This window comes from Ruditapes philippinarum, unplaced genomic scaffold (genome assembly GCF_026571515.1).
Source record: "Ruditapes philippinarum isolate M1 unplaced genomic scaffold, ASM2657151v2 ctg3702_1_1_1_1, whole genome shotgun sequence".
In the NCBI taxonomy this organism is placed as follows: domain Eukaryota; kingdom Metazoa; phylum Mollusca; class Bivalvia; order Venerida; family Veneridae; genus Ruditapes; species Ruditapes philippinarum.
In genome coordinates, this window is record NW_026866835.1 from 302 (window position 1) to 72,390 (window position 72,089).

The 72,089-nt window shown below is 32.1% G+C and overlaps 2 protein-coding genes and 1 long non-coding RNA gene across 3 annotated transcripts; 1 reads left to right on the forward strand and 2 right to left on the reverse strand.

The window, feature by feature from the left end:
- Window positions 1-9,716: 9,716 nt before the first annotated feature.
- Window positions 9,717-24,096, reverse strand: LOC132733836 (dynein axonemal assembly factor 3-like). The gene is made up of 14 exons (XM_060720550.1): window positions 23,942-24,096; window positions 21,758-21,805; window positions 21,353-21,447; window positions 17,952-18,045; window positions 16,802-16,895; window positions 16,146-16,209; window positions 15,857-15,942; window positions 14,411-14,504; window positions 13,475-13,597; window positions 13,019-13,141; window positions 11,123-11,246; window positions 10,793-10,924; window positions 10,264-10,378; window positions 9,717-9,771 (listed from the first exon to the last, which is right to left on the reverse strand). Exons 1-14 carry the CDS (start codon window positions 24,006-24,008, stop codon window positions 9,717-9,719), a joined length of 1,314 nt encoding a protein of 437 aa, XP_060576533.1. The 5' UTR covers window positions 24,009-24,096.
- Window positions 24,097-24,232: 136 nt separating this feature from the next.
- Window positions 24,233-54,858, forward strand: LOC132733833 (CWF19-like protein 1). The gene is made up of 14 exons (XM_060720549.1): window positions 24,233-24,390; window positions 35,231-35,315; window positions 36,644-36,719; window positions 37,504-37,605; window positions 39,631-39,842; window positions 40,028-40,231; window positions 41,610-41,732; window positions 43,194-43,284; window positions 45,998-46,077; window positions 47,682-47,797; window positions 51,456-51,549; window positions 52,705-52,818; window positions 53,554-53,657; window positions 54,385-54,858. The coding sequence occupies exons 1-14, from the start codon at window positions 24,368-24,370 to the stop codon at window positions 54,527-54,529; spliced, it is 1,569 nt and encodes a 522-aa protein (XP_060576532.1). The 5' UTR covers window positions 24,233-24,367; the 3' UTR covers window positions 54,530-54,858.
- Window positions 54,859-57,038: 2,180 nt separating this feature from the next.
- LOC132733834 (uncharacterized) lies at window positions 57,039-58,123 on the reverse strand. The gene is made up of 2 exons (XR_009626230.1): window positions 57,968-58,123; window positions 57,039-57,566 (listed from the first exon to the last, which is right to left on the reverse strand). It is a non-coding gene; the product is annotated as an uncharacterized LOC132733834 (long non-coding RNA).
- Window positions 58,124-72,089: the final 13,966 nt, after the last annotated feature.

The window sequence follows — 72,089 nt, forward strand, 5'->3', positions numbered from 1 at the left end:
ATATCTTTTTATACAGTAAATGTTTGATTTATTATCATTATCAATATGATTATCTAAGATCTATATACATGTACATTTGAGTATATATATCTACATGAAATCATTTGATAGGATGGAAGATGCAAGAAACTTTTTAAAATAAAATCGTAAGCTCAATATAATCTACATCTTAAAATTAATTTTGCTGAATGTTTTTTTTTTACATATTAAACTATACACATATGCTATTTATCATTTTTTTATCAACACTAGTAATGTTTATGTTAACTATAATGTAAAATAAGGCCATTGTACATGCAGGTATGCCGAGCTTCGAAGCAGTTTCTACGATTAATGGAGAATAGGGCTGTGATAAGAATACAAGATATAAACCCGATGTTGTTCAGTTTTGTAGAGGAACTTAATGATGTCAAGGTATACAGTATATAGTTTTATTATGATGGAAAACTTAATCATTTTAGCAGTTTATGAGTATTGAGATCAAATACCAGGAACAAAAATCAAAATAAAAAGACTATTGATAGATTCCTACTCTGAACTTTTATTTGAATAGCAATAGATTTAACCACAAACATTGAAATGTGTTCTTTTGTAAGAAAATCTTTTTGTTGCGAAATTTTAATTTTAGTGAAATTCTTATTGTAATTGACTAATCTGACAATTCAAAAGAACAGATCACTTCGTAAGAGTCATGTAGGGATCTATGTATTACTTTTAATTTGTGAATAAGTATGTAAAATATAAGAAGTTGTGACATAACAGGATAAGAGTTATTCTGGATTTTTTCTCTTTTTCCTCCCAGATGTAATTGACTTTAATTAAACGCAAAGTTTATTTTATTTAAATTTTTGTCATTTATATATATTTATGGAGTATTCCTACTTTTAACTAAAGAGGTGGGATTTGTATAGCAAATATCATTTTCTTTCTAGAGTTATCTCCCTTTTACCATGTTGTAATTTAGAATTTTATGATGTTATCAATTTACTTGATTTATACGAGTGAATCCATACATTGTATTTATATAATGAATCATACATGTTTCAGAAATTACGAGAGGAATTGCTCATAATGAAACGATACATCTTACTATGTAGAAACCGCAATGGATAAAAAAATTATTACTACAACTACAAAACCGGCAACATTTTGTAGAAAGTTCCGACAAATACTCAACTGCGAGATCTTATAGATATTCAGAAAGATACGTTACATCCCACGAATTAGCACAAGTTCATTCCAGCTGGGCCCCAACATATCAAAACAGATTGCTTGGTAAGATTTTTAAGATATGACTGAAGTTTTACTTTAGTGTCATTATTAATGAGAGGACGCTTCATGGCTGATAACATAATGTCGCTGATTTAGAAATATATTGCACCTTGCAACTTTGTATTTGAATCAGTCAGCCCAGACTCCAGCTAGCTAAAAAAGGTTGAAATTTTTATAAATATTATCATGTGTCTGCTTGTGTCTGAAAAAATGCATGGAAGGGCACCAGAGCTCTTTCATCACCACTGTAGCTGGGAAGTCAGAGCAACTTTGAACTTTACTTGAGCTAAAAAACAACAAGAAAATACTCAGCAGCCTGACAACTATAATTTTGTAAAATGTGATGTTTAAGTTTGGTTAGTTGACTTATTAAATAACTGTCGCAAAAAAGCAGACAGTAACTTAATAAATCACAAGTCATGTGCCAATAGAGACCACTGCCATTATATACTAGTAAATTGTTTTAAGCCAATCTTTCATGGTCTTGAACTTAAAGTGTTAAAACTTAGGTGGGTATAATCTATTCTTTACACCCTTCTAGACTTAATATAATACAAAACATATTTGTCAATCTATGAAATTGTAAAAAGAAAATAATTATATTTATAAGATTTAAAGCAAAAAGTCTTATTTTTTTAAACTGAAAGTTTTTGCTAGTTATTTACCTTGTCTACAGACATTTTCATTAGATGTCATATAAAAAGTTATTATTTGAGTTTATCACATGAATATATAATTGTACGGTTTGTCCCCGAGCGGAAGGGATTTAATCTGTGAAAATGTGTGACACTGATGAAGTTTTGTTTCCATTTGACAATATAGCTGTAGTTTGTCTCACAGTGCTCAAATGTCCAGCACAGGTAAGTTATGAAATACAATTTAAATAGTAGAAAATGATTTTTATTTGTTGTAAAATGTTTCTATTTTTGTTTACCAGAAAATACATGTCTGTCACTCATGAAATATTTATTTTCATATCACTTGATGAAAATAAATCCTGTATTTATAGATAAAGCTTGAATATCCTCCATATATTTTGTATTTAACCCTCCCATATATTTTGTATTTAACCCTCGGAATGTCATCAGTGAAGAGACCTATGTTAATAGTAAAGAACCAAGCCAGTCTGCATCCTTTTACCTGCCTGATAACACTTTGTATCCATCATTCTACAGACTTTGTATTATGGAATTGCCCAGTTATGAAATTGGAACTGTCCGCTCATAGTTTAAGGGATCTTAATATGAAAATACAAAATCTGTCTATCAACAGTATAGAGCTTGGTCAGACTGCAAGGATATTCAGACTGGCCTGGCTCTATACTGGTGACAAAGGTTAATCACTTGCAGTTCCAGCAGTGTAAGGGATATTGTTGATAGTTCAGTTAAAATATTTTTAACCCCTGAATTAGTAATGGACAGTTTCAAATATACAGCGAGACAAGTTTTCATTACAGAAATTAAGGGTGGAGATTTCTATGCTATTTAATCAACTCAGAGAAGCATTAAAAAAACTTACATTGAATTTCAAAACATTATAGTACTATCTCTGTTTTTGGTAAATTAATATTTTCTTTTAATATAACTGTTATATTACCCAGATTTTTTTTTTGATTTTCAGACATTGTTATGCCAAGAGAGATGGTGTCTGCCCAAGATGTGAACGACGGAAAAAGATTTAAATCTGAAAACACCAAGTCATAGCAGCAGGAAAATGGACGGCCTAGTACTTATTGCAATATAATAAGAGACAATCATTTGCCTTCAACTCCTGTGTCTGCATCCAAACTGATCATACTAAAGAAATGTGAACGAAAAATATCGAACAAACAAGGGTGCCATAGTCACAAAATACGCCCGTTTACGAAAAAGCTTTAGATGGAGATGGGGGCATTATGGATAAGTGTTATCTAGCAAGCAAGTTTTTATTCTTGGCACTGTGTTGTTAAATGAACCTTAAAACAAATCAATAGGGAAGATATGCACAGAATGTGTTGACCTTGACCTTGGTCGCAGGGACCTGAATTTTATGCACGGCACTCAGCCTCACAATGATGAACATTTGTGCCCAAATTATATTGAAATCCCTCTGTGCATGTAGAAGTTTTGCTCCAGACAAGTGTTTTTCTATGAGCTCTAACTGTGACCTTCAACCTTTGACCTAGAGACTTGATTTATGTGCAGGGCACTACGTCTAATGGTGGTGAACAATTCTATAAAAGTAACATTAAAATTCCTCCATGCATGTAGAAAAAATATGCTCCGGACAACATCTGGATATTTAATTCATCTCCAGTGACCTTGACCTTGCAAATATTAACCTAAATTAAATGTGTAACACCTGTAGTCATGATAGTTACCATTTGTGCTACAATCCATCAAATAAATGATGACTAAATGGTCCCTATAACCATCTTCAAAATTTTTATCTGAACTTTGACCTCTATGTGTAACCTTGATTTGGTCGCAGGGATCTGAATTTTGCATGCGACACTCAGCCTCACAATGAAAAACATTTGTGCCAAGTTATATTGAAAACCCCCTATGAATGTAGAAGTTTTGCTCCGGACAAGCGTTTTTCAATGAGCTCTAAGTGTGACCTTGACCTTTGACCTGGATCATGCATCGGAGGCAATACAATATGGTGGTGAAGGCATTTCCCATAAAGTATTATAAAAAATTCTTCCATACATGTAGGAGATATGCTCCAGACAAAATCTTGGATATTTCACCATCTTTAGTGACCCTTGGACACTTGCATATATTGCTAAAGTACTGTGTCACAGGGCCGTAGTCATTATAAATTCATCTTGTGTTTTAAATCCCTCAATAAATGATGATTAAATCGTCCCTTATACAACATCTTCAATATTTTTTTTTTTTTTAAAACGGGCCGTATAAAAGTAACATGGTAATTTAATAACTAAAAAAATTCTTGATTTAAGATTTTTTCTATGGGAAAAAACATTTCATTACAATTCTTAATCTTTGAATGAGGCTAGAACTGAATTTACTTGAAAAAATTAAAATATAATTAAATTTCTATTTGCGAAAGTATTTTACATTTGATAAGGTAATTATTGTATGATCTTTATGAACAAATACCAAGTCTACAGAACACCATAGTTTCACAGTTAAGTATCTTGACCAATGAATGAAACATTATAAATAAAGGTTACATTCTTTACAACATACTCAAGTCCAAGAAAGAGGATTATTTCATGCCCTTTGATTAAATTCTATTTTTAGAAAATAGATCAAGGGGAGTAATTGTGTAAGTTATTTATGAAGCAAAGTAATAATAACTTTGTTGTCTCCCTTTGATTAAATTCTATTTACAAAATCTGGATATTTCATCATCTTTAGTGACCTTGACCTTGTATATATTGAACATAAATTATATGTATCACAGCCATAGTCTTGATAATGACCATTTGTGTTACAATCCCTCAATAAATGATGACTAAATGGTCCATATACACATCTTCATATTTTTATCTGAACTTTGACCTCTAAGTGTGACCTTGACCTTGGCCGCAAGGACCTGAATCTTGCACGCGACACTCCGCCTCACAATGGTGAACATTTGTGCCAAGTAATATTGAAATCCTTCTATACATGTGGAAGTTTTGCTCCGGACAAGCATTTTTCAATGAGCTCTAAGTGTGACCTTGACCTTTGACCTAGAGACCTGGTTCATGTGCGCGACACTGCTCCTCATAGTGGTGAACATTTATATGAAGTTTCATTAAAATCCCTCCATACATGTAGGAGATATGCTCCGGACAAAATTGGACGCCGCCCGCCGCCCGCCCCCCCGACCGCCCGCCCGCCCGCCAGGGGCGTTCCCATAATACGTCCCGTTTTTCAAACGGGCGTATAAAAACTGATCAGTGCTTCTTTGATTAGAAGACTCCTATTTAACAGGATTTTTATAATTGAACAAAAACTCATAGCATTTTTTTTTCTCCTTTAACAGTCTAAATCTAAAGATATGATTAGTATATGAGGTAGTAATGTGTCTTACCTAATAAATTTAGTTATCTACCTAAATAGTTAAGCCATATCAAATTTTAATCTGCAACTTATAAAGACAGAAGCTGATCTGAAACTTGCTTATTTTTTTCTTTTACTCATTAAGACTATTAAGTTATTTTAATCTGTATGGTTTATTTGTCTTTATAGTTGTGTTGTGCATTGGCAGTTGTCACAACTTAAATGATCTTAACTAAAAATATATGTCTATGATACATTGTTCTTAAAAATATCAATTAGTTTAATTATTTGTGTGAAATGACCATATCTTACTTTATATATGCTGTATCTTTGCACCCAGATCAACATTGTTTTTTTTAAACAAATGCTGACAAGATATAATTGACCAATTGCCTCGGAGATTTTTAAACAAATGCTGACAAGATAATCAAGACCGATTGCCTTGGAGATTTTTAAACAAATGCTGACAAGATATAATTGACCAATTGCCTCGGAGATTTTTAAACAAATGCTGACAAGATAATCAAGACCGATTGCCTTGGAGATTTAATTAAACTAACGCTGGCATAATAAAATAGACTAATTGCCTTGGTGATTATCTATCTATAGATCGCAACAGCCACTATATGAATGTTAAAATTACTGCTTGCATATTGTTCAGTGTTAAACATTTGTTTTATTGAAATTTTTTTTTAGTTATTTACATGTTTTAAGTTGATGATTATTAAGTTTTAAATTTAAAAACTTTTTAAAAAAATACCAGATCAAAACCACCTGTATTGTTAGATGGTAGATATATAAGACTGTAAAATGGTGCTAATGGGACCATTGCCCGTCTTTCATTATATGTGATAATTCTTAAGTTTGTTACAAAGATGCCAACCATATTATTTATATTTGTAAATAAATTTACATTATAAATTAATATTATTTATTTTTACACCACCAGCACATAATAAATGCGTTTCTACAAGTTTACCTATAATTGTAGATTTGGTATAACCAATACTTAAATGTTTCCTACATGAACAAATTGGTCTACACCCAAAAACTTTTAAAATTTAATTTTTTCATAAGGGTCGTACCATAGCCGAAGTGGTTAAAGGTTTTCCCCAAATTCAAACTTTGGCCCGAGTGGGAAAAAAGTTTTAAAAATAGTATGTAATGCGAAATTAAAGTTTTAGACTTTTCAAGGACAAGTTTATGTTGATTTTTAAGAGAGGTAATTTGGGTTAAATAAACAAACTATTTTTTCCCCCAGATTACCCTTTACAATTCCCCACTGCCTAATTGTCTTAATTGCCCTACCTTTAAAATTTTTTATTTTAAAACAAAAGTATTAACCCCAAAACCCTATTGCCCTTTTTTCACATATTTAATTTAGCAAAATTTAAATTTTTATAAAATTTTGTTTTTGAAAAAAAATTGTGATGTCAAAATTTTTATAGCAAAAAAAACAAAATTTAAAAATTGGCCCTCTCTTGAAAATTTAACTTTTTTTATTATTAATTAAATATTCGTTTTCCTTGATTTAACCAAAATTTATTGTTTTAAAAAAAACAAAAAAAATTTTAATAAACTGGTTTTTTTTTTTGTTGGAAATTTTTTCCAACTCTTTGGCAAGATTTCTTCCCCCCTGATAAGTGTCTATTTGGATTTGATCTCCCCTTTTATAGGGCCCCTTTCAAATTGAAAACCCTACCATCTTTGAAATTTCACGTTAAAACCATAGTTAAATGAAAATATTTAAATTCCTCAATTTGCCAAAACAAATTCTCTTTTCAAAAATCAACCCCATGTTGGTATCAGGTTAAAAATTGTCTTTTTTAACTCTTTTTTTCAAAAGACATTTTTACAAAGTTTCCCTTTTGATTCCCCAAAATTTTTAAAATTTTCGGAAAAAAATAAAAAAATTTTGCAAATTTTAAATTTAAAACACATGGGATACCTGCCCCTTAAATTGCCTTTTAAAAAAATGGAATAGTGACCTAGTGGTTAAAGTGTTTGCCTCTAACACAGGGACCATGGGTTTTCAAACTCTATCTGAGGGTCACAACCATGTTTACTCATATAACACCAGTTATGGTTAGATCCATGGAGCAGATTTGAGCAACAGGTTTATTTAAGGAACTGTAAAAAATGTAAGAAAAATCAAAGGGCTGTTAATCAGTGAAGGAAACCTGAACAATGTTACTGCCTGACAGAATGATTATGTTCCTTTAAAAAATTGTAAATGGTAAACAGAACAGATATCCAATTGAGAAACAAATTGAAGGTACCCTACATAGTGAATCCAGTCTTTCAATGTTGCAGGGATAACAATTAATTTAAGAACTTAGCGTAGTGTTTCATAATCTTTTTGAAAATTTTTTTTAGACTGATACTGAACAATTTAGATAAGAATTACCAATTTAGTAACGCGGAGATAATTTTTTTTTTTACTGAGACTGTAAAATAATAAGAATCAGGACTGTATTTATCAACTTAAATCAGATTTTTTCAATTCATACTGGAATTATCTATTTATCTAGAACTAATATTTTTATCACGATTAAAATTACAAATCTAGACAGGAATTAACAATAAAACTTTTTAACTTGAGCAAATTTCTTTGTTTGTTTTGTTCTACAAAGAAATGTACAGACAACTGTCACTAATAATATAAACAAGAGTTGGTAGGACAGCAAGCTCGACTATTCTTAGTGCTTGATAGTAAAAGAACCTTGATAATGTAAAATTAATAAAAGGGCAAATTTTTTCTTTAAATCCATGTTACAGTTAAGGCCTTGGAGAGAGTCCTATAATGCTCTCAAAGAAGTGTATAAAAAATTTCACTTAGCTTTTTTCAAAAGCCAGTTGTCAAACTCGAAATATAAAAAATATCTGAGATTGATATTGCAAACTTCAATGTAAATTATAAGGGTTGCAAAAAGGGGAAATTATTCATCAAAAATGCTTGATAAATTTCTTTCCTCTTTTTACCAGATTAGGGGCACGATGGTGAACAAAGTGTGCAAAGTTTCAAAGCCAATGAATGGACTTTGAAAATATTTGAATGATTACAAAAACCTTTTCGTAAAATTCTAAAATTGAATAAGGGATAATTACTGTAAAATGCGATAGGTTACCTCCTCTTGTTTACAGAATTTTTGATGGTCCATGATGCGTGAAAAAAGTGTCTGCAAAGTTTATAAAGGCCCATATGTCAATGGATTTGAAAAATTTCTGAAGTGACTTACAAAAACTTTAACGTAAATTCTAAGTTGAATAAGGGGCATAATTCTGTCAAAATGCTTGATAGAGTTACCTCCTCTTGTCTACAGATTATGGTCATGAATGGTGAACAAGTGTGCAAAGTTTCAAAGCCATATGTCAATGGACTATGAAAATATTTGAGGAATTACAAAAAAACTTTAACATAAGTGGTTACGCCGACGCTCAGGTAACTACCAACTAGCTCTACTTATTCTTATCAAATAGTCGAGCTAAAAAATGTACAGTAAAATATAATAATATGACAAACCTTTGCAGCCAGCATTTGCACCAATACCCTGAATCTTCTCTACAAACATCTTCAACTTGCTCTAATTTCAACTCCAAACATATACCTGTAATACATTTATAACTGTAGATGATTGCTTGAATGAAAAAAGTTCTTTTCTATGTTTGTTTTGTCTAGTTTCTTAGAGCTGATTTTAACTTGATTTTGGTCCATAAAAAATGTGCAGCTAAGCAGGAGAATCTGAGCAGATTGTCTTGGTATGTAAACTGGTCTGGCAGTTTACACTTATTGCAATAAGCATGCCAATAAAGCTTTGCATGTGCTTTTTGAAGGATCAAATAATTATAAAGTATCTTATTAAAAACAAAAAATATTGGTATATGATGCTTTATTCACTTTAAAACATTTAAGTAACAAAATTTATCTAAAGCATCAGTCAACTTAATGCCCCCTGACCTAGAAGTTCCACCCAAAGGTAGATGTAAAGATTTCAAAAATCATCAAAATATATATATATAAGATATTGATCAATCAATGGAAAAATGATGTGAGAAACAGCATACACATGAGACAATAGAATAGAAGATATTGGCATATCAAACATGTAAGATAAAACTTGATAGATGAAGCCAATAACAGTTAATAAAATTGACAATAAGGATAGAAATGAAGGATGAACAAACTAGAACCTATATCCTATCCATTTAAAATTTTGAATTCTATGTACTTCATATCATAAAATTTTAATTTGTATTGTGGTATAACATTTTATTTACATGCTTTATGCCATAAACTTTTAAATTGAATTGAAATTACATAGTAAAACAAGAGTTGTCCACAAGACAGCACCCTAAACTATTATGCCTAATGGTCTCTAATAAGTATTTAAAGTTTCGAAACAATACCTCAAAGGGTATATAGGAAATAAATGGGGTAGTATGAAAAACTTAACCAAAAAGTGTGATGCCGGCGTCAATACTTGAGTGAGTTGGATAGATCTCCCTATCATATAAATATAATAGTTTTAAATAAATAAATTTTTCCTTTTGGTTCCATATAAAATGTTGCCTTTTTTCAGGGAAAAATTACATTTAAACCCCTGGCTGAGAAAAAGCACCATACTGAAATATAAAAAATTGGGGTTAAAATTAAAATACAATATATAATTTATAACCCGTAACAATTGCATTTTATAAAAAAAAGACAGGGTTTTTGGGTTTTTAACATCAGAATATCATGTTTCCCTTTTATAATAAGAAAAAAATTCATGCTGTAAATTTTAAAAATCTATGTTTTTGTATGATTCCTTACTTGAGATGATCACAATTTGTCAATAGATTTGTCATTTTGATTATCAATTATAGACTGAATTATCTTCAGCATTACATGGCACTTAATTAAACCTTATAAGAACTACATTATTACAATACATGTATATGTAATTTCCAATTTTGTTAATATGTAAATTTCAAAATAAAAGAATGAACATTTTACCTGTTTGAGAAGTAGCTTATGTGGAATAAATGTTTATATTTGCTCTTCTTGGAGAGATCTGTCAAAGAGCCAATAGGCAGGAATGTTATCTTAACATCTTCTAGTGGTAATGGCACTGTTAACAAAGGGGAAATAATCAAATATTTCATAACACTAAATATACAAGGCACAATTCTGAGTCCTGAATAAGTCACTTAACAAACATTTGAATCTATGTAAGGTTTCTTTTATTTGTAAATTGGCGATTGTGATAAATCCATACATTTTTAATTTACACATGCCTATGATATAAGCATATGTACACTGTATATAAATATAAAACAAAGGGAAATAATTGATTTTTTTTCATAATTCAATGGAAATGACATGTTGACCATTAGTAAATATTCAAGGATTTAAATTAGAGTGAGACTAAACATATACTGTATTCTGGTATACACCAAACAAGGCACTTTAATTTTTACCCAACGGAATGAACTTTATGTATGAAGATGAATGAAATATGTAATCGCTTAACCAGAACACATACCATATTCAGCATCTAATGGTTTGTTCTCTGAGGAACTTGTGTCTCCCCCATCCTTATCCTCTTCCCCTGACTCTTCTTCCACCTTTTCCCCTTCTTGTTTGTTTTGTAAATCATTTTCCTCTTCCACAATTTCTGTAATCAGTCAATTAAAATGATCACCTAATCCTATTTAAAGATTTAATTGAATATTAATGAAAATTATATTTCAACTCATCAATTCTACGAATATCATTTCTTTAATGTTGAAATAAAGTTGTTTTATTTTTTCCAAGAAAAGATTTATATACATTGACATAAAAAGTTAATACTACATGTAGTAACATATTATACCTGTAACAGTAGGTCCAGATGGTTTTTCAATTTCTTCCTTTTGTTCAGGTGAAATATATGGTTTGCCAGTAGATATTTCATGAAACATGGATATAACATTATATTCTGCTACATTTGCTGAGGTCTGAAATTTAAAAGAATCAAAAAACATATAAAACATTTTAAACATAATATACTAAAAAAATTTCTTCTTTTTTTTTTCTCATTTTTTTTCCATATAATTATATCAAATGCTCCTTTAACTATTTTTTGGTACCATTTTTATTTCATTTTTAATTATTTGTAAAACTTACCAGTATAAAATGTCGAATAGCATTTACTAGATCTGTTGTTATCTTAGCAGTGGAATATTCATAATCATTGATTTTTTCACATTTTTAACTTTTGAATAAGTAGGTTCAAGTCATTAAAACACAGTTATACAAAATAACAGTTTAAAATGGTCACTGAATCTGTAAGTTAAGTTTTCTTTTAGAACAATAGGGAATAATCCTACTCAATAACTTTTTAACAATTTTCAATGACACTTTCAGCATATGTAGTTTCTTTGCTTATTTACATATATATATATTTGTTGGGTTTTAGGGTTTAGGTCATATGGTGAATTTCAGGCTGAACTGGTGGCAGAAGACCTTCTGTGCATTATTTCAGCTTCCTTGCATGAAAGAATCCAAAGTCCCTGTGGAGATTTGAACCCACAGCTGTGAGGTGAAAGTGGTTTGAAGTCAATGACCTTAACCACTCAGCCACAGAAGCCCCTGCTTATCTATTCTATGCTTGATACTCATAACAAACAATAACGGTAAAAAGAGCAAATATTATTTGAAACATTTGGGATGTTATGTATATAGCCAATAGTTACCCTGCTGAAGTTGCACAATTGACTTAATCTTGACCAATATGCAGGATAAGTTATAAATGCTAGTATCTTTGTATACTACAGGATCCGTTATTACATTTATTTATATAGTAGATAAATTCCTAATAAAATGTTCTAGAACAAAATATTATTTTCATATAAATGTTTAAACTGAATCACTAAGAACTTTTTATGATTTATTTCTTTTCGTTTATATTTTATAAGAATATCCAAATGATACATTTCTACTGGTTGGGGACCACCAAAACCGGACAACCACCAAACCCGGACGGCCCTGAAAATGCTTAATTTAGTATTTTCTTTGTTCAGTGGTTGTCAGTCACTTTTTTATCAACAATAAATGCATGTTTCTTCTAAAATTAAGTAAATAAATTTATTTCAACCTCCGTAAATGGTAATATTTTAATGTCTATTTCAAGAATGTTGACGTTGAAATTTGGGGGTCAAGAAAGCAATGCCTGACCTCATATACCAGCTATAATCATTTGCAGAGTAAACAATAGAATATCCAAAACTTCAGCATTTGTTGCTGAAATATTGTATATCATGTTAAAAATCAAAAATCAAAACACCCAAGCTTTTATCTGAATTAAATCACGTCATGTACATATCTGTCCGGACACATGGTACTGTAGTGTAGACAATTTAGGTAATTTTGATACCCTCCTTGTCGAGCCTCAGATATAAGTGTCAATACAATCAGAAATAAACAAACTAGTTTGTTAGTTAGGAGAAGAACCTAGCTGTACTGTGTCAAATTTTTAGGTCTCTGGGTTGGAAATCATGAAATCTGGATGGAAAAATGTTAAAAAAGTGTCCAGTTGATGGTCCCCGCCCAGTATAGTTTTTATCCATATTTAAAAAAAATAACACAAAATGTGCCCATTATAGACCAATCCACTTTAAAGAAACTAGTTACATATCAAAATATCTGTTAAGAATACTTTGCAAAAATATCAAAACTTGTGTTTTAAATATTGGGATGAATATCCTCAATATAAGAATTTAGAATATACCTTTGTAAATTGTTTATTTTGTTTCTTAAAGAAAGATTTTTCCTCGCATTGTATTCCCATGGGAACGTATGGACTAACTAGAATATCACCCCAGTATCCTCGTCTTGCATGTTTCTCTCCTTGCTGTAATACAGAACATAGTTCTTAAATTTCTCAGTTATGTAATAATTAAAAGATATAAATTACTGTAAGTGGATATTTACATGTGTCAAAAAGTTAGTGAATTTAAAATTCCAGACATTTCGTGAGAGGAAACATTAGCAAATCGCGCAAAGGTAGAATTAAATGACAGATTGCTTGATATTTTAGAAAATTTTAGCAATTTTCTTCAACTCGCAAAACATGTAATAACCGATTGATAATGGCTTAAACACATTAGTTTGGGCTGAAAATGCCAGATTAATTTTTCAAGATTTTGGAAGTATTTACATAATGTAATGTAGTATAGAAACTTACATGTGTCAGGATAAGACCTGAAGCCATTGTTTTATTTGGTACATCATAATCACCTTCTCTTATCTCAAATGCTACCCCTGTATTTCTCCATGACCGATATTCATGTGTGTGGACAATATCTCCCTAAAACCAACAAAATATATATTAGTTCATTTATTCAAGCTTGATTAAGTGAAGCTAATACTTGCAGCTAATATCATTTACCACTTTAGAGTCTGCTTTCTAGAACTAACAACAATCTTCATTTCAACAGGATCATTGGATTATACAGAATACATTGTAAATCCATTGTGTAGGAAGCAAAAAGCTTAAAGACACACTCTTAAATCCGTTCCAGGAACCAACCAGTACTAAGCGATGAGTATAAAGTTTCTTGCTGAAGGAAACAACAGCTTGCCTCTGATGAAGTTTAATCTCATGTGGAGAGCAATCCTTAGATTAATGTTCTGTTGCGTTAACTACTTGGTCATGACACAACAGTATCATTATTGTGTTAATATGAGTGGTGGTACAAAATAAATGTGATAATGAAACAAATTGTACAATATACCAGCCTAAGACATGTCAAGGCAGCAAGGTAAATTGTTATAAGGTCTATTAAGTCCACTGGATTTATGTAAAACTATTTATACAGAAAAGAATTAACAGGTAAAGCAACAGGTGATATTTCAACAATTTCAACATACATTAAAGGCAAAAAAAATCCATATCTAGTGGTCTTGAACATAGTCATTTTCTCTCTGTTTGGAGGCACTAACTTAAATAATTATGATGCTATTGTAGAGTTTAGTTGCTGAAAAGCACACAGGCAAGCAGACAAAAACAATATGCCTGAACCACAGCATCTGATGTAGGAACGTAAAAATGTAATTACTATCATCAATCTTTGTAAAACATCAGTAATATACTAACTAGAATCAAGAGTTTGTTACTTACATCCCTTTGTGCTAATCTCATATTATAATCCCAGTCATAAACATTTGCTTTTGTATCATATCTTACACCTAGATATTGTCTCTGTCGCAAATCCCTGTAAAAAAAACATCAACAGGTTGAAAATCAATCATAAAAATGTTACATAAGAAAGCATTTGTCCAGAAAATCAAAATATTATAAGAAATATTATAAAATGGACCAAACAGATTCACTTGGAGGCAATAAATTGGAGGCAACATTTGAAGGCAATAAAATGTTTACCGGTAATCAGTTGCCTAGAAGCAGAAAAAAACTTTATTAGAAATTTTGTGGCTAATTATTTTTTTATGCTTGCTTTCAAATCACAACAATAATGTATATCTCATGTAACAGCATTTCTGGTTGAGGTTTCGCTCCTAGCATTATATCAGGTATGGAGAGACACTCAAGTTAGAAACAATGACCTTTTCAGCTGGATTATCATCTCACATGAAAGAATCCGAAGTACTTAAAGGGATTTGTATTAACACAGTCATGTGAGGGGCAATTTATGCAAATTCAGCCACCTTAACCACTCAGCCAAAGTGGCCAACCTTTGACATTAACCCATTTACCTTCTGGAACTGAAAGTGATAAGCCTTTGCCATCCGTATAGAGATAGTTTAGCTGCACATACTTACAAAACAAGTTATTACTATAGATAACAATAAGAAATTTTAATCAGTAACCAACATTATTATATAACACCTATTCTATTCACTAGAGAATTTTTTAAGGGGGTTGGTTAGGTTTTACATATGGTTATATGGTGACTTTCCAGTTTCACTGGTCAAGTAAGACATCATGTGTCCCTCCGAGCATTTTTTTTTTCAGGTATGAGTGGGCATTTAAGTAGCTGGAAAGTCCCTGACGGGCTTTGAATCAAAGTGGTGAGGGGCAAGTGGTTGAAAGTCAACGCCCTTCACCCCTAAGCCACAAAAGCCTCTAGAGAAAAAAGATGTGCTTATTTTAAAACACAAGTGGTAAGCGTAGACATGGTCTAGGGTTAAGGCATCTGCCTTTCAACATATGACACCGGAGTACTGAATAGTTTCAGGAAATAAGACTTAAGAATTGTTCAGATAAGCTCTAAACTTTCACCACAATCAAGCTTAAATGGTTATATTAATCTAATAAAAGTGGTAAAAGGAATCTTCTGCAAAATCATTATTATTATTTGTCACACACTAATTTTTTGTCCTTCTTATGGATAAATCAATCCACAAATTAAAGATCCAACAAAATTTTGTTTTGTTTGCTGTACCAATATTTTAATTGCTTGATTTGTATAACAACTTTTCTGCAAAAACAGAAATCCACAAATTTAAGATTAGAACCCACAAAAATGTCATTTTTGACAAAACCACGAATTTCATGGCCATGAAATAAAGTGAATTCACAGTAAACAATTTCTTCACAATAACTCACCAATATTTTGACACTTCAAAAATTCCAGCAACTTCTCTGTTTCTCCATAATTTGAATATTGCTTCCATAAAATCTCTTTCTTTAAACTGAAAATGAAGAAACATTAACATAATATACATATATATATATATAGAGGATATTGAATGAGTGTTGATTTAGTACTAAATTTATTGAACAGGTGAATAAAATCACTTAGGTTAAAAAATTCCATCTTCAAAGATGAAATCGCAATAAATACAAATAATTTAAATTTATTTATTACTTATAGTATAGACAATAAAAAAGTCACCTTCAATTGGCTTAAGTCAACTACAGGTAACTTTTTCTCCAAATAGTCAAAATCTGTAACCATTCTGAAATGAAGTTGATGATAAGTGTTTTAAATTACAATTGAATGTGTATAATGCAAAACAAATGATTTTGGTAAATTTTTTTTGTTTGTTTTGGGTTTTACGTCACATCAACACAGTATAGGTCATATCGCAACGTTCCAGCTTTTACTGGTGGAGGAAGACCTCAGGTGCCCTTCCGTGCATTATTTCAGGCACGAACGAGCGCTTGAGTAGAACCACCGACGTTCCGTAAGCTAGCTGGATAGCTTTCTCACATGAAAGAATCCAAAGTCCCTGTCGGGATTCGAACCTACAGCGGTGAGGGGCAAGTGGTTTGAAGTCAACGACCTTAACCACTCGGCCACGGACGCCCCATAATTTTGGTAAAATTATGGTGCATTTATAATTATGTCAAAGAATCATCACCAATATAGAACACATAAAGATACTTCTATAATTACATTGAATTGATTGAAATACTTAACTACAATAAATATCAAGGTAATAATTTTTTTATTAATTCATAAAAATCAATTATATTTTTCAACATAATTATGAGTTTAATAAAGATCAAATCTGTGTAAATAAGACAACTTTTGTTCTCTCAACTTACTTGATAAATTCTGTTGCCATTTTGACTATATATTCTTCTGACTGTTTTCTCACTAGGATATTGCCATAAACTTCAAGGAATAGCTCTGTCTTTTCTGATAAAAAAAACAACAAAAATCATTTACAAAGTTGCTTTTATTGACATAAAATCTCAATTATTTAGATTAACCTTATTTATTCAAGATCAATTTTTTAAACCACTGTTGAATCCGCTTCCAGAATCTAACTATGCAGAATTGGTGCAATATTAGGAAACATGGATGTGACACCAGTCTGGTTCAGACCAATGATCCTAGGTGCAGTATTGGTGAAATATGTGGAAACATGGATGTGACACCAGTCTGGTTCAGACCAATGATCCTAGGTGCAGTATTGGTGTCATATAAGGAAACATGGATGTGACACCAGTATGGCTCAAACCCATGATCCTAGATGCAGTATTGGTGCCATATGAGGAAACATGGATGTGACACCAGAATGGATCAACCCATGATCCTAGATGCAGTATTTGTATCATATGAGGAACCATGGATGTGACACCAGAATGGCTCAACCCATGGTCCTAGATACAGTATTGGTGTCATATAAGGAAACATGGATGTGACACCAGTATGGCTCAAACCAATGATCCTAGATGCAGTATTGGTGTCATATGAGGAAACATGGATGTGACACCAGTCTGGTTCAGACCAATGATCCTAGGTGCAGTATTGGTGAAATATGTGGAAACATGGATGTGACACCAGTCTGGTTCAGACCAATGATCCTAGGTGCAGTATTGGTGAAATATGTGGAAACATGGATGTGACACCAGTCTGGTTCAGACCAATGATCCTAGGTGCAGTATTGGTGTCATATAAGGAAACATGGATGTGACACCAGTATGGCTCAAACCAATGATCCTAGGTGCAGTATTGGTGAAATATGAGGAAACATGGATTGCATTTTTAAAGACACAATCAGGCACCTGAGTAGAACCACTGACCTTCCAATTATTATACAGTAGATACATGTATTTACACAAAAGATTATGTGAATTCACCAAAATACTAATATTTCAAATATATAGTAAAATACTAAAATTCTTTCACCATTTCTCCTAGTTTCAAGACTATCTTAATATTAAAAGTATCATTTTATTTTGTGTATACCTTGAAGTCCCATTCTGTACTGTGGTTCCAGAGCAATTGTTAGAAACAGCATTCCTCTAGCATACAATTCTAAGTTACTTTCTAGCACATAAAACTGAAAAAAAAAACCCGAAAAACAATATGCAATACCTATGCTTTTCTGACATAGGCAAACATACATGTAAATGAAATGATATTTTACAGTACATTTTTCAAACTTTACATACATTTGAAAACTAATTACTAGTAATGTTGACCTACTGCAACCATGTATAGACTTTTCCACCAGTATAAAGCCAGACCTGACTGCACACCATTGCAGGCTCTATACTGGTTTAACTAAATTTGAGCCATGCCATGAAAAACACACTATGTCGGTTTTGTCTTGGCGCGGCTCATTTATGTATTTTTTTCATATGGACAGTGCTAAACTTAAAGCCGGACAAATTCAACATGTTAAATCTATATTCCTGTATAAAAAAAAAAGAATAGTATAGACCTATAAACTGCTGACCGAATATATTTCTACTTATATAAAAAATCAAAATTTAAGTTATCATCTTCTTCAAAAATGAATATCTACCGATATATAAAATCAATTCATAAACATCAATTTTTTAAACAAGAGGGCCATGATGGCCCTGAGGTCGCTCACCTGTATATAGGTCCCCGGAGCGGGGCAAGTTTAAACCCCAGGGCTTTTATTTGAACAAACTTGGAAGACACTCATAAGAAGATGTTTCATGATGTTAAGTTTTTACTATACACATATAATGAAAAACAATGATCTGCCCCCCCCCACCCCCGGCAGGGCCAATTTTAACCCAAGGGCTTTTATTTGAACAAACTTGGTAGACACCCATAAGAAGATGTTTCATGCTAAACATCTAAGCTGTAGCTCATTGGGTTTTTTAAAAGAAGATTTTTTAAGTTATTACTATACACATATAGTTAAAAACAATGACACCACTGGGGGGGGCCAGTTTTGACCCCAGGGCTTTTATTTGAACAAACTTTGTAGACACTTACTAGAACATGTTTCATGCTTAATATCTAATCTCTAGCTATTTGGGTTTTTTCAAAAAAATTTTTAAGTTTTTGCTATACACATATAAGGAAAATCAATGACCCCCGGGGCAGGGCCAATTTTGACCCCAGGGCTTTTATCTGAACAAACTTTGTAGACACTCACTAGAAGATGTTTCATGCTTAATATCTAAACTCTAGCTATTTGGGTTTTTTCAAAGAAGATTTTTTAAGTTTTTGCTATACACATATATAAGGAAAATCAATGACCCCCGGGGCGGGGCCAATTTTGACCCCAGGGCTTTTATTTGAACAAACTTGGTAGACAACCATTAGAATATGTTTCATGCTAAATATCTTAGCTCTAGCTCTTTGAGTTCTTTAAAAGAAGATTTTTTAAGTTTTTACTATATGCATATAGGGAAAATCAATGACCCCCTGGGGCCGGGCCAATTTTGACCCCAGGGCTTTTATTTGAACAAACTTTGTAGACACTCACTAGAAGATGTTTCATGCTAAATATCTTAGCTCTAGCTCTTTTGGTTCTTTAAAAGAAGATTTTTTAAGTTTTTACTATATGCATATAGGGAAAATCAATGACCCCCTAAGGCGGGGCCAATTTTGACCCCAGGGCTTTTATTTGAACAAACTTTGTAGACACTCACTAGAAGATGTTTCATGCTAAATATCTTAGCTCTAGCTCTTTTGGTTCTTTAAAAGAAGATTTTTTAAGTTTTTACTATCTGCATATAGGGAAAATCAATGACCCCCTAAGGCGGGGCCAATTTTGACCCCAGGGCTTTTATTTGAACAAACTTTGTAGACACTCACTAGAAGATGTTTCATGCCAAATATCTAAGCTCTAGCTCTCTGGGTTTATTAAAAGAAGATATTTAAAGTTTTTTCTTTCGGTTGCCATGGCAACCAGAGTTCTGCATGGAATGGAATTCTTTGAACAACTTTGTTAAGGCTTCACACAAGGAACGTCCCTGTGAAGTTTCATTATGATCTGCCTTATGGTTTCAGAGGAGATGTCGTTTTAAAAGTGTGAACAGACAACGGACGACGGACGACAGACGACGGACGAAGAGTGATCCTAATAGCTCACCCTGAGCATATGCTCAGGTGAGCTAAAAATGTTGTACTTTATGAAATCAATAAGTATGCAAATGATCTAAATTTCTTGTTAAAAGGCCTCCACTGAGGGTTTTTGACAATTGGCAGAGTGGAAATATTTTTTATAGATTAGAATTCCATTTGTTGTAGATTTACACCAATAACTTTGGTGCAAAATTTCAGATAACTCATTCTCTCAGTTCTTTCCAGAAAAATTAAAACTAATTGTGAAAAATGACCAAAAATTACTCAAATCTGGCTAAAAATCCACACAAAATATTTTTCAATTTATTTCCAAGTATATTTCTATACTTTCGTTTGCATATCTTTCGTTTTAATTCTCCAAGCTGATCTAGATAAGGCCATCCTTAAAAAAATGTTTGTTTGCAGTAACGCGACCGACTCACAAAATTTGCCCCTACTCAAATTTTTTTTCATGGTCTGGATAAAAAATTATTTTTTTTTTGAATCAGAAAATTATGCCTTTTGCTTTGTTTTCGTTCTTTTAAAGGTAAATAAAAGAAATAAAACAGGTCTTATTAAATTAGAATTCCGTTATCAATTTATTAATTGTTACTAGATTATCAAAGCATATATTGTCCAGCATTTTGAAATTCCATGTTTATTTGGGAGTACAGTTCAAAAAAAAAAAAAAAAAAAAAAAAAAATCGACCTACCTACCCACTTTGAAAATTCTGGGTCGGGTTACTGCAAACAAACATTTTTTTAAGGATGGCCTAAGAAATTAAAGTTTTATGTTTTTTAGGCTTTTTGACCTCAGTCCAGTTCTTATAACCACAAAAAATATCAACACCTTTAACCCTTTGACTGCTGTAACGTAAGTGATTAGCCTTTTCCACCAGTAGAGAGCCAGGCCTGGGCCTGCAAATCCATACCATCTGACCTGCGGTTGTATATTGTTGGCTTACCAACTTTCCATTTTCATCTTGATAGCCCCAGAACTGAAGCTGGACATATAAGCCACGTCACAACAAAACCAACATAGTGCGTTTGCGACCAGCATGGCTCCAGACCAGCCTGCGCATCCGCGCAGTCTGATCAGGATCCATGCTGTTCGCTAACACCAACTCTATTACAAGTAAAGAAATTGATAGTGAACAGCATGGATCCTAATCAGGCTGGTCTGGATCCATGCTGGTTGCAAACACACTATGTTGCTTTTGTCGTGATGCGGCTCATTTAAGAAATTCAGCAGTTAGAGGATTGATAGAAAACTTGGAATATGTGAAAACTGAGAGTAATACATCAATGGCACTTACATTTAATTTCTTTCTAGTATGTCTGTATGATTTAGCTATTGTCATCAGAACATGCCGCAAGTCACCAGCACCAATTAATAAAATATTGAGCTCATCTGAAAAAAAAACAATATATTTATCTAAATCATTACCAAAAATGATACTAATGAATAATAATTAACAACAACAAAAAGATATTGAGCTCATGTGAAAGAAATATCAATATATGTTAACTATTAATAATAATAAACTTAATAATAATAAATCTATACAATACAATATTTAGCTACCTATATATATTGCTATCTTTTGGTAATTCCATAAACATAATATAATATATGTACATAATTTGACAAACTTATCACACTCAGATTTTATAATTGACAAAAATAACTTATATAGCTAAAAAATATAAAATTGACTTACTCTCTTTTGCATCAGAAAGACTCAAATCTTTCATTGCCTTCATATGATCTGAAAAATTTCAACATTCATGATTGTTACAGTTAAGAACATTGCAGATATTTTCTGATTGAAAATGAAATACTGAATGAGGTATCAGGGTCAGCTTGGCTCTAAAACATACTCGGCCCCCAAGTCAGCTCGGCCCTATTCCAACTCAAAATGGGTCAACTCGGCCATAATAAGTCTGAGTTGACCTATGCCGAGTTGACCCGTGCCGAGTTGGTAAAGGGCCGAGTTGATCCTTTACCCCAAATGACACCTTAAAAATGAGAATTGTAAAATAAAAACAAGAACTGTCGGAGGACAGTAACGCTCGACTATTCGAAAAAGTTGTCACAAGGGTGTTTCAACAAGTATAATAATGCTTACCTGTATGAATACATAAAATTGTCCGAAAAGGTACAAAGGCTTGTTATTTAGATGTTTTATCGAGTAAATCACTGCTTTATAATTATGAATGCATAAAATTGTCCCAAAAACAAGTGTGTGAAGTTTCAATCCATTCCCTTCAGTAATTTTTGGAGTTACCAGCTTACACGCAAAAAATTTAACTAAGGATTTCTAAGTCCAAAAAGGGGCATAATTATGCAAAAAAGCAAATCAGAGTTTATGGGACTTGTGCCAATCATACGGGGAAAGCCCGAGCGGGCCAAAGCCACGCGAGGGCTGTAGCGCATTTAGATAACATGTATGAAGCGTATCAATTCAAATAAAATCAAATTAAAAGTAAATGAAAATTTCAAAAAAATATAATATCCTATACCAAATGAGCTGTGAAAAAATCCTTAGTTAACTCGGCGCCGCCATTTTGAAATCCTTTTGAGCTAAATATAGATATCAGAGCGCTTTTAATGAGCGTCTACATAATTCAGACTATTGCTAGCAGACGCATGTTAAATAACACTTCCGGTGAAAGAATGATGTACAAAATCAGAAAATAAGCATGCATTTCATTAATAGAACTATAGTAACGATTATAAATATAAAAAGTTACTTTAACGTATCCTTTTGATAAATAAGCACATTAAAAAATAATGTTAAAACAACAACTGTGATTAGAGATTAACAAAAATGGCGGCCGGAATTTTCCAAACGCCGAGGCATGCGCAGTGGCCCCCCTTTACGTTCGGAGATTTTCGGGCGCCCCGATGATAGGTTGAACACACCAATTTATTTGTTTTGTTTACGGTACAAAATACCTGCAAGAAAAATCTGGTTTACATGTACAGTAAACATGTTATGCTAATATCATAATTCATCAGAGTTTTCCGTGCCATAGGTAGCACCTAATTTCATATTATTAGATAATCACAGAGAACAAATGTGCGAAGTTTCAATCCATTCCCTTCAGTAGTTATGGAGATACCAGCTTACACGCAAAAACTTAACTAAGAATTTCTAAGTTGAAAAAGGGGCATAATTTTTCAAAAAAGCAAATAAGAGTTACATGTTAGATAATCACAGAGAACAAGTGTGTGAAGTTTCAATCCATTGACCATTCCCTTCATCTAGTCCTATAAATATGACGTCGCTTTGAGATATTTTTGCTTTTGGGCAAAGCAACATCGTCAGGCTTGACCGACATATAGAGGATATTTGTTTAGTTCAGTGTAAGATCGGAATATATTTCACCGAGTGAGCACCAAAAGGTATATTTCACGAGTGGCGCAGCCACGAGTGAAATATGAACTTTTGGTGTTCACAAGGTGAAATATATTTCGATCTTACACTAAACTAAACAAATTTTCTTTTTATTATATGCAAAGAAACGTTTTAAAAAGACATTAAACCTAATACTGAATGAAAAGCGCGCCAAATAATAATACAACGTTACGTCATTTATGACGTCACGTTATAAAGTTGGTTCCCAGTACTGTGCACGCTGGTATTTCACTGAAACAACGTAAGGGGCTTAAATTAAAAACAGTGAAATTATCAAATTGAGAATTTCACTGTTTAAAACAGTGAAATAACCATTTTTATTTCACTGATATATTTCTATAAACCACCGAAAAGCATGTAATAAAAAACTATAACAAGCCTGTAACGTCTAATTTATTGGACTATCCCTTCATCATACTGCAATCAGTCTCAAGTCATTATTTATTATTATTTTTTGGAGTTAAAATAAAAATGATATTTTACCACCATCTTGCAAGTCTAATGCGGGACTGAATCCCCACCAAGTTATTGAGCCAAAAGCATCTGTCATATTGAATTTCTCTCCTTAATTCATTACATGCATAGACTTGGAAATTCAGCCATTTGTAAACAAAGTAGAACCGGGGTGAATAACTTTCGCGGATATTGTTTGACAATTATGCCAAGTATAATTCGATTATTTTATATATATATTTACAAACTAATATTTATACTTATGTCTTTATGTCTTCAATTATTTTCAAATATAGGAAACGATTCTTATATATAATTTTCTCACATTCACCTCTTACCTTCAATATGTCAGCTCCCATGACGCCAAGATAAAACCGGAAAATTTGAATTGATATTAAAACAAGAACAGTTACAATTCAATGATCTCAATATACTTAAATTTGAAAATAAGTTACAATGTCTGCAAAATCTCTTCGCATGTAAGTTTGATTCATTATTTTTCATCTCAAATGAGTCTTAAAATAAAATAGGTTGGTTAAACGTACTCAAAACAATACGTACCTAAAATATAGTACTCCCCGCGGGTACCGCGTCCTTGCCCATTCCGATGTAGTCAGAAAATTTGTTGCTTTACACATTTTGCCACCAAATACTGTTTCCACCATTAAAGTGAATGTGGAACTGCTGCTTTTTGGAATTTGGATAGAAATTGTTAGAAATTTTTTTTTAATTTAATTGATAGGAAAATCCAAAGCTGTCCGTGTGTGTTGAAAATACTTCTTTATTTTACCCCATATTTAACGGTTAAACTTACAATTTCATGTTCCGACAAGTGAAGGTCGTCTGATGAAACTGTTGTGACATCATATTCTGTTACAAAAAATTATACTGAAGCCAAAGAGGTCACCATCAATTAACATACCACGGTACCGTAGTGCTCTCAGTTTAAACTCCCATTCAAAACATGGCTGACTGGCCATAGATGTTTCTAATTTAAATCATTGAGTTATTCTATGAATGACATGTGTATTTTAAAGTCAAGATGCAACAGCTAAACACAATTCAATAAAATAATAAATGCAAGTCCTTTTTTATTTGTACAATTTGCTGGAAATAATAAGAACAGTGGTACCATACGGGACCATCCTACATGAAAAGCTGTTGGTTTTATTTTTTTTATCATTTTTTTTAAAGAACAACGTCATTTGCTGATATGTCATTTAATTAAATTTTACATTATATTTGTTAGACAAGAATTGCAATACCTATAACAGGGTTGTCATTAAGAGGCGGCAGGAGGCCAAAATGCCTGTCTCAAATGCATTATGGGCCGCCTCAAAATTAAGAAAACACTCTTTGTTATGCATGATAAAGACAGAAATGACCGCCTCAAGTTCAAAACAAACCTTCTGTAAAAAATGTTAAAAACAACCCTGAGCCTATAGTAATTGCGAGCTCGAAGAGCTGGCCTGAAGGGCCTAGCTTTACGGTAACACGAGTACCGGCTAGATAGTGATGGTTTTGAAAACTTTCGCCGGAAGTACTGCAAAAAGTACTCGCATTCCCGTAAAGCTTGCATTGCTAGCAGCCTGCACTTTGAGCTTGCTATTAATACGAAAGGTTGGGAAAGTTCATCAATTATCGGAATACCCTGCCTATTATCTCACAGTAGAGTACATTGAAAATGGTGGCACCCAACTAGAACTGACACTGAAAATTTCATTTATAGGTACTGGATGGGGAGATAACTCCGACACTAAATCACATATTTTTTGCAATATCTTAACCCTTTACCTCATATATACGCGAAACAACGCACTTTCGACCCCCCTCCCCTTTTTTAGGCCTGAAATAGTGAAAAATGTCCTATTTGGGCCCAAACACATGTTTTCGTTTGAGAAAATGTTGCTAAAAAAAAGTGAGCACTTTTTCGGCGCCGCCCCCTCCCCCCCCCCCCCATCCAAAAGATACATCAGGAGGTTGCCAGAAGGGGGATGTGCCCCCTTTTGTTTGGGGGGTTTGAAGGGGGGCGGATTTCCCCTCATGGCCAAGAAAATTTTGGACTTGTGAGAGGCTAAAAATGACCCCAGGTCGATCATAAGGTAACGTGTAACCAATGCTAAAAAGCCTTTGACTCTATCTCAATCCCTTGGGAAGTTGCAGCACTTTGAAATAAATTTTGATGGAAAAAATCGAGGCAAAAAATTGATTTTTGGCAATTTTGAGATGTCCCCTCGTTGCCATGGTAACAGGAAATTTAAGACTGAGCATGTCATTACAAAGGCAATGGTCCAGTCAACATTTGTGCTAAGTTTGATTAGTATTGAAGCATTTTTCATAGTTTCATAGCAGTTTGAACTTGTAACAGGAGGCTTTTTATAGACTAAGTGAAAACGGCCATTTTTCACAATATGCTCATGAGGGAAAGGGTTAATTATCTTCCTGTATATTTTAAATGTTGAACAACCTAAACAAAGTTCAGTTCAAAGACTTTGCATTACACTACAAGAATTACATATGAAAATGGAAACTGGTAATTCTTTAAGGTCTTGAATGAGGTATACAAAACATGGTCTTCTAACCCCACAACAGTAGATAAAATCGACACTTAAATTTTTATGTAAAAAAATGACAGGAAAATCAGCATCAATAATCAGGGTTGCCAGCGGACTTGAAAAGTCAGGGAAATTGGGTATTTTTTCAAGGTCAGGGAATTGTTAGGGAATTTTGAAATTTGGTCAGTGAAAAATGAAAATCCTGAAAAGTCAATGAAAAGTCAGGGAAAAATTATTTCAAAAGTCGAAAAATATACGCATTGAAGGTCTTTCTTGGCTATGGCAGTCTTTAGGCATTTAATATTTGACTTTATCACTCTCACAGTTAGCATTAAATTCAAATAACAGTAAACTATCATATTAAGAAGCATTATATGTCAACTTAGTGATTATAATACCCATTATTTACCTTAGAACATCATTCAGCCTAAAGACTGAAAGGCTTTGCAACCCTTGCCTCCAGAGCTGACTAATACGTAATTTCTGTTGCATAATTTAACCAGTTTCCATCAATGTTTGCAAGACAAATATTCTTGTACAATTTCTTAGTGTCAAAGCAAAAATCAAAGCAGGTTATATGCCAATATGGTAGTTTGGTATACATGTAATACTATACTGACTAGATTTTGTTAGTAATTAAAAAGCCCTTCTTTGCTTTTTGCTTTGACACTAAGAAATTGTACAAGAGGAATTTGTCTTGCAAACATGATGAAACTGGTTAAATTATGCAATGCTATGTTTTTCACTCTAACTTTTTTTCAAACTAACTTACTTCACTCATTCAAAGTCTTTAATTTTATACTGATTATTTCATGATATGCCAAAATGAGCCCTATGTTCTTGTCTTCACAATCAGTGGAGTTTATTCATGAATGCCTTATACAAGTAACTGTGTTAAATGTTTATTGTTCTTATAGTTTAGAGATGTTTGAATTTTAAGTTTTGTCATACAAGTATTACTCTTATAGTCTTGGTGTTTTATGTGTTACTACTGGGAAGGAAAGAGTGACTTATGTGATTTCTAATACAGATGCTTATATTATGATTCTTCTGATTTTTATGTCATATGTTTCACTGACCAACAGTCACACTGTATTTGAATAGAAATAGTTAAGAATAGTAGAACACAATGTTTGAATCATTACTTTGATGTAAATGTTTTATATTTTTGGAAAATAAATACAAGTTTACATGCAAAAATATAATGGGAGGATTGGACGGCTTAAAGGGGAGGTCAGGAGGACGTTTATGTGTTTGACGATTTTGGTCAGTGAAAAACATGAATTGGTCAGTGAAAAGTCAGGGAAAAGTCAGGGAATTTTATTTCACCAAAGTGCTGGCAACCCTGATAATATATTTTTATATCTTACATGATTTATCTATGTTTTTGTTGATATAAAAACAATTTTTCAAAAATCTTTCCCAAGTCAGTGGCCTGTGGTCAATACATTTCTAACTACCTTATTGTAATTTAGTAAAAAGAATGTTTAGAAGCAGTTTTTGCCAACAAAAAGTTTAGGTTATTTGAAAATTATTAAAAAGTTTACCAACTTTCAAAAAATTATCACATTCTGTCCTGCTCCTATACTACTAGGTGACTATACAGTCGAGACTGTACTAACGGTCACCTCTTATCGGCGGTCACCTGACCTTAACGGCCATTTTGTGACGCTCCCGACGAAAACCACTCTATTTTATACATCTTTTCAACGGTCACCTGCTGTCCGCGGTCAACGGTCACCTAAAATGCTTCCCGAATCTTAAAGTCGGTCATCTTAAGCGGTCAGCCAGGTGAAACGGCCAGGCAATCTTCTGCGGTCAGCCAGGTGAAACCATAGGTAATCGGCGCGTTGATTGGTCACTACCGCCCGCAGCCCCCTCCCCCCCCCCCCCACACCCACTCTACAGCCCTCCTACCTCTCAAAACCATGTAAAATACAATATTTTTCATTTGAACATGTTTTAATATTTGGTTTATGCTTTTAATTCAATAACCTTCATTTCCTACAAAAAATAAAAAATTGATACATACACATGTATATATTTAGTAAAGGTATGCAACTCGCCGCTCAATTTTCAGCACTCATCTTAATATGAACTCCATAACTTCAACATTTTTTCAACCAATTTTCAATATTTGGTACCAAATGGTAGGGAATTGATTACTCTTAAAGGAATTAAAGTTGTCATTACAATCATTTCAAGTTATAAGAAGATATGTAATCTCGAAGTCACCGCAAGTGTAACTCGACAGTGATCTGACCGCTGGGTTTTCTTCAAAATTACCCGACTAAACGGCAGTTTATTCGAAATGAATGCATATTTCATTGTATTGCGCATATAAATATGATCAAATTATATTATTATTTGTAATAACTGTTCAATCAAAACAGCTTATAAAGCTATAACAAACCTTTTTTTCCGTTATGCCAAATTCTCCAATCCAAAATGAAAGTACACATGTATAGGGACGGTATACTTTGCAGACGACTTTGCAGACAAGTTAAACATAGAGGGATTTTGCAGACAAGTTAAATAAAGAAGGATTTTAGACTTTGCAGACAATATAGATTATATAGGGGATGTTTAATCCCTTATCAACTGGTCAAAAGGTGTGAATGGGCAATTATAATAATAGCTGTTGATCAGTTGGTAAGCTGTGTAATAAAAAAGAATAACAATGTGAAGTTTAAAAGCATTTTATTTAATGTATAATATTTATCAAATAATGTGATTCTTATATAAGTAAAACAATATTAATGAAAGTTTTTATAAAAAGTATTAGCAAAATGGTTATATTTCATCTTTCTTAATAAGTATATGAAAATAATTACACAAGGATAATTATAGATATATCTATAATAATTATTGAAAACAAGAAAAAAAACAAACAATAACAAAAAATTTCAATATATAGAAAAAGTATTTAAAAAATAATCCTTGTCTGCAAAATCCTTCTTATTTTAACTTGTCTGCAAAATTCAACATTAATTCTGTCTGCATAATACAGATTTTGCCTTATAATCCCCTATCATTTTATAATTTGTTCTATATCTAACTTGTCTGCAAAATCCTTCTTATTTTAACTTGTCTGCAAAATTCAACATTAATTCTGTCTGCAAAATACAGATTTTGCCTTATAATTCCCTATCATTTTATATTTTGTTCTATATCTAACTTGTCTGCAAAATCCTTCTTATTTTAACTTGTCTGCAAAATTCAACCTTAATTCTGTCTGCAAAATACAGATTACCCTTATATTCCCCTATCATTTTATATTTTGTTCTATATCTAACTATCTGCGCAAAATCCTTCTTATTTTAACTTGTCTGCAAAATTCACATTATTCTGTCTGCAAATACAGATTTTTGCCTTATATTCCCTATCATTTATAATTTGTTCTAATATCTAACTTGTCTGCAAAATCCTTCTTATTTAAACTTGTCTGCAAAAATCAACATTAATTCTGTCTGCAACATACAGACTTTGCCTTAAAATCCCCTATCATTTTTATATTTTGTTCTATATCTAACTTGTCTGCAAAATCCTTCTTATTTTTAACTTGTCTGCAAATTCAACCTTAATTCTGTCTGCAAAATACAAATTACCCTTATATTCCCCTATCATTTTATATTTTGTTCTATATCTAACTAGTCTGCAAAATCCTTCTTATTTTAACTTGTCTGCAAAATTCAACCTTAATTATGTCTGCAAAAGACAGATTACCCTTATATTCCCCTATCAATTTATAATGTGTTCTATATCTAACTTGTCTGCAAAATCCTTCTTATTTTAACTTGTCTGCAAAATTCAACATTAATTCTGTCTGCAAAATACAGATTTTGCCTTATAATTCCCTATCATTTTATATTTTGTTCTATATCTAACTTGTCTGCAAAGTTCAACATTAATTGTGTCTGCAAAATACAGATTTTTCTAATAGTCACTTAAAATTTCATATTTTGTTCTATTTCTAACTTGTCTGCAAAATTCAACATTAATTCTGTCTGCAAAATAAAGATTTTGCCTTATAATCCCCTATCATTTTATATTTTGTTCTATATCTAACTTGTCTGCAAAATCCTTCTTATTTTAACTTGTCTGCAAAATTCAACCTCTATTCTGTCTTTACTTTATCTATTAACTTAAAGACATATACATTACTTCCTACTGTGTGATAAAGGGATTAAGCCAATCACTGCTGGATTATACAAGGATCACAATTAGACAATGATGTATATCACAGTAATTGTATAGGTGATAGGAAACAACAGCACAGGGGGGTTCAATACACATCAACATATTGCATGGGAATAATTTGCCTTTAAAAGCATCACCCTATTATAAGGGATGAACTGCCTTTTATATTTATGTTATACATTTGTTTTGATAAAACAAATCTTTTATGATAAAATTAAATGGAAAACAAGTGATCAATTTATATGACCAAAAGTTAAAGTTTAAAACTTTAAATTGTACTTACAGAAAAGAATGGCACAACTTCAAAAATCACATCCTCTTTCAGAAATTGGTTAGCAGAGTATCCGGGGTAGGGAAACACACTAAAACAGTCTTTACTCAAATATTCAGACAAATATTTTGTCTGTGAGTGTCCTATAACAACAGCCATGTTAATGATAATACACACAAATACAAAAAATAAATTAAATTATTTAATGAAATATACGAGGGGTGATCCAAAAATGTGTGGACAATGTGTGTATCTCCATAACGTGACGTCCTACCGAGGTTAACTCTTTTGATATTATTAATCAATGCATTTTTAATTAATTAACCAGATTTTTAAACACCAATTGCATTTTTTATCTATATATGAAAACATCACAACATTAAGTATCAAAATCGCGGCGCAGCTTACTTTTTCTCTGTTATGTAAACGTTTTTATCTCATTTAAACACATGTAAAACCTGAGCAAACAAAGAAAATTGCGGGAAACGTTATAATAACGTTGTTCTAGTGTGTATGTCATTCTGCCAGTATCAGAAGACATTTTGAAGTTGCGGTTATTTTACGCTCGTGCTTTAAAGAACATGTGCTAAAAATAGCTTTATCAAAAATGGACGTCACGGATCCAGCAGAACTTCGGACAGTTATACAGTTCTGTGTAAATCTTGGAAAGACGCCTGGCGAGACAAAAACAATGATCGAAAGTGTGACAAATAAAACGTCAGTGTGTCGTTCTCTAGTTTATAAGTGGCATCGCCGATTTTCGGATGAAAGGGAAAGTGTTGGGGATGATTCGCGGACTGGTCGACCTGTCGAGGTAAGAGACAAAGAAACTGTTGAAAGTGTTGACAATCTGGGCGGGTTGAGAGGAGCCACCCAATGCATACTGTCACCATTCAGCCAGGAATGGTATGCGAGTACATTTAGAGACTGGGTCCGCCGCCATGAAAAATGTGTGCGAGTTAAAGGGGAATACTTTGAAAAGTTATAAGGCAAAAAGGTAACGTAGATTACTTCCTATGATAGCATAACGTCGTTAGTGACGTCGTAAGCTGCGCCGCGTTTTGTCATGTCTATGTATATAAACTGGTGCAGAATCGTTAATTCTTGTACAATCTTTACAGTATTTTGAGAATTTGCCGACATATGCTTACTTAATAAAATACTAGAATGTCATGTGATTTGCTTTATTACTTTTTGTTTTATGCAGGGTGTCCACGAATTTTTGGATCACCCCTCGTATAATCCAACTTATTTCACAAAAATTACACACTTATAAATTCTTTGAATTTTCTGGTAACCAATATAACACTGAACTAATATTTAAAATATGAGAAAGATTGTAATTTTTTCACCCCATTTATACAGTAAATTTTTCACAGTTTTAAGCTATAATTATAAAACCAAACTTAAGATCAAATAATATAAACAAATATAAACATATTAATTGCAAGTGATTATTAAAATTAGATTAATTATCCATAAAAGCATGTTTGTAACACAATAATGATTTACTTTTAATAAACCAATTGGCCAAGTGTGCTAATTGAATGGTTTAGCATTAATATCAAATAGCTTTAATTTATAAAACTTGAAATAATTGTTCTATTATCTTAAATAAAAACATGTATTCATATACATCAAACAGTTGGAATTATTTGTTCACACAAGCATATTGCCCTTCATTACTATGTTTGTTTATGTGACAATTATCTATATCATTGATTTACTTTGATTTTAAATGCTTTTACTCTTTATTTCATTTATTTGGATACAATTTATATTGTTTGTTATAATCATTATTTTTTTAATTATATTCTTATTTTTTTTTATGAAAGCATAAATTAACAAAAAAAACATCAACTTAAAACTATATTTTTTTCAAATTTAATAAAAGTTTTGCAAATTAATTTATACTTTCTAAATGGCATTACTTCAATGTAATTGCCCATTCACACCTTTTGACCAGTTGACAAGGGATTAAACACCCCCTATATAATCTATATTGTCTGCAAAGTCTAAAATCCTTCTTTATTTAACTTGTCTGCAAAATCCCTCTATGTTTAACTTGTCTGCAAAGTCGTCTGCAAAGTATACCGACCCACATGTATAAACGGAAGCATTCGTATGGAGTATTTTCATTGGTCATATGAAAACCTGAGACCAATGAAAACTGAGACCAATGAAAATACTCCGTACAAAAAATGAAGGGGAGAGCACTCTGTAGAACTATTACTTTCATTATAATTTGGAATTTAACATATAGGAAAAAAGGTTTGTTATAGTTTTATAAGATGTTTTGATTGAACAGTTATTACAAATAATAATATAATTTGATCATATTTATATGCGCTATACAATGAAATATGCATTCATTTCGAATAAACTGCCGTTTAGTCGGGTAATTTTGAAGAAAACCCAGCGGTCAGATCACTGTCGAGTTACACTTGCGGTGACTTCGAGATTACATATCTTCTTATAACTTGAAATGATTGTAATGACAACTTTAATTCCTTTAAGAGTAATCAATTCCCTACCATTTGGTACCAAAATATTGAAAATTGGTGAAAAAATGTTGAAGTTATGGAGTTCATATTAAGATGAGTGCTGAAAATTGAGCGGCGAGTTGCATACCTTTACTAAATATATATGTATCAATTTTTATTTTTTGTAGGAAATGAAGGTTATTGAATTAAAAGCATAAACCAAATATTAAAACATGTTTCAAATGAAAAATATCGTATTTACATGGTTTTTGAGAGGTAGGAGGCTGTAGAGTGGGTGTGGGGGGGAGGGGGGTGCGGGGGTAGTGACCAATCAACGCGCCGATTACCTATGGGTGAAACGGCCAGGCAATATTCTGCCATTTATTTTTGAAGATGACACGTGTCACGGATTAACAAAAGCTACTTGTCAGGTGCTAGATATTAACACAAACCACAACATTTCAAGAAGTTTGCATAATTGCTCATCCGTGTCGTAATTACAAACGTTTGGAACATCTAAACGCACTTGAAATTCGTTCTTTTGAGTTACTGTACGCTAGTTTTTTTATTTTTCAATTTACCGATTTTAAGAAAAAAAGAAAGAAGAAAAAAATGCATTGTCGATGGCAAAAAGAAATTTCAGTTTATCCCGATTCAGATAAATTTTGTGCGTACATGGTACTTACCAAAGAAATGAAAATGAATTACATCGCCGATTGTCTAAATTCCTCAGTAATAAATTCATAAAAACACTTGCTCCATGTGTGAAAATAAAATTGCATAAATATAATGAGGTCACTGTTAAATCACACCATTAAGTTTACACACTTAAGATGACCTCTTAGAGGTAACTAGCGGTCTCTTCAAGGGAATCTTTGATGTTTACAAACCTGTAGCTCTGCTGTTTCAATCCGAAACATCAAAGGAAGTGCCGACACTTAGATGACGTGTACACAATATTCTATTGATCAAAAGTTAGAAAAAGAAACTGTCATACTTTTTTGTGAAAAAAATATTACGCATTTTAAATTATTGTGCAAGAAGATATTTTTATGGGATAAATAGTTTCAATTATTGACATAATAAATCGTGAGTGCATTTGTTTATCTGTGTTACATTCATGTAAAGCTTTATATGTTGGAAGGATTGTGTACATGTTAAACTATTAAAAGCATACGTTTGTAAATGGTTAAAAACTGATGATGATGATGATGAATCAGACTGGTTTATTTATACTTAAATCAGATTTATTTTACAAAGAAATGAATAATTTATTTGGATAAAAACTGGATCCTCCATTCAGCAGCCACCTGTCTTAAGCAGCCAAAATGACTGCATCCCTTGGCTGGCTGCTTAAGACAGTTTCGACTGTATGCTTGTTTGTTGAAAAACAAAGTTATAACAAAAATATTTACCAAGTGTCAGAGTTATCTATTTGTTGGAGTTATCTCTCCCACCAGTATAGAATTCTATGTATTCTTTAATTGTTTTTATGTGATTTCCTTTTAAATATACATGTGTAGTCTATAGCCGGGCAAGCCAAAGCCCGAATACCTATACCGTCAATAGTAAATTCGTAAATTACCATATACCATTTCATAAAGTACCGGTACTAGATTTGATACTTTTGTAAAAAAATAAATAGTCTATATGTCGTAATCTGAAAGTATCAGTATCGAAAAAATACCTGTATTGTTGCGTCATTACCACTATCGCTATTGGACTGTATCGTGAAGAACGATTTCCAACCCTAGGCTTCCACATATTAAAATAACTTATAATGAGACTGTATGTATTTTACTATTTTCAGATTAGTTAGTGGTGATGTTGATGGAAGATTTGATCAACTGTTTGCAAGAATAAACAGTATACAGAAAAAGTCTGGATCATTTGATGTAAGTTTTCCTGTATGAATACGAGAATATGCAGTTAATAATTATACTGTCATGTATTTTATATTTTTAGCAATGTGGTCATATAAGCCCAACTCTGACAACTTGGGCAACATATTTCAGGACCCCTGTCATTCATTTTAATATCAATAAATTGTATATATGTGCTTTGTGAATGTTGGATCAAATCTCTTGTTATTTTAATGCATCTTTTATCTATATTTTTAATTTAATCAAGTTCAGCAATTTTAATTTTATCTTTTGATAATATCTATCTATCTACATCATACTGATTCAAAATCAGTTTACATTACACTAAGCAGGTATGCATTGTATACATTGAATTTTTGAATTGAGAGACAGCTATGAGATACAAGGAAATCTGGAAAACAGTACTTACCTCTTATTGAATAGACCCTTTGGTTTTTTTACATGCCCAGTGTATAGCACTGATAAATGCAAGGATTACTTGCATTTGGTTTAAACAGTATTTATTTTATATGATGCAAACATAATACAATTATGGTACAACAACATAATGTAAAAAGGATTAAAAAGAAAGTCAAAGACTTTTGTAGATTTCTTTCCTGTACCTGGACTTCTTACCAGTACACCTCTAGGTAGGTGGGAAACACTGAAAGTGCCTCTGAAAAATCCAAAGGGTGTTATCCAGGATCAAACATGTGACTTCCGGAGTGATAGTCAGTGGTCTAATCAACTGTGCTATTGCACCACTTTAATTGTGCATGTAAATACTTTAATTTTTAAAGCAGCATGCACTGTTTTTCATTAAAATTTTGAAAATGTATTGTGAAGGGAACAAAGAAAGTAATTTACACATGTCAAACAGCATGTGCAATCCGTGTAAATTACCAAAAAGAGGTCAAAATATGTAAAAATAGCCCTTACTTCTTTAGGCACGCAGTAGGACTATGGTGATGAATACTGCAAAACGAGTCATTAATTGCATAATTTTAACATGTAAAATATTACACAAATCTTTTTACTTTTCATATAATCTTAGTACATTTTTCTCAAGTTTGATTTTCTTGAAATATTTTGGCTCATCTGGAGGCGAGAAGCTTTAAGCAAGGGAAACTTGGCACTATATTTTCGTATTTTGTTTTGTCATTATATATTTGTAAATAAAATTTAAAAAAGCAGTGCATTTCAACAAAAATATAAAAATTGATACCAAATTTCATGTTGAATTACATGTTGCAGAAGTTGGTAAAACTAACATTGTCTGCATTTTGGATGTTTTGACTGCATGTCATTAAAAGATTCATTTAAAAGAGGACATTCATCAGTTTTCATACATTTTTCTAAAGGTTTTGTTGTGTGTTGGCAACTTCTTTGGTGACAAAAATGAGGAATGGCAAAAGTATGCATCTGGATCAGTCAAAGGTAAGACTTCACCTCCAATATTGTTGAATAATTTTGATTTTAATGGTTTTGATTTAATCTTAATGCAAGTTATAGTGGTGTTGGTGTTAGTAGTTTTCACTCCGGATCACAACAGTAAGCCACATCGAATTTACCAGAGCACAGTTTAGCCACCGCATCGTTCCTGGGCAGGCTGTCAAGCAGTTTACCAGTAATAGTTGCCTTCACTTCTGCAAAGAATTGAAACTTCTGTACATACCAGAGCAGAGGTACAGTGCGAATGACCATAGAAAAGATTTCATGATCAATCACAACAAAAATGACCTGCGCCTTCCGGAAATCAAACCTGGGTCGCCAGATTCACAATCCAATGCTCTACCTATTGAGCTAACTGGACGGCTTATGTTAAAGCAAGCTATTTTAAACCTTTGCTATTATAAATGAATACGTAAAATATCAGCCCTATCATTTAATTCACACATGGTTACCAAAAGACAACACCTTTTCATTACTAATCGTGCTGAAACTGTTGATTGCTTTTGCTGAATAACATTATCATAAATGAATGAATGTGCATATTAATAACAGCTTAAGCTGTGATGGAAGTGGCTTTGTTCATGATGGCTTATGCAATACATAATTCATGCCGGTATTGAAAAAGTAAGCTTTGAGAACATTATAATCTCTTTTATAATTTCGTGTGATGATTTTGAATATGGTAGGTAAATAACTTGATCTAATATCGATATGCAGAATAGTTCCCAGAACTGGATATAAATATGAATATAATATATTTATATTTCAGTTCCTTTACCTATTCTTGTTCTTGGACCAAACAGATCAGAACATGTCAAGTTATATAAGGACATGAAAGGAGGAGACCTCTGTGATAATGTCACTTATCTTGGTATGTGATTGATCAATATTTTAGTCTCTTTGGTTTAATTTTAGATCAAACAGCACGACTTACTTCGGAATGAAGAATTTTTAAAAAAAAATTCCCAGCTAATCTGTAACTTTTACAGTTACAGCTTTGAAAATAAGCACAACAGGTTGACTAATCTTTTGTAACAGATAGTGCTCCATGAAGCTATAACGGTAGAAGGTTGTTTGTACCTATGGATTAGCTACTGGAAAAACCCACATTTGCTGAGTTTTAGATAGCATCTATTACTTAATCTTGTAACAGATAAAAGATAACATAAGTCTGCTATTTCAAATCTTGCATCACCTTTGGTTTCGGTAAGTGTATAATTATTTTACCTGCACTTCAGGTGAATGTAAAAGCACAAAAAACCTGAAACATTCTTAATTGTAAGCTTTGACTGTTACTAAGGAAGTACTCATTTCTGCACACTAAGTTTGCAACATCAGATCATCAAAGGAATAACAAAAGTTAACTATCAATTTAATTGTTCTCTGGTTTCTTAATTTCTAAAAACATATCAGTGCTATTTGAATAAAAACCTTATCTAAAGTAACAAAGACAAAAAAATTGGTAATTCCATATGAAAGAACTAGATACATACAGTTTTCATTCTTAGGGCATATTGCATAAATATTTTTCTTTCAAATGCAAAATATTAACTGTCTAGCCAACCAAACAAAAATTATGTATTATTATTTTATAGTTAGAAGTGAATTCAGAGAAACAACATTGTAAAACAATGTAAAACCTTCAATGTGTCAGTGTCATTTGTTGTCTATAATATCAGATGTATTCTTAAAATGTGCTCTTACTAACCCTTAACCTGCTGGAACTGAAAGTGACCAGCCTTTGACAACAGTATAGAGCCAGGCCAGTCTTCAGCTGGAACTGAAAGTGACTGACCTTTGCCACCAGTATACTAGTATAGAGCCAGGCATGCAGTTTATATTTGTTTGGGTCGTCAGACCAAACAAATAATGGTAGCGAAATTTCAGAGCCTAATGCTGTTAATTGCAAATGCCTAAAGTAGTCCACTATTTTGAAGCGGTTACTTCCCTTTATATGTACACTAACGCCGAAAAATTCAGGGGAGATCAATGCGTAAAGATTGTCAAATGACAGGCGCATTAATTTTCAAGCAAAGTAGTTCCCGAATGGTCGAAGATTTCTAAAATTGTTTCATTCTTTATAGATATACATGCTTACAGTAAGCTCCATGATTATTTACATCTGTGTTAGACAACAGGTTAAGCGTCAAAATAATAAGTGTTACAAACCCTAATTTAGAATAATATGGTTCTCACAGGCCGTTAACATATAATTTCACCATGGCCGAGGGGTTTGAACGCTCGCTTATGAATCGAGAGGTCTGAGGTTCAAATCCCAGTTGAAGCAACTCATTTTTTTTTTAAATTTTTTAAGTCAAATAAACATTGAATTGACTATCAGTGTTGCAGTTAGTCTTATAGTCAATTTACTACAGTTAAAACACTGTAAAGCATTGGTGGCACTATACAAAAACAAATTGGTTTATAAACCTTTCTGACATTCTGAGACCCAAACAAATTCAGTGCCTTCTGTGCTTTGATTATATCCATGCAGTCTTACCAGGATTATACTTTTAGTGACTTTTCTATCAAAGCCCCTTAAACTTTAAAATAGATTGGACTGTTACACACATTTACGGTTTACCAGGATGCTTATACTTAGGGTTATCATTATTAACAGATTGACAATCCATATCATAAGTTGAAATGCTGTTAAGATTGGTTGTATGTTTAGCCTGTAGATTAAAATATCCCCATGACCCATGGCCAAATTGGTTATTTAAGTTAGCAAATCTGTTACCTCAGATAAAAATGAAAAAATCCTGTATAATGTTGTATTGAGCTAAAGGGTTAAACAATATAATTCTGTAAACAAATCTATGAAAGCTCTATATTTTATATGGCAAGGACAATAATTGCTAGATGCATATCATATATGTTATACCAACTTTTGTAGGTAAGAAGGGGTTATACAATGGCAGCTCGGGACTACAGTTAGCATATCTCAGTGGAACAGAATCAGATATTATATCAGATGATACATGTTTCAATGCTGTTGACATCAACTCTCTCATTGATCCTGTAAAAAATGACAGCAAATTTAAAGGTGTAGACATCCTGATATCATCACAGTGGCCGAAAGGTGTTGAAAAGTATAGCAGTGAACAGGTAATGATATTATGTACTGTCTTTGGTTTTCGATATAAAATAAGATAACAAGCACTTTGTGAGAAACCCTAAAAAGTCAATAATAAGCCTGTATCGATTCTTGCTAACTAAATGAATGATGTATGTTTATAATATGTCACTTCGGAAGTATTCAGATGTTGTCATTTTTCATTTTAATAACCTAGGAAGGATTCAGTTCGAACAATAGTGGGTCGGAGACACTTTCTCAGCTGGCAGTAAAATTGCGACCTCGCTACCATTTCTCTGCTCTAGAAGATGTACATTACGAACGTCAACCCTACAGAAATCATAAAGTCCTGGCAGAACCAGCTAGACATGTGACCAGATTTATCGGCCTAGCCAAGGTTGGAAACAAACTGAAGAAAAAGGTATTTTATATAGGATAGATTCATCAATCTTATTAATAGTGACAAGATACAGCCTAATATTTTTCGTGCCTGAAATAATGGACAGAAGGGCACAAGAGGTTTTACTTCTTCATTAAAGCTTGAACATCGCCATATGACCTATACTGTGTCAGTGTAATGTAAAACCCAATAAACAAAAGTTAAGCTCTATAAGCAAAAGTAGACATGCTCTGCATTTCACATTTCCTTCGACTTTCTATCATATTGTTTTAGAAGTTTATTGTTATAAAAGATACACTACAGATAATGATATTTGATAATGTTTAATATGGTAGTGTGTTCTGTTCTGTGTTGTTGCAGATGTCAGCATAATACTAGGATATGGTTTTACTTGCTAGTTCATATGTATTATAATACTGCACGTTTGTGACGTCGCTTTTCATTGGATAATCGTGACGTTTATATACAGTCAACTATCGTTATCTCGACATCGCTTTTCTCGATATTTCGTTATTTCGATGAAATTTTGAAAGTCCCGATTTTCTTCCTTCTTTATCTATATTGGAAATATTTGTTTATCTCGATATTTTTATTTCGATATTTTTAGTATCTCGATGTAAAATTTCAGCCCCAACAGTTATTTTCACACTATTATCCTTTGTTTATCTCGACTAATAGTTTTCTTTCATCTGTTCCCTTAAGACATGTGAAAAACACAAACTAGACGATAATTGCTCAATTGCGCGTGTCATAATGATGATTATGTTTGTAACAAGTTAAGCTGTTTTTATAAAAGTTAATCTATTAAGCGAGTTGATTGACTTACGTCCAAAATGAGTGAATTTTACGTTCTTTATAAATATTCGAACACTGTATGAATTCATTATGACTTTAAATGTAATGAAATAGTGAAAGTATAGAAACACAATCGTTGCAATATTGTTTTAAAACATCACCACCAAATCAATCAGTGGTTGAACAATCTCGAGAAAGACCAGATAAATAACCAGGGAGGATATCCGGATCAACCACCCTGAAAACATTGTTTTCACCATATCGATGTATTACTGAGTAAACCTCACTATATGTGTTTATCACAGACACAAGTTTTTCCGCTGGTAAACATCCGCTATTGTTACTTTGTTAAATATTGACTAGGCCTATGAAAACAAGACAGTGGAAATCATAGTTTATTTGACATAAGGTATGCACATGTCTTTTGTAATATCAGTTTCTGCCGTATTCCAACCCTAATATGTTTATCTCGACATTTCGTTATCTCGATATTTTTTGGTCGGTCCCGATGACTTCGAGATAACGAGAGTCGACTGTAGTAGTTTATGTAGTTTTCTTTTGGGTTTGTTTTTTTTTAAAACTTTGTAATGAATTTTTTTTCCAGTATTTGTATGCATTTAGTATAACACCAATGTCACAGATGGATCCTACAGAACTTGTCTCTCAACCAGAAGATGTCACAGAATGTCCTTATAAGGAAAAATCAACTCAAGTGGCAGAAAAACAGGTGTGTCATATAAGTTTCATTATAGCAAGTTTTGTATAATTTATTTGGTATACATTCATGTATATGTTGTGTAATATATTGACTCACTGTTGATCACTAGCTGATAAGCCCTGCCTAAATTCACCTGGCATCACTTCTCTGTTAGTAATCATAAGTAAATAGATTTAGAAACTGACAGCTGCCTTGTTTAATCTCTCTACCCACACTGAGTAACAACTATGAAATAACTATTACTAACAATAAATTATTTGAACATTGCTTTGGCAGCAATACTATATTTATTTTACTTTCTTGTCTTCAGGATTAGACTCTAGTGATTTGGTCAATATTTTGGCATTTAAAAATTTTTGCAGAATACATACATGATTGACCACTCTAAATTTATACAATGGCCTTAACAAGCTTATCAATTTGAAACATTCTGTTGTTGAAAGAAACAACTTATGATATCAAAATGTGAGGAAGCTATCTAGGTCAATTACAAAATGGCAGAAGTTCTTCTTAGCTTATTGCTTGTGACTGAAATAATGCAATAAGGGGTATCTAGTATCTTCCTCCACCAGTGATGCTTAAAAGTTGCCATAATTTGTCATAATTATGCATTACCAAGTTAACCTGTTACTGCACTAAGGTCATATAATTTTTTTTAAAAATACACCTGATATAAACGCTGTTGGGCATAAAAATTATCACAAGTTTCTGTAGCCAAATTGAAGAAAAAAATGCCAATCTTATAAAAGAATCGCAAGTGAAGACCATGGCGACCCTCAGTGTGAGCTCTCTATATTATGACCTTTATAGTATGGATGTGACTTTAAAACCAAACATCAAATAAATGCTGGAATGGTGCACACAACAGTATGGTGTTCACAGATGACAGCTGTCTGATCTGGCACTATACTAGTGGCATGGACTAGTCATAAATGTTTCAAGTATTTCAATGATGAATTCTATGGTGATGAATGTGGAGTGATTGTATATACCATATTGTTTCCTATTTATGGCCCCCTTCTAATTAGCATCACCCCAACCACCACATTAAATTGTATAGAAGAAAAAAATCTTATCTTACAGATTTATAATCTATAATATTTTTTATAATTTGATTGTATCTTTAATAAACATAATTTTTAGTCACATTTTAATAATTCTAATTAGCCCTTTTGAAAAATGCACACACCCCCAGGGACAAAACGGTAAATGACACTTACTCCCCTTTGATAAGTGATTGTGTGATTGAAAGATAAATAGGAAATTAGAATTCTATTGTATCATACTCATCCTCATTTCCATTCAAGTTGATATAAAAAAAGCTATGGTAGTTTTATACACTGCACCCTTTTTTATGTCTTTTCAGAGCTTGCTTGATAGTGTTGGTGTTTTTGCTGTTAAATTTGAGTTGTTGAATTTGCAGTTTATGTAAGTTATTAATTTATTTCATGCCATACATGACACTTGCAGGATCAGTTTTTCTATGACATGAAAGGAGATGGTGGTGGGAAGAAGCGAAAAGGTCAAGGTGGGGCAGATGGTCAACAGAAAAAACATAAACGTAGGTTGATAATTTTTAGCTCGACTATACGAAGTATATGGAGAGCTGTCCTACTCGTCTGGGGCGTCGGCATCCGTGTCCAGATTTCAGATTAAAGTTTTGGTGCAGTAAAATATTTTTCACTATAACTTTGTCATTTCTTAAGGTATCAACTTCATACTTCAAATATATGTTCCTTATCATCAACTACATCTTATGTGACAAGGTTCATAACTCTAGCACCAATATTTTCAGATTTATCTCCCCTTGACCTTGGAATTTTCCTTAAAAAATACTATTTTTTTCTGTTACTTATTTATTTCTTACGGGATCAACTTCATACTTCAAATATATGTACCTTATCTTAACCACATGTTATGTGTTAAGGTTCATAACTCTAGCACCAATATTGCAAGAATTATCTCCCTATAAACTTAGATTTTTTTTACTTAAAATAGGTTATTTTTTACTATAACTTTTTTAGTTTTAAAGGTGTCTACCTCAAACTTCAAAAACTTATTCCTTATCATCAATTACATTTTATGTGACAAGGTTCATAACTCTTGAAGCAATATTTACAGAGATTTATCTCTTTTTGAACTTAGGATTTTCTTTAAGAAATATTATAACTTCTTTACTTTTTAGCTCGACTATTCGCAGAATAATCGAGCTAATGCAGTCACCCATTTGTCGGCGTCGGCGTCCCTGTGGTTAAGTTTTTGTATGTAAGCTGGTATCTCCATAACTACTGAAGGGAATGGATTGAAACTTCACACACTTGTTCTCTGTGATTATCTAAGATGATTGGCACAAGTCCCATAACTCTGATTTGCTTTTTTTCATAATTATGCCCCTTTTTCGACTTAGAAATTCTTGGTTAAGTTTTTGTATGTAAGCTGGTATCTCCATAACTACTGAAGGGAATGGATTGAAACTTCACACACTTGTTCTCTGTGATTATCTAAGATGATTGGCACAAGTCCCATAACTCTGATTTGCTTTTTTTATAATTATGCCCCTTTTTCGACTTAGAAATTCTTGGTTAAGTTTTTGTATGTAAGCTGGTATCTCCATAACTACTGAAGGGAATGGATTGAAACTTCACACACTTGTTCTCTGTGATTATCTAAGATGATTGGCACAAGTCCCATAACTCTGATTTGCTTTTTTTCATAATTATGCCCCTTTTTCGACTTAGAAATTCTTGGTTAAGTTTTTGTATGTAAGCTGTTATCTCCATAACTACGGAAGGGAATGGATTGAAACTTCACACATTTGTTCTCTGTGATTATCTAAGATGATTGGCACAAGTCCCATAACTCTGATTGGCTTTTTTACATAGTTATGCCCCTTTTTCGACTTAGAAATTCTTGGTTAAGTTTTTGCATGTAAGCTGGTATCTCCATAACTACTGAAGGGAATGGATTGAAACTTCACACACTAGTTCTCTGTGATTATCTAAGATGATTGGCACAAGTCCCATAACTCTGATTTGCTTTTTAACATAATTATGCCCCTTTTTCGACTTAGAAATTCTTGGTTAAGTTTTTGCATGTAAGCTGGTATCTCCATAACTACTGAAGGGAATGGATTGAAACTTAACACACTTGGTCTCTGTGATTATCTAAGATGATTGGTACAAGTCCCATAACTCTGATTTGCTTTTTTTGCATAATTATGCCCCTTTTTCGACTCATGAATTCTTGGTAAAGTTTTTGCATGTAAGCTTGTCTCTCCATAACTACTGAAGGGAATGTATTGAAACTTGAAGAGTTTGTACCTTTTCGGACAATTTTATGTATTCATATAGGTAAGCATTATTATACTCAATGAAACACCCTTGTGACAAATTTTCGAATAGTCGAGCGTTACTGTCCTCCGACAGTTCTTGTTAAGGTATCTACTTCAAACTTCAAATATATATTTCTTATCATTACACACATGTTGTATGACAAGGTTCATAACTCTAGGGTGACTATTTTCAGAATTATTCCCCTTGATCTTGGAATTTATGTTAACAATGTTATTTTTTTACTATAACTTAATATATAATTATACCTAAATTGATTTCTCTTTCATAGTTTTGTCTTCCTTACTGAGTCCAGTATTTTATTAGTCGAGCTTCGCTGTCTCCTGTGACAGCTCTTGTTATATGTGCTCTGAAATATTTTGTGGATGACCCATAGGCTAATCAATATACCTTGTTTTTGGTAGAGTTCTATTTTATATTTAATATTTGTAGCTGTCACTTACAAATGGCCAAATTGGTTAAAAGCGTCAAATAGTATAAGCTATCTGGCTAATGACTATAAAATAACACCATTACTCATGTTCTTGGTTTTTAAAGGGACCCCACTGAGGCTCTGAAAAGGGACTGAAAATTTCACTCAAATTAGGCTAAGAATTGCATAAAAATACAATTTTCAATTTATTTCTGAATATATTTCTTAATTATCTTTTGCATATCATTCTGTTTTAAGTGCCCAGCTGATCTATGTAAGAAATTCAAATTTTATGTTTTAAGGCATTCAGAACTCAGTGGAGTTCCTTATTGGGGCACTTAAAATTATTTTCAAGTTTTTCCATTTTGTACACTACATCTCTGTAAAATGTGGAAATAGACAATGTTCAAATGTTTTACCATCAGCTTAATAGTGTTCTTTTACAGTAATTGCCTGATAGTTTGAACAATACAGCATTTGTAATGTTTTTACACGCATATTTTCATATGTAGCTGTTCCCACTGGACCATGTTGGTTTTGCCTTGGAAGTCCTGATGTAGAAAAACATCTTGTAGTGAGTGTTGGTACTGAGGTAATAAAAAATCTCTAATTTTCTACATGTAGATATTGACAATAAATGTATAATGCATTATGGGAAATATATTTTGCTTTATTAAAACAAGTGAGACTATAAAATGTGTTGGAGCACCACACAAAATACTGTATACCGGTATATACTGGACAAGGTGCTTGAATGATTAAATGCTAAAATCTTGCCTTGTCACACGCCGAAATGCACTGAAAGACGTCTAATTCATCTCTTTACAAACTTCACTCTAAATGCTGCATGCCTCCAGATGAGGTAATATATTTCAAGAAAATCAAACTTGAGAAAAATGTACTGAGATGTTGGAAAAAGTAAAAAGATTCAAGTTAAAAGTAATAATTTCCATGTTATGCTTGATTAGTGACTGATTTCTACTGTGTTAGTAATGCAGCATGGGCTATTTTTGCATATTTTGACCTTGATTTAGTTATTTATATTTGTGTAAGTGCTGATTGCAATGTATAAGTTATTTTCTTTGTTCACTTCACAATAATTTTTACTTATTGATACATTTTCAAAATTTTCATGAACATGGTTGGAATCTGGAGACATGATAGTTTTAACTACCAATTAAGTAAGCTCAATTTAGAGACAGCATGTTTCAATTTGCATTGGGATCACATGTTTGAATAACATGTAGTTTTTGTCATAGGGTTTATATTGGCATAGAACTAACATTGAGTTTTAATTATTATAGACACACATACTTAAATTGACACGAAATTATCATTAAGTTAATATCTTTGAATTAGCAAAGAGTTATCAAGTTTGAATCCATAAAAATTCCTTTGTATTTTTAAAGAATTTTATGTCCTTTCATTTAAACTGAAAAATATACAAGTAACAGAAATAATATTTGGAATTGCACGCTTTTATGTATTGAGATCAACAATAAAAAGGAAAAACATAATCCAAAATTAAAAACAAGACTTTATTGACATCTATAAGTTATCTGCCCTTGAAATGACCTGATATAAGTAAATAATTCTGATTCAAGGGCAGATAACTCAAAATTGAGGTCAGTGCCACCTAATTTTTTTCATTCAGAATATTTCTGTTGTCATATTCTAACAACATGCCGAGTTTAAAGAAATTCTATTAAACAGTTTAAATTCTATATGAAAATCTCGAAAAAGATTATTGTCCCTAGTGGTTGAAGGATTGCCTTTAATATTGCATCATTTATATGTGTGTGATTGTAAGATACGACTAAATGGGTTCAAATTACTGTAGTCTGTGCATCTCTTAGCTTCAGAGGTGAGGTGGTTTTGACCCCTGGTGCTGCTTTAAGTTTGTAACACCCAAGGTTATCCCTGTTTCTGCACCGTATGACCCAATCTGTGTTGATGCATTGTAAAACGAAACAAAACAAACCAATTAAGAATATTGAATATTGAGTAAGAAATTCAAAAAAACTTCATACAAATTCTTTTTTGTAAATGATGTACTATATAATTTCAATACAAATTTCTTTTTCAAATTAAGAATTGAAGCAGGCTATTGAATTATCATGAATTTTATTGTTGACAGTACAAAAATATATAAATGAAGACAATGAGTGGTCTAATTTTTTGTGTTTCCTATTTCAGACATATTTAGCATTAGCAAAAGGTGGCCTAGTTGCAGAACACATTCTTATATTACCAATTGGTCATTATCAATCAACTGTCACTTTACCAGAAGATGTGCTAGAAGAAATAAACAGGTAGCAATACTCAATATTGTCAAATATATAGAGGATATTGAATGAGTGTAGGTTTAATACTATATTTTATTGAATGAGTTGAATAAAATCATATTATGTGAGCCTTTGGCGAGCAAGATATTGTTTTATTCAACAAGTTCAATAAATTAAGTATTGAATCTACACAAATATTAAGAGGATATTTTTTCGTTTGAGTGAAATATGGAATATATTTTCACGAAACATGATAAAATGCCACATATTTTCACGAGCCGGGACGGCGAGTGAAAATATGAGGCATTTTATCATGTTGAGTGAAAATATATACCATATTTCACGAAAAACGAAAAAATAACCTTTTTATTTAATTTCATTATCAAAGAAAAATGGTTATGAACCCCCTTGCCTGCTACGCAACTGCAATTATACAGCCCGCAGTAATGTAAGTATCGTTTTGTTTTGCACGCGATATTTAGCGCTAGATTGTGACGTCACGTAAACAACTTTTTAAACGTCTGTACAGCGTTAATGACTGAATTAAAGATATTGGTGTTCGGATTTATTTTCTTAGTTAGACCATTTTCTATCATTCTAGATAGTTTTCAAAACAAAATTCAACAAAAAAGTTGTTTGTATTTATCAGATTTTTCAAACAAAATGGCGAAAGAAGTCCCGTAAAATAAATATGAGTTTTGACTCCGCCCACTTTCATATTTATATTTCATATTTATTTTTTAAAAATATGAAATATATTTGACTGATATAGCACAATATTTCATGGGTCAAATTAAATAAAATATTCTATTTATCACATATTCAAATTAAGAACGATTTACAGTTTAAAAAGTGCCATTTATTATTGATGCACTTATAGTGTAACCCTAACATAAGCGTGCTTTTACGCTGTGTTTGTAACGCAAATAACATCATGTCAAGGTGTTATTACACTAGTGTAATATCCTTTTTATCCTGCGCTGTGGATTATGTGATAAAGAATTTTTCATCAGTTCAAGTTAAGCACAAGTCATTTATATCTACGCCCCCAACACTCAGAAACATGGATATTTTGTTGAAGGCCCCAGTCTACAGGGACAGTGAGATGTTAGAATCCCTGCTAAATACTCTGTTTCTATATTTATTTGGTGCCATTACAAAACAACCACAATAGTAGAATGTGGAAATGTAAAAAGCAATATTTTCCCTGCTATCTCAAGTCCTCTTGGAATGGGGATAAGGTTTTACAGTTAGTCTGTGCATTATTTACTTGTTGTTGTACGAGGGGTTATCCAAAAATTTGTTGTCTTTTTAAATATCTCTTGAACGTCAACCTGTATTGTAATGAAATTTTATCAGCATACATTGTAGAATATTATCAACACATTTTGAAATGACGGATACGCATATGTTTAATGGCATAAGAGATTTAGTGTTGAACGGGAAAACGGACAATACTTTAAAAGGTAGTAACGGTCATTGACTGCGTAACGTTGAAGCAAAAGTTGTACAATATCATGACGTTGACGTCAATAACTTTTTGGAGTGCGCCAATGTCGCTGATATGTGTTTATGTAAAATTAAATATTGTTGTTATCTAAGAAGCTACTAACATGAATTTGTCTGTGTTAATTTGTTATTTATTCTTCTAAGAAGTGTAAGAATTTGAAATCAATATGTCAAATATATTTTACGCAACAAAGAAAGTCCACCTTTCAATCTGGACAAAACCATTCATCATTTTAGGGAAATTTTCAATATACATACGGTATTGAGTGAATATACATGTACATGGATGTCCTGGCTGATCTTGTTCTGCTCTGGTATCATGGTCTGTCCCCACCTGCAGATTTATTGTTAAAACTTTCAAGACATTTTATTGTTTATGGTAAACTTTATCTGCTTAAGCATGTGGTTAAATATAATATTAAGGATAGCATAAGGTGTACACACCACAGATTGCTAGTTTGAAACCTTGAAATCTTGAAGAGTCTTCTTTTTGTGTCGCCTTGAAAAAGGTGACATATAGGGGTTACTTTTGTCGGCGGCATCTATGTCGACGCCGTCTGCGTCCCCGCTAGCTTGTCTGGAGCATTAGTCAATCATTATAAGTTGGATTGACTTCAAACTTCGTATGCATGCTTGTTACAATGACCCGAAGTGCAGTGCACAAGAACCGTTACTCTGCACTTCTTAATTTTTGAGTTATTGCCCTTTGTTAATTTTCATACTTTATTTTTGTCCGGGCCATTTCTCCTAAAGTATAAAAGCTATGGACTTGAATCTTCATAGGATGATAGATCTCATTAAGAAGAAGTGCAGTTCACAAGAACCAGTATTCTGCATTTCTTATTGTTTGAGTTATTACCCTTTGTTAATTTTCATACTTTATTTTTGTTCAGCCCATTTCTCCTAAAGTATAAAAGCTATGGACTTGACACTTCATAGGATGATAGATCTAATTAAGAAGAAGTGCAGTGCACAAGAACCGGTACTCTGCATATCTTATTTTTTGAGTTATTACCCTTTGTTAATTTTCATACTTTATTTTTGTCCAGGCCATTTCTCCTAAAGTATAAAAGCTATGGACATGAAACTTCATAGGATGATAGATCCCATTAAGAAGAAGTGCAGTACACAAGAACTGGTACTCATCTGTATTTCTTATTTTTTTAGTTATTGCCCTTTGTTAATTTTCATACTTTATTTTTGTCCAGGTCATTTCTCCTAAAGTATAAAAGCTATAGTCTTTAAACTTCATAGGATGATAGATCTCATTAAAAAAAAGTGCAGTGCACAAGAACCAGTAATCTGCATTTCTTATTTTTTTGAGTTATTGCCCTTTGTTAATTTTCATACTTTATTTCTGTCCAGGCCATTTCTCCTAAAGTATAAAAGCTATGGACATGAAACTTCATAGGATGATAGATCTCATTAAGAAGAAGTTCTGTGCACAAGAACCGGTACTTTGCATTTCTTATTTTTTGAGTTATTGCCCTTTGTTAATTTTCATACTTTATTTTTGTCCAGGCCATTTCTCCTAAAGTATAAAAGCTATGGTTTTGAAACTTCATTGGATGTTAGATCTCTTTAAGAAAAATGCAGTGTACAAGAACCGGTACTCTGCACTTCTTTATTTTCTTCATTTTTGTCCTGGCCATAAATTCTCCTTAACTATATTGTTCACAAGGCGACACATCCGACTCGCGGAGTTCTAGTTAAGTGATGGTTTTGTTTCCATTGAAATGTCTTAATTCTTTTTTCTTTCTCTGCTGTTTCAAATTACATGAATGAAAATACAATAAATTTCAAATAAAGACCACTTGTCTATAAAGGCCATGTGTGGTCTCTCCTTTAGATGGCCTTAAATCACAGGTTTGCCTGTATATAGATATTTTAGCAGACCTAGTGGGTCCAAGAATACTAGGTAGATAATTTCCCTGAAATTCAAAATTCAACAAATCAAATAAACCTTCTATTTTTCTGTATACTTTCTACGTGTTAGCACAGTGATGTATGCTATTTGATTATTGAATGTTATGTTTACAGTTCTTCTATGACTATGTTGGATGCATCTGTTGTAAGATTTGATCAAGTTTTAAGTGCAGGTTTTATTTTGTTACTAATCTATTTACTGATCTACAAATGAGAGAATTACATGTTTTCTGTGTTCACTCTTTTATAGGTATAAAAAAGCATTAAAGAAATGTTTTAAGAAACAGGGTAAAGCTGTAGTATTCTTTGAGAGGAATTATAAAACTCAACATTTACAGATTCAGGTGAGTAGAATATAGTAATGTAATATAGTATAGTGCATCTTCTGCTGAGAGGGCCTTTTTAGAGAAATAGCCTATTTACAACATCAGTGTGAAACAAATTTAACCCCTTTAGAACACCAACTCTCAGTAATAAAAACTGGCTTTGTGCAAAAGTTGCACTGAATTCACTTCTACACCCCTGTCTGACTTCAAAACACTTGTCCCCCCTCACTGTTGTGGGTTTGAATCCCCACAGGGACTTTGAATTCTTTCATGTGAGGAAGCCATTCAGCTGCTCAGGTGCCCGCTTGGGCCTGAAATAATGCACGGACGGGCACCTGAGGTCTTCACCAGTAAAGCTGAAACTTCCCCATAGGACCTTTACTGTGTCAGTGTGAGGTAAAACCCAATAAGCAAACAAAACCTCTTTCTGACCCTTGAGATGATACAAATTTATTTCATATATCAAAAGGTTTCTTTTTTTTTCAATAAAAAGACAAAGGAATTGTTTGGCCTGTGTTTGAACTGAAAGAAATCAGAATTATGAATTGGTAGAAAAGAGGAGATAGGAGGTTTTGTTATTACCTGTTGTTACATGGACCCAAGCTTGAATAAATGATAAATGATTTATTCACAAAAGAAGAAGCAACACTAAATTGTGACGCTAACTGTTAAAGTATTGTTTTCTTGTACATGCTTCTGCCTTTTAATCTACATTGTAGTTAAGAGTTATGAAGTTTGTACAGTAAAAATTATTCTCTTAAAATAATTAAAATGAAAAGAAAATAACAATGTTACATACTAAAGATAATGTTAAAAAAATATATTAAAACTGAAGGGAAATTTTACAGGAAAATAATGATTAAAAAAATGTACTCATACATTTATGAATGATTTATGAGAATCAGTATTACATAAGTTCTATTTTTATCATTTTTGACCTGATGAGCTCTGTGTCTGTCCATCGCTCATGATAGTCTTGGACTTGAAATCTTTTATGGCTCAACATATACTAAATGTGCAGGTTAAAGCAGAGCTTTTTAGATTCTTTTAGACTATGACATTGTAATATTCATTCTTGTAATATAATTGAACAAAATTTTAATTTTTAAATATCAAAAGTCTTAATTTTTTAACAATCACCAAAATATTTATTGTATATTTACTATATTACAGGCAGTGCCAATTCCTCAGGAAAGTGTTCAGGAAATAAAAGAAACATTTTTGGAAGCTGCTGAAAGTGACTCAATACAACTGAATGAAATACCTGTACATTCTGATATAAGACAGGTAAGTTGATAACTAAGTGAAATACCTGTACATTCTGATATAAGACAAGTTTGTTGATAACTAAGTGAAATACCTGTACATTCTGATATAAGACAATTTAGTTGATAACTAAGTGAAATATCTGTACATTCTGATATAAGACAGGTAAGTTGATAACTAAGTGAAATACCTGTACATTCTGATATAAGACAAGTTTGTTGATAACTAAGTGAAATACCTGTACATTCTTATATAAGACAATTTAGTTGATAACTAAGTGAAATATCTGTACATTCTGATATAAGACAGGTAAGTTGATAACGAAGTGAAATATCTGTACATTCTGATATAAGACAAGTTTGTTGATAACTAAGTGAAATATCTGTACATTCTTATATAAGACAATTTAGTTGATAACTAAGTGAAATATCTGTACATTCTGATATAAGACAGGTAAGTTGATAACTAAGTGAAATACCTGTACATTCTGATATAAGACAAGTTTGTTGATAACTAAGTGAAATACCTGTACATTCTGATATAAGACAAGTTTGTTGATAACTAAGTGAAATATCTGTACATTCTGATATAAGACAGGTAAGTTGATAACTAAGTGAAATACCTGTACATTCTGATATAAGACAGGTAAGTTGATAACTAAGTGAAATATTTGTACATTCTGATATAACACTGTTTATGAGTGTCGCAATAACTGTATAAGGAAGAAAAAATACTTTTTATTGATTTCAAATTCAGATTGTTCAGATTGGTGTGCCTTATTTCTATGCTGAGTTACCAACTGATGAAAAACTCTACTGTAGAATCTCTGGATCTCAAAAGTTCCCACTTCAGTTTGGCAGGTAGTGTAACTCTTGTAGATAAACCTGATTATCTAAACACTTAAGGATACAGCTAAACAATATTAAAAATGACATGTCTTCAGTAAGATTTTCTTACTTTCATCTCATGAGAGCACAAACAAGCTATTGTTTTCACAAATTGCCTGTTGTCTATCTTTTCCTTTGTCTGTATAACAATATTTGCTTTATCAATTGGTCTGATCAGCATTAACAAATATCATTTGTATTTTTTCACAGATTTAACTGTGCACAAATTTTGACCAAATAAAAATAAATAAGATAAAATAAAATAAAAATTAGGCCATAGGTGGGCAAGTTTCTAATTCTTGATATTTATATAGAGAACACTCTTCTTGTAAACTCTGATAAGTGATACTGGGGCATATCATGATCCTACTGTTTGAAATGAGCCGCGTCATGACAAAACCAACATAGTGCGTTTGCGACCAGCATGGATCCAGACCAGTCTGATCAGGATCCATGCTGTTCGCTATCAGTTTCTCTACTTGTAATAGGGTTTGTAAGCGAACAGCATGGATCCTGATCAGACTGCGCGGATGCGCAGGCTGGTCTGGATCCATGCTGGTCGCAAACCCATTATGTTGGTTTTGTCGTGACACAGCTCAAATTTATTTTGACTGCACATGAGTAAAAACTTAGTTTGATAAGCAAATAAGTGTATAATTACAATTATTTCATGTATATTTTGTTGTGTTTTTTTTTTCAGGGAAGTTTTAGCAAGTCCTGGTATATTGGACATGCCTGAAAGGGTTGACTGGAAAGTATGTAGTGTTTCCAAATCACAAGAAGCTTCCATGGCAACAGATTTTAAATCAAAATTTAAGAAATACGATTTTACACTGGAGGATTGAAGTTGTAAGAACATGTATATGTATCAGTTGTAAGGAATATTTTAACTCAAAGGAATGCATTTGGTTCATAAGTTTAAACATTTTTACTTCATTAGGAATGAATTTTCTTAATGTGTTGGAGTTTTAAAATGATTTTTATTAAATTTCAAATCTTTGAATCTCTAGCAAGAGTAATCTTAATCTGGCTTGTCAGAAATGCAGTTCTGTGTTAAGTACATGAGCATATGTGACCCTCCAAAAATAGCATCATTGTGATGCAGAATATATTGTAAATTAACTGTTTTGATTTTTTGTTATACCTGTATAATTATATATACTAATCTACAAATTTAAAAACACTGTATGTTTATATTTATTTTCATTGACCAGTTACTTTTTAATCACCAGAACACAAAGCGTTAAAGGCAACATTTGTGATCATTTAAAGTACATGTATATTGTCTCTCTGTCCACATTACATATACTCTGAGCAAAATTCCCTGTTGATCTAATTGGTCATTATAATTAATATGAACATCATAATTGAAAGCTGACATGAGTAAGTGACCCTTAACGTCAGTCAATTCTTTTTAAATGACATAATAAATTTGTAAAAAAAATTCAGGTCTACTGCTCCTTAATAATAGAAAAAACTTTTGAAATTTGCTCATTGTTACCTATTCATATTTATCTTAAGCATTTGAAGGGTAATTCACTTTTTTATTTGTAACGTATATGACAACGTTAACGTCTTTTGACGTCATTTGTAAAATGAATTTAAGGGTCGTTTTCTCGTGCCGGCGTTTTAATTAATACTGGATACACTTTGTGTGATAGTCTTTCAAAGATGATCAAAACATTTAATTCTGTGCAGAACTGAAGACCTGACCCCTATGCACGACTATCAGCATTATGTCTTACACATTTATACCAAATTATTATAAAATCCATCCAGGAATGAGAGAATAATTTCTTCCCAGGTAGCTTAGATAATGTTGATTTCTCTTTAGCTGTTGACATTGTGTTTCACAATATATTTGAGAGACTTTAGCAACTCTTCTTGTAATCTTCGATGCCTTCAAGATGCTCTTTAATCACATTATTTTGTTTCATTTTATCAAAACAAAACTGAATAATCAATTTTAAAATCAAAGTCCTCGTTTTTCGAACTTCCTTTTGCTGTGTAAAATTTATTAGATCATTAAACGCTTATACATTGCTCACTGGTGTGTTTTTGAAAAAAAAATGTCAATAGAACAAACTCATTGTTGGATTAAATGACATCATCTTGTGTGATTTCAAATCAACTTTTAAGTAATATGGAGTATTTAAGCGCAGATAAAAAAAGTACATTCAACCTACGATACGAAAAGTAACTGTGCATATATTTTCTAAAAGGAATCTTGATCCTGATATTGACCACTGGAACTCATAGAGATTTGCCATTGACACCAGTATAGAGACAGACCAGTCTGCCTATCTGTGCAGTTTGACCAGGCTCTATACTGTTAGTAACTCAATTTTAGTTCGTCAGTTTCAAAGGAAAACTCGAGCGACTGCAAAATTATAATTTGTCGGGCACTAATTTTCGTGGATATGTCAGTCCCCAACGAAATTTCATTTCGTCTTCTGTAAGATTATTTTGCATCACATTATTTACATTTTTACTCTAGAAAAATAAACAATCCACGAATTTAAGTTCCCGTGAAAAATTTTCTTTGTTACAAAACCATGAAATTCCATGTCCACGAAATTAAGTGAATTCACAGTATTATGGTTATCATCGCTGTCGTCGTCATGCAAAATCTTTGTCAATTAAGTTCCCTGATATAGCCTATTACATAAACATATATTTTAAAAGGTTCATTAAAATTGGTATACTTGCTAATCATGACAAGTGGCAGTTGCAAGACAAGGAGGCCATAAGTCTGAAACCTATATATATTTTCCCGAGTTCCACACGCTCTTGATCTTAACTTCGCGAAAACAGGGATGTTTACAGACATTCGTCTAATGAAATCAAATCTAATGAAATCAAAACACAAAGATGAAGTTAGATAAAGTTTGGGGGTTTTTTTAATTTTATTTTCATTTAAACAAGACAAATAGAAAGACAAATAGCTATCAACAGAAAACAATAAACAATATGTATAATACTCTGTATTTTTAATAAATATTGCCCTATTCTTGTCGGATAAAAAGATTATGGATATTTTTAACTATAATTAATGCTGAAATTAAAAAATAAATGAATCAACAAAGATCAAAGATGATGTTAAAACAACAATATAATACATGAAATGTTGCAATGACAAATAAATAAAAGTTAAATGTCAATAAGGAAATAAAGCACATATTCATTTATCTATATTTTGTTTCAAATAACAATGACAATGTCCCAGTAGGGCCTATGCTTAACAATAATACTGTTATGTCACTTCCCTTGTTTAGTTTAAATTCATTGTTATGTATAAAATGTCGCTGAAGAAGTCCGAAATTATCGTTTTTTGTTATATTTACATATATATGAAATGAAAGTAATGAAATAATACTTCATGACGCTTCAATGAAACAGTCGCAACGAAATGCTCAAACACATACTACGAATGTCATATAATTATATGCATGTTAAATCAGCCATATTACAATTCAATAATAAAATGCCATTTATAAATTTGAATGCCGCCAGTAACTAGTTAGAACTCATTGTATATAACGTTGAATTTGTTCTAGAAAACTATTTTTCCCATACAGAAACATCGCCTTTTCAAGGGAACCAAACGACGACACTTTCCTCCGTAAATGTCCCTACATAGACTTTTCTCAAATTTGTATGGTCCTACGCTTCTCAAAATTACGTCATCGCACGAGTGCGTTACAGCGTTGTATCTGCAAGCATTAAACCGACGAGCACTTCCTTCTGTTAAAAGAGACAACAGCAACAAGACTGTCACAGTTATGAATTTCATCCAACGAAGAAGATCCATTTTTTTCAGTCTTTATTGTAAACACTGTAAATGATTGAACTCTTTTTTTTCTGTGTGCTTCACTTCAACCCCTGAAAAAGGAAAAAGAAAAGTTAACATTCAATCTTTTTAATCAATTGATTGATAATTATATGTCGCTTCATTGCCACTAATAATAATAATAAAAACAATAAGTATTTACTAGTATTAGTTAATTTTAGTCTTGCACTTATAGAACCTGACATAAAATTTATCTTAACCTTTTATTTACATGTATTTTACGAATGACAAACTGAAAATATATTCGCAAATTATCAAATACACAGTCGATATGTTAAATTAATAGTATTTTATAGTAGTAAAATGATATCGAATGAACGCATTCAATGTCGTCTGCTTCAAAACTATTTTGAACTACATTTTTTGCGAGTTTAAAAGTAATTTTGCTGTACGTAGTTGTTTTAGATATAGAATAAATAAATCATAAAATTACCTTAATTTCGTTGATTTTCAAATTGCCGCCTTACAACACTTATGAGTGATTTCCTCTCAAGCGTGCGTATTTTATATACAAAATGTTGGAATTCCTAAATTCTAAATTTAGTTTTATAGCCTATTTATAAGATAATTTAGAAAATTTAAAATGGGAATATTGTGAATTATCGCTGAGTGTTAAGTTCCTGTTGATATGCTTTCTGACTAATATATTTATTCAAACTAGATTAAAGTATTTTTTATTTAAGATTTGATAAACATAATTTATTGGCTTGTTGAAGACATTTTCAGATTTACGTTATCTCCAATTATTATGAGAATTATTCGCGAAGAAATGTGACCCGACCCGAACCTTCCAGTAAAAGAATTACCCCGTTTTCAAAGATGAATAATAACCCACTGACTATTTGCGAACATTTTAAAGAGGCCTTTCGGGACATAATTTATTCATTTTTTTATGAATTATATAAAATACGCTGTCTTAGAGAAGCCGCATTTCTGTCTCGGTAGAGGCGTTGTGGGTCGAGCGATGGTTTGAACAAATTTGGTTGAGGCTAACATGCATGGAATTGTTAAAACGATAAAAGGAAATGAGCAAAATTTGATGCAGTGAGATGATGAATTTTTATTAAAAGAAAGTTATGATCGGACGTTCACCTTAAGCACATTGTGCATTTCAAATAATCATAATCGAACTCGTAGAAATATAAATTTATCATTTTTACAAAAAGCCACCATTTACTTTCCAGTTTTTTTTAACTTGGAATAATTAGCTTTAGATGGAATAATATTTTTAAAAGAACATTTGCGCATTCTCATGATTTGACTGTGTTGGTAGTATTTTTTATAAAAGCACAAACATTTTTTCCTGTTAACACTGTTGCTTCTACCACATCAATACAACATAAACGACAGCAACAGCGATGATAAGTATTATTCAATTTATAATACAATTAAAGAGGTGAAGGTCTGATACATTCTCTTTATTCAAGTCTTTTGCTGTATTGCTCACTGATGTTGTATAAAAACATTATGGAGACAAACTCAAGTCTGACTCTTCAACGTTCTTTTATAACAAGAAAAAGACGTTCTTCAATAAACAAAAAAAAGGTCAGATTTTTTTTTATTTTAAACAACTGTATCTCCTGACTGACTGACTGACTGATTGATTTTATTCTAGGCAGATTTATAGAGTGTACATGTAACTTAGAAATATACTCAAAAATACATTGAAAACTCGTATCTTTGTACGGTTCTCAGTCCGATTTGAGTGAATTTGTTTTCAATTTTGGGTCATTTTTTACAATTGTAATTGTTCTGGAGAAAACGGAGCGAGCTTTTGATCTGATATTTTGCGCATATGCTGTTGGTGTAGTCCTACACAAAATTGAGTAATTATTTCCAGTCCCATCATGTAAAAAAAACCTTAACAATGAAAACATGAGCAAACACATGAACATAGTGTCGCTTCAATTTCAAGTACTGTCTTAAATTCCTGATGATTAATAAAAGTGCTTTATAAGATCCGTGCTAATACCTCGCAAAATAGATATACAACCGAAAGCACACAGTTTAAAGAACAACGTTATAAATTTTCTTAATTACATATGTACTTGTATCAAACACAGTACAATGAGAGTACCTTCAAATGAATCATCAATGATTTCTCGTCTGTTGAAATAACATTAACTCGTAAATATATTATAAATAAAAAAAAACATAAAGGATCAATAAAAAACTATCGGAAACGCATGTAATGTAACAAGAATTTAAACATTGAAAAAATATCTTTCTAGAAGTATTCAAGTGTTTAGTTCAAGCAGGTCATATACAAATATGATGAAACGTAAAGGGTATTGAGTCCGCGTCCAGATTTCAGATTAAATTTTTGGTGCAGTAAAATATTTTTCACTATAACTTTGTCATTTCTTAAGGTATCAACTTCAAATATATGTTTCTTGTCATCAACCACATCTTATGTGACAAGGTTCATAACTCTAGCACCAATATTTTTAGATTTATCTCCCCTTGAACTTAGAATTTTCCTTAAACAATGTTTTTTATAACTTTTTTAGTTTTAAAGGTATCAAACTTCAAGGTACCTCAAACTTCAAATACGTATTACTGATCATCAATTACATGTTATGTGATAAGGTTCATAACTCTAACACCAATATTGCAAGAATTATCTCCTCATAAACTAAGAATTTTTTTTTACTAGAAAAATGTTATTTTTTACTATAACTTCTTTAGTTTTAAAGGTACCAACCTCAAACTGCGAATACTTATTCCTTATCATCAATTACATTTTATGTGACAATGTTCATAACTGTTGAAGCAATATTTACAGATTTATCTCTCTTTGAACTTAGGATTTTCTTTAAGAAATAATATAACTTCTTTACTTTTTAAAGGTATCTACTTCAAACTTCAAATATATAATTCTTTTCATTACACACATGTTGTGTGACAAGGTTCATAACTCTAGCTTGACTTTTTCTAGAATTATTCCCCTTAATCTTGGAATTTATGTTAACAAATGTTATTTTTTACTATAACTTAATATATATTTATACATAATTGATTTTTTCTTTCATACTATTGTCCTCCTTACTGCGTCCAGTATTTTATTTAGTCGAGCTAGGCTGTCTCCTGTGACAGCTCTTGCTGAGCTTTTTTTCCAGGAATGGTTTTTGTTTTGTTTTTATTTGTTGTGTAAATTTTATTAAGATCATTAAACGGTAATACATTGTGCACTGGTGTGTTTTTAGCTCACCAGAGCCGAAGGCTCAGGGTGAGCTATTAGTATCAAAGGGGCAGTCACACTTGAATTTGCTCATGTCATTTCAATTGGCCCCTTTTAGGGGTCAACAGAGCTAAAAATAGAAAAACCTTTAAACATCTTCTACTACAGAACTGATGGATAATCACCAAACTTTGTCTGTAGCATTCTTGGGTAGTCTTCTATCAAATGTGCTCATATTAATTTGATTGGCCCCTTTTAGGGGTCTCTAGGGCTAAAAATAGAAATACCTTTAGACATCTTCTTCTACAGAACTAATGGATGGATGATCACCAAATTCTGTCTGTAGCATTCTTGGGTAGTCTCTTATCAATTTTGATCATATTAATTTAATTGGCGCCTTTTAGGGGCCGCTAAAGCTTAAAATAGAAATACCTTTAAAAGTCTATTTCTACAGAACTAATTGGTGGATGATCACCAAACTTTGTCTGTAGCATTCTTAGGTAAGCTTTTATCAAGTTTGCTTATATTTATTTGATTGGCCCCTTTTAGGGGCCACTAAAGCCAAAAATATAAAAAAAACTTTGAACATTTGGTACTGAAAAAATTGATAGATGATCACCAAACCTTGTAGCATTATTAGGTAGTCTTTTATCAAGTTTGCTCATATTAATTTGATTGGCGCCGTTTAAACTAAAGCTTAAATGCCCCAGGTCATGGCATTTCTTCAAATTATTGTTTAAACATATTCTATGCTCAAATTAAATATCAGAAATTATTAACAATGGATAATGTCCAACTCTGAAAAGCAGTTGTTTCTGGTGAGCGACTCAGGGCCATCATGGCCCTCTTGTTTTTTGTTTGTTTTTTTTTCTTTGAAAAAAAATGTCAATAGAACATACTCATTTTTAGATTAAATGACATCATCTTGTGTGATTTTAAGTCAACTTTTAAGTAATATGTAGTAGATCTATTCAAGCACAGATAAAGATCGTATATTCAACCTACAATACGGAAAGTAATTGTGCATAATATCTTGTAAAAAGAATTTTGATCCTGATATTGACCACTGGAACTGATGTTGATTTGCCACGCTTTTGATCTTTTCTACTCGAAAACAGAGATGTTTACAAACATTCGTCTAATGAAATCAAATCTAATGAAATCAAAACATAAAGCTGAAGTTGGATAAAGTTTGGGGTTTTTTTTAATTTTCATTTAAACAATACATTTAAACAAGACAAATAGAAAGACAAATAACTATCAACAGAAAACAATAAACAATATGTATAATACTCTGTATTTTTAATAAATATTGCCCTATTCTTGTCGGATAAAAAAAATTATGAATATTTTAACAATAGAATTAATGCTGAAATTAAAAAATAAATGAATCAACAAAGATCAAAGTTGATGTTAAAACAACAATATAATACATGAAATGTTGCAATGACAAATAAATAAAAGTTAAATGTCAATAAGGAAATAAAACACATATTCATTTATCTATATTTTGTTGTAAATAACAATGACAATGTCCCAGTAGGGCCTATGCTTAACAATAATACTGTTATGTCACTTCCCTTGTTTAGTTTAAATTCATTGTTATGTATAAAATGTCGCTGAAGAAGTCCGAAATTATCGTGTTTTTTTTTGTTGTTATATTTACATATATATGAAATGAAAGCAATGAAATAATACTTCATGACGCTTCAACGAAAATGTTGCAACGAAATGCTCAAACACATAAGTTAGCACGAACGTAATATAATTATATACATGTTAAATCAGCCATATTACAATTCAATAATAATATGCCATTTATAAATTTGAATGCCGCCAGATACTAGTTAGAACTCATTGTATATAACGTTGAATTTGTTCTAGAAAACTATTTTTCCCATACAGAAACATCGCCTTTTCAAGGGAACCAAACGACACTTTCCTCCGTAAATGTCCCTACATAGACTTTTCTCAAATTTGTATGGTCCTACGCTTCTCAAAATAACGTCATCGCACGAGCGCGTTACAGCGTTGTATCTGCAAGCATTAAATCGACGAGCGCTTCCTTCTGATAAAAGAGACAGGAGCAACAAGATTGCCACAGTTATGAATTTCATCCAACGAAGAAGATCCATTTTTTCAGTTTTTATTGTAAACACTGTAAATGATTGAGCTCTTTTTTTCTGCGTGCTTCAACCCCTGAAAAAGAAATGTTAACATTCATTCTCTTCAATCAATTGATTGATAATTATATGTCGCTTCATTGCCACTAATAATAATAATAATAATAATAATAATAATAACAACAATAAGTATTTACTAGTATAAGTTAATTTTAGTCTTGCACTGATAGAACCTGACATAAGTAATAGATATACCATTGCTGCGTTGACGATTTCTGGGTTTGCGTAAATTATACCATAATCACGTGACCTTTCTTATGCCTTGACCTCACGAGACGAAGTCGAGTGAGGTTGCATAAGAAAGGTCACGTGATTATGGTATAATTTACGCAAACCCAGAAATCGCCAACCCACCAATGGTGTATCTGTTTTAACCTATAGCTCCGCCCAGAAACACTTACTCCTTCGATTTTCAAAACTGAAAATTATACCATAGTCTGGGTATGGTATAATTTACGGTTATTGGAAATTATACTTGGAAGAATTTTACATAAGAAGTACGGAATGCCGTTAGGGCCATTGCCTATGAATAATGTGTTGATCTGAAACGCGATAGTCGATAGTACGATGGTGAAAACGCGAAATCACGAAACTACGATGGTGAAAATGCGAAAGCACGATGATGAAAACGCGAAAGTACGATGATGAAAACGCGACAGTACGATACTACGATGATGAAAGCGCGATAAACTATCGTGTTTTCACCATCGTACTGTCGCGTTTTCACCATCGTAGTTTCGTGATTTCGCGTTTTCATCATCGTACTGTCGTGTTTTCATCCTCGTACTATCGAGTTTTCACCATCGTACTATCGCGTTTTCACCATCGTACTATCACGTTTTCATCATCGTACTGTCGTGTTTTCATCATCGTACTATCGCGTTTTCACCATCGTACTGTCGTGATTTCATCATCGTACTATCGCGTTTTCATCATCGCAATATCGCGTTTTCACCATCGTAGTTTCGTGATTTCGTGTTTTCACCATCGTACTATCGACTATCGCGTTTCAGATTAACACATTCATAAGCGATGGCCCTAACGGCATTCCGGAATGCCGTTAGGGCCATCGCCTATGAATGGTTTGATCTGAAACACGATACTCGACAGTACGATGATGAAAACGCGAAATCACGAAACTACGATGGTGAAAACGCGACAGTACGATGGTGAAAACACGATAGTTTATCGCGTTTTCATCATCGTAGTATCGTACTGTCGCGATTTCATCATCGTATTATCGCGTTTTCATCATCGTGATTTCGTGATTTCGCGTTTTCATCATCGTACTGTCGTGGGATTCCTAAATTCTATTTTAGGTCATGATAACTAAACCTTTTTATTTATTTATAAGATTATTTAGAACAAAATGAGAATCTTTTAAATTACTGTTCACACTTTCTGACTAATATGTTTATTCTAACTAGATTGAAGATTAGATAAACAGATGTGACCCGACCAGTAAAACATTCACCCCCACTACCGTTCAGTTTTGATGAAAGATGAATAATGTTAAACGATAAAAGGAAATGAACCACATTTGATGCAGTGAGATGATGAATTTTTATTAAACGGACGTTCACCTTAAGCACATTGTGCATTTCAAACAATCACAATCGAACTCGTAGAAATATAAATTTATCATTTTTAAATAAAACCATCACTTACTTTCAAGTTTTTTATGTGTTTTAAAAGAATATTTTCGCATTCTCATGATTTGATTGTACTAGTAGTATTTTCTCTTTATTCAAGTTTTTGCTGTACTTACTGACTGACTTACTGACTGACTTACTGACTGTCTATATTCTAGGCAGATTTATAAAATAATCATGTAACTAAGAAATATAATCAGAAATACATTGCAAAATCGTATTTTTTGTGCTAGTCTCAGTCCGAATTGAGACGCTTTTCAATTTTAGGTCATTTTTCTCAATTGTAATTTTAATTGGAACGACCTTGTTTACCCTTTCCTTTCCCTCATGAGCATATTGTGAAAAATGGCCGTTTTCACTGAAAAGCCTCCTGTTACAAGTTCAAACTGCTATGAAACTATGAAAAATGCTTCAATACTAATCAAACTTCTGGACCATTTGTAACGACATGCTTAGTCTTTAATTTCCTGTTACCATGGCAACGAGGGGACATCTCAAAATTGCCAAAAATCACTATTTTGCCTCGATTTTTTCCATCAAAATGTATTTCAAAGTGCTGCAACTTCTCAACTTGAAGGGATTTAGATAGAGCCAAAGGCTTTTCAGCGTTGGTTACACGTTACCTTATGATCGACCTGGGCTCATTTTTAGCCTCTCACAAGTCCAAAATTTTCCTGGCGATGAGGGGGACTCGACCCCCCTTAAAACTCCCCAAACAGAAGGGGGCACATTCCCCTTCTGGCAACCCCCTGATGTATCTTTTGGATGGGGCGGCGCCGAAAAAGTGTTCACTTTTTTTGGCAACATTTCTCAAACGAAAACATGTGTTTGGGGCCCATATATAACATTTTTTCACTATTTCAGGCCCGAAAAGGCGGGGGGGGGGGTCGAAAGCGCGTTGTTTCGCGTATATATGAGGTAAAGGGTTAACAAAAAATGATGAAAAACTTTGGAATCAACCAAAATCTAGTTTTTCATGTTAACATGTGGTCTTTCACCTAATTCATGTTAACATGTGGTCTTTCACCTAATTTTGGTGAAAAATTGTTGTTTTGTAACATTTATAATTTTTTTAGTTAATCTGATATTCTGCACATATGTTGTTAGAATAGACTTGCATCAAATTGAGTCATAATATCGAAAAATAATGTCCAGTCCCGTCGTGTCAAAAACATCAGTAAAGTCCCTTAACAATGAAAACATGAGCATAATGCCACTTGAATTTTAAGTAGTGTCTGCAATTCCTGATGGTTTATACAAGTGCTTTACAAGATCCTGCTAATACCTCACAAAATAGATATACAACTAAAAGCACACAGTTTAAAGAACAACGTTATAATTTTTCTTAATACATGTGTACATGTATCAAACACAGTACAGTGAAAGTATCTTCAAATGTTTCATCAATGATTTCTCGAAATAACATTAACTCGTAAATATATTATAAATAAATTAATATATAAGATCAATAAAAACTAACGGAAACGCATGTAATGTAAACAGGAATTTAAACATTAAAAAAGATCTTTTTAGCAGTATTCAAGTGTCTATTGCTTATTATTCATTTTGTTTTGAGTTTTCAGCATGCAGCGCTATTAAATTGTTACATATTGTAAATAGAGCTTTATAAAATAATAATGAAACGACCCCAAAATACTCGTGTACATTTTAGAAATATAACACGCGCTTTCTCCCGCTCATCTTCAAATGAAGAGTACTTCGGCAATGGCTACGAAAAATAAACAACAGAGATTTTCCATAGAGAAATCAAAATTTGCTTTTACAGGAAAAGTTGAGACTTTAGAGAAAAATCCTGAAAAATCTCGACGGTGACTTTTTTTAGTTTACAAAACTGGTTAATTTCTTATTTAATCTCATTATGTTAATTCATACCAGGCAAAAGTTCATTTCCATTTTGACTGGGATAGACTATAGACTATGTTTTTCAACGTCCTTGAGCTATCTTTAGCTGTTACATACTTATTTCTGAGTGTTACATGTTTACATTTGATAGCAATTTTTTATCATGTAAACTTAATTCTTTGAATATATTAACACATGTGCTCATAATTCTATAACTGTGATTTTTAAGTTGCATATCCTTAATGATAGTTATATAGTTGTTAGATGACTTAATGTCTTGATATTTTTATTGTTAAATTTCTATGATTCCTTGTGATTATTTAACGTGTTATGTATATTGTTCTTGTTTTAACAGACATTAAAGCATGAAACCAGCCAATAAAAAAACTTTAATTTTGAATGTTTTCAAACCTTTTGAACTGTGAATTCCATAACCGTTTGTCATTATCTATGAAGGTCACGTAATGAATCACGTCGGTAGCAATTTATTTGTACGAGGGATCGGTTTACTAAATAACGAATATAATATTTTTTTTATTTTTTTTTAAACTTAAGAGAAGTGGGTTATCAGCTCACATGAAACGTAAAGGAGTAGTTAATGGAAAACCACAAAATGATGTTTGAAAGTGTAATTCAATCTTGAATGAGTCTTCAATAGATCACGTGACGTATATTATACGTGGGTTTGTTAATAATATACTCTTCCTCGAGAAATAATTTATGTCTTATTTTAACATTTGATAACCTTTTCATGAATTTTCTATGTGCTCTTTCAATATTTTCTTCTTTAATAAAACCCCTAACTTCACTTGAATAATTCAATAAAGATGCTACATAAGAATTAAAAAGATTTAGCATCATATTTAAAGGCACTTCTAAATATGTCGTTATGGCAAAAAATGCTTTTAAAGCTTTGTCTGCTAATGTTTTAGTTGCATTCATAACAGATCCACCGCTGGAAAAAACAATACCTAAAATACATGAAACAACTTCTAATATTTCCCCATTCATCTCTATTTATTCTCCCCTTTTTTGAAAATAACAACCTTTGTTTTTTTTCATCATTCACTTTAATTTCCACTTCTGATAATAATCTTTTAAATTATTGAATGATTGTTGTAGTCTGAAAAAAAGTACGGCATCGTCAGCAAATAGTAATTAGTAGATATATAACTGATCTAATGTTAAACATGAATTACTGTCATTTTGTAAAAACATTTCTGTATCATTTACGAAAAGTGAGAACAAAATGGGAGAAATTATTTCCCCTTGCAATAGGCCTACATCACAATTGAAGAAATCTGACAATATATCAATATGTTGAACACATAATTTAAGCTCATTATACAAAGATCTAATAACATTAAACATTCTTCCATTTACACCATTCTTTATTAATTTGATCCATAGGGCATTCCTGTATATTGAATCAAAGGATTTCATTAAGTCTACTAAACAACAATATAATTTCTTTTTTTTTATTAAGCTGTCTTTCAATAAAAGAATGTAAAAGAAAAATAGCATCAACTGTACTGAAATTAGATTTAAAACCAAACTGTGCATCAGTAAGAATATCATTTACAAGTGCCCATTTTTTCAAACGTTCATTTATTATTACAGTAAATAATTTAGCAAAACAACTTATCAGGTAAACTTGAATCGCCCTTTTTAAAAACAGGTATTATCATGCCGCTTGACCATGATTTAGGAAAACACTGTATATCTTAAATATAGTTAAATAAAATTTCTAAATGTTTATCTAAAATATCGATTCCCTCTTTGAAGTATTCGTACATAGTATGGTCGAACGAACACGCTTTATTCGTCCCCAAAAGTTTAACTGCATTTCTTATTTCAGTAACAGTAAACGGTGCATCTAACTCATCAAATGTAGAATTTATGATTTCACGATTATCATATCTAAAAAAAGTTTCTATTTCAACATCTTCTTCTATTGGTACCCTATTGAGACACTATTAAGGTACCCGGTATAGCGTGTTTTTTATACTTCATGTTTTTTTTCTGGTCAGCAATATTAACATACAAACTTTAATAAAAATTTTTTAAATGATCCAACTGCATTTTTTTTTTTTTTTTTTTTGGTTTTTTTTTTTAAAAACTTTTTTTTAAATGCCAAACGTCCGTATGTCCGTGTCAGTATTGCACGAGTTTCACGTAAAAAAAACGATACATCGTTCGATACACTCAGTGTGTTCTTATAATTTAGATACAAATGTGGGCCCTATAATATAGAGATATACATAATTAATTATATACAACATATACCATTAACACACATACTGTATTTCAAACATAGATAACTATATATATACATGTATATCAAACATATTCGTGTAAGTTGATATAAAAAATGTGAATATAGTAAAAATGATGTTCCTTTAACATAAACAAATAAAAATTCGGAAGTTTTCTTTTGGAAATGACCAAAAGAAATTAACTTCTTTGTTACATATGTTTTAACGAGATTGACCGCATGTACAATATATATATGATGTTCATGTAATCTAAATTATTTTCAAGTTTTATCTCAATCTATATCCCAGAAAAAAAATAACTCGAAATGATCAATTACGAAAACTTTCAAAATATAAGTTTTTGCAAAGATAATTTATTCATTTCAAGTTTATAAAATTAAGATTTGAAACAAATTTTATTGATACTAAAATTATATGAGCCGCGTCATGACAAAACCAATATAATGGGTTTGCGACCAGCCTGCGTATCCGCGCAGTCTGATCAGGATCCATGATAACCATATAACAAGGTGAGAAACTGATAGCGAACAGCATGGACCCTGACCAGACTGTGCGGTCTAGATCCATGCTGATCGCAAACCCATTATGTTGGTTTTGTCATGACGCGGCTCATATGTGATTTTACATTAAAATTCCATACCACATAGACTGCTACTAGTATAAATTAACAAAAGAAGCGGCAACTCAGTAAACTTTTTAACTCAGTCTTGAATTGTTCACTCATGATAGAATATAAGAATGGATTATATGCCGTGGAACACATAGCGACTATATGGGTTATGAAAAAAATTAGGCTTCGGTACGGGGAATACCGAAATGTCGGATGGTATTCTGAAATAATATGATACAAATTTAGCGGCATCCAGCAGACGACAAATATTGTAACAACATATATCATCATTTTGTTAGTCCGACGTTTCCTTTCTATATCTCTCTGTTCCTGTACAGAATTTGTGAAATTGATCAAAATATCAGACATTGAACGTTTTTTCAGGGTGATCGAAATTTTCACATAACAGTATGTAATTACACTGCACGGTATGAAAAACTGAAGTGTGAAAAATGTGAACGTGTAAGTAAGATTACTCGTCATATTTGGCCATATCTCGATACACCACACTTCCTCTCCTACTGTTATTGTTTGATTATATAGCTCCTATAGGAATAGAAATGTTGATTGATAAAATCCATATAAAAATCAAAATAAACCAACAGAAACATCGTCCCACTTTTGGTTTAAGAGGGTAAATGATGGCGAAGTATCTGAGCACGGCTATGGTTGTACATGTAAGCGTTGATACATACACTAGAACACCACTCATCATCGACAATAAAGCACATAAAAACTTTCCGAAAATCCACGTTTTCATAAAGTAATTCAAAGTTGTAAGAGGAATAGCAACTAAGCCCATCATGATATCAGATATGGCTAAATTAACTATAAAAAAGTTTGTTGTGCTTTGCATTGCTTTCTTTCGAAGGACGACAAAAACTACCAGCACGTTACCACATATTCCTGCGAGAAAAATGATTATATATAAGATAGCGAACACAACATGAAGAGACGTACTTTGGAGAAAAATGTCATTCCCCATATTTGAAAAGTCCTAAATTTTCAAAACCTCGGAGAATGAAAGAGAGATGCTTATATCTTGTTTATTTAAGATAAATTATACTTGTACAATATGACGTTTATTGTATGGTCATCCCCGTCTTTACAACTTTAAACTGTTGTGTATGCTTTGTTCCGTCACATCTGAAAATTGTTAATATAGCAATAAGAAACAATCGTGTAATCAAACATGACAAAATTGTTCATAGCTTACTAAATTTTAATATGAAAGACGTTTTTTTAAAGAATCAACGTTATACAAATCAGTCTTATTCTAGAATATCCTGAATTTTGCCTGCAATTTTTTGTATAGTTAGAAAATAATATTGGAACTCTTACCGCATTGCAATGTCCACATATACTTGTTCATTGTTTACTTAATAGTAAAAAACATGTAATTAAAATGTTTACTTACTATAACATTTCCTCATCAACCGTATAACAGGCATACCAACGAAATGAAGTAACCGTGTAAATACTGCTGATACTGTTTTCACAACCGTCGTGGCAATTAATGGTTACATTATATATTAATTAAAACATTGAGAATGGAACCCCTGAGATATGTAGAATAATTAATTTGGTAACTTTTCAACATACCCAATTTCAAAAGGACAACAAAATTACTATTTGTTGATAACAGTAGACTGACAATCATTATTTTCTCCCGCAATTTCCCCAAAAAAGACACCATGTTATTTACGTAGATTTAACTTAATTCCTCACATAAATAAATTTAAATTATGATTTCATATTAGATATATAAAGAGTATTATTTATTCGTTTTATCAGTTCCAGGTACAATGTATATGCGCTGTATATACAGAACAGAACAGAACAAATATTTTATTTGACTTAAGCATTACAAACTCATCGTCGTTAAACATGAAAAGAAAAAGAACATATATATTTTGGTATGACATGGAAGAAAATACATATAATATATAGGTAGATCAAGTTTATCACATGGTATTAACGGTGAATGCACGTAGCACGTGAATATACTAGAATTAAGGTATATGCAAATGTTTAGAAACGTTAATGACTGCAATGTTTAGCATATTTAATCACCTTCATCACAAATATTAAAACCCACGTTATCTTTACTTTATCCATAACCAAAGAATATCCCATGAATAAATTTATTAATGCCGCATTTAATAGCTGAAAATCATATATTTCAAGTTTAGTTGATTTTGATTAGAAATGCACATATTTGAAAATACAATGCAATAAACGGAGTAAACACGCAATATCTGCGAATGTTAACATGACCAAATGATATCATGAATCAGATAAAAAAGCACATATGTGTGTGAACTGCCCTCAGTATATTTATAATAAATATGAAAAGATAACGTTCATTAAATAATGTTATGTTATTATTATTTATGTGTTTACTCCTAAAATAAGTTATTTTAGATTTGGTGCTTACTTTTTTATTTACAACTATTTTACTAATATTGTTTTCGATATATACCGCCTTGCATGGTAGTTCAATTTTATATTTTATATTGAAATCCCATAGACTTTGAATCGAAAATAGTTGTTGTTGTTCTTTTTTTCTCCAGTCAATTATGATGTCTGGTATATATGAGCCGCGCCATGACAAAACCAACATAATGGGTTTGCGACCAGCATGGATCCAGACCAGCCTGCGCATACGCGCAGTCTGATCAGGATCCATGCTGTTCGCTTACAAACCCTATAACGACTAGAGAAGCTGAAAGCGAACAGCATGGATCCTGATCAGACTGCGCGGATGCGCAGGCTGGTCTGGATCCATGC

Bases quoted from the DNA above. Each gene is read 5' to 3' on its own strand.
- LOC132733836 (XM_060720550.1), bottom strand. From the start codon at position 24,008: ATGACAGATGCTTTTGGCTCAATAACTTGGTGGGGATTCAGTCCCGCA. The intron at 16,210-16,801 runs GTAAGTTGAGAG...ACTTCATTTCAG, and splicing joins ATGGCAACAGAATTTATCAA to AATGGTTACAGATTTTGACT. The intron at 13,598-14,410 runs GTAAGTAACAAA...TGTTGGTTTTAG, and splicing joins TGAGATTAGCACAAAGGGAT to GGAGATATTGTCCACACACA.
- LOC132733833 (XM_060720549.1), top strand. From the start codon at position 24,368: ATGTCTGCAAAATCTCTTCGCAT. The intron at 37,606-39,630 runs GTATGTGATTGA...CAACTTTTGTAG, and splicing joins TGATAATGTCACTTATCTTG to GTAAGAAGGGGTTATACAAT. The intron at 53,658-54,384 runs GTAGTGTAACTC...TTTTTTTTTCAG, and splicing joins TTCCCACTTCAGTTTGGCAG to GGAAGTTTTAGCAAGTCCTG.